Below are 67,263 nucleotides of genomic sequence, written 5' to 3' on the forward strand. Positions count from 1 at the left end.
GCCACCTCCGGACCAGACTGTCCAGCCACAGCCGAGATCGCGCCCTGCCCCAAACCCGGCTTTCCCGCCGCGGCCGAGAACGACCCCCGCCCCGGCTCTCCCCGCCCCATCTCTCCCCGCCACGCCAAGTTCGCGCCACACCCCAGCTGTCCCGCCGCAGCGGAGATCGCCCCACGCCCCATGCCCCGGCTTTACCGGCGAGGCCTAGACCGACCCCGACCCCGGCTCTCCCAGCGCCGCGGCTCTCCTCACACGGCAAAGGACGCCTCCGGACCAGACCGTCCAGCCGCAGCCGTGATCGCGCCACGCCCCAACCACGGCTTTCCCGGCGCGGCCGAGACCGACCCCCGCCCCGGCTCTCCCCGCGCCCCGGCTTTCCCCGCGCGGCCAAGGCCGCCCCCCACCACAGCTGTCACGCCGCAGCCGAGATCGCCCCACGCCACATGCCCCGGCTTTACCGGCGAGGCCTAGACCGACCCCGACCCCGGCTCTCCCCGCGCGCCCGAGGACGCCCCCCACCCCAGCTGTCCCGGCGCAGCCGAGATCGCCCCCCGCCCTAAGCCCCGGCTTTCCCGGCGCGGCCGAGAACGACCCCCGCCCCGGCTCTCCCCGCGCAGCCGACGCCGCCCCCAGCCCCGGCTCACCCCGCCCAGCCGAGACCGCCCCAACCGGGCTCTCCGCTCCTGGCCCAGCCCTTCCCCTGCCCCTGCTCCGCAGATTTCTCCCGTCCTGTTCTGGCCCTTCCCGCACAGCCCATACCGCCACTCTCCCCGCCCCAATTCTGCGCGCGGCCCAGGCCACGCCTTCGACATCTTGGAAGCAGGCTTCCCTAGGCTGCTGCTTTAAAGATGGTTTTGAAGGGGAAAAAAAGGAAAAACAGAAAAGAACATAAATACAAAACAGACACACTCATAGAAATAGAAAACAAACTTGTGGTTGCCAAGGGGCAGGGGCGTGGGACGGGACAGACTGGGAGTTGGAAATGTGCAGATACTGACAGGCAGATGCAGAATAGATGAACAAGATTATACTGTATGGCACAGGGAAATACATACGAGATCTTGTGGTAGCTCACAGCCAAAGACATTGTTCCAAAGAATAAATGCATGTTCACGTATCACTGACAAGTTGTGCTCTCCACGGGAAATTGACAAAATGATGAAGAAAGATTAATCAATTGCCCAAATGCCTGTCTATATAAATCAACCTTTTTAAGTAAAATACCAAAAAGTGGAGGGGGAAAACAAAAGCTGCGGATTCTTTCCATAGCATCCCGGTGTGTTTGACGACATGGAGTGACCCTATTCGTTCCTTCAGCGAGCGTTCGTTGAACGCCTCCTGTGTGCCTGATACTGTGCCTGGTGCCCAAGAAATACTCCTTGTCCTGAAAAAGCATACAGTCGGACATGGAAATAAGCAGCTACAGCAGCGTCTGGGCAGTTCTGTCCTACTCAGCCGGGCCCCGCTAGTTCAGACATGATCACAATTTGGGGAAGGCCTGAGATAAGGACTGTATTCGTGCTAGTCCAGAAAGCATGTCGTCTAAGCGAACTGAAAGAGAAAGCACCTAAGAGTACAAATGGCTTCAAGGGCCCTAAGAGCATCCATTGACATGCTACAGCAGTGAAGGCAGAATCCACTTTAAGGAGCAGAGAACAGAGAAAGCACTCACCTTACAAGGGCAGACCTCTGACTGCCCTGTTGCCATCCCACTTGAGGGAGTGGGACCTATAGGAAGGAAAAGTGACCTGAAAGTCAAAAGGTAAGTGGTAATATGATAAGGCTGAGAAAGGGCCAAATGAGCAGCCGTGGCAATGACACAGTGACTTCAGTGAATCGGTCTCGTGGGAGCTGCCTGAACATGGAACCCCCAATATCTCAGTGGCTTAATACAATCCCGGGCTTTTCTTCACTTGCGTAACGTCCAAAAGGGGCTTATCTTCCTTGGTGGGTAGCTCTTCTCCTAGCCAGAGTTCAGGGATCCAGGTTCTTTTTATCCACTGAATCTATCATTTCGACGTATGGCTTCTCAGGTCTCAAGGACGTGAAGGAGAACGTGTAGGAGGTTTTTATGGGCTGTGCTGAAGTTCACATGCCACCGTCAGACCTCAACAGCTGAGCGTGCCCGACTGTGAGGGAGGCCGGGAAATGGAGTCCAGCCGCATCTGTGCCCACGAACAGGAGGAAGTGACCTTGGTAAGCAGCTAGGCCAGACCGCCACACGGAGCTAGAGGTAGAGGCCAGCTCCCTGTGGGTGGGCACCCTCTCGCCCTGACCTTGCTATCTCTGATGCCGAGTTGAGAATCTTGGGCCCCCCGGTCATGAGGCCCCTACTGTCATTTCCTCCATGCCATGCTGCCCGTGGCCTTGCTCTCTCTCACGTCCCCATTGTAGTCCATCAGAACAAAGATTACTTCCTGATCACATCCTTCCTTGTCGTTCAGTTTACTCGCTGGCCTTCCTCCTACCTGGACGGAAGCTCCCTGAATGCAGGGAAGCAGCCTATGAGATGGTCACGTCACTCTACCGATGTCAGCCACCATCTGCCCATCTGTCCCTGGGTCACTGCATATCCAGCTGGAGAAGTTCAGCCTGCCAGACTGTGTAATCAGAGAAGCGGACAGTTTTCCTGCTCCCAGGACTGTGCTACTGAGTGTGCACAGTGGACACAGGCTGTCTCTGATCCCAGTTCCAGCCCTGCTACCTGCGTGGCCTTGACTCATGAGCTCTAACCTTCCAGCAAGGGCCTCAGACTTTCTCACTCGGTTTGCTTTAGAAAACCGAAACCCTCAGACCTCAGGATGCTATTGCCCATTTCTCCTGTGTGGGGACAGTTTCCTGCTGGCGACACAGAGTGTGAGCACTGGTTTACAAAGACACACACACACACACACACACACACACACACACACACATATACAAAGACACACACATAGACACCCGTGTACAATGACATTGAATAAGAATTATCGCATCCCATCATAAGAGGAACAGACGTGGAGGAGGAAGTCAGAGGAAGATAACTTGGGTTGCAGGCAACACCTACAGGTGACATGACTCTCCAATTTTTTAGGCCTTATTCCACTTGCACCTGAGGACATCCCTAGAAGTACTTTCTAGAATCATTCCCACTGGGCAGCTGGGGAGACACACCGGCCTGGACACACACCAGGACTTCCCCAGGATGGAGAACAGGTAAGGATGAGGAGTGGATTCTGGAAGCCAGGGCGTCTCCTCAAAGCTGCCTGCAGAACCTCCCCCGGCAGCTATAGAGACGGCGGGGCTGCTCTAACTGTGCAAGGTGCGGGTTTGCGTGGAGAAGGGCGTGAGCAGGCAAGCAGCCCAGAGGGCTCATGTGGAGGTGTCTTCTGAGGAGGGGGTTCCAGGAAGTGGACCCCAGGAAGTGACATCACCTCCTTAACAGACCCCAACCGAAATGGAACCTGGTTACCAGGCACCCACATTTGGACAACAGCTCCAGAGCCAGCGCACTTGGCTGGAGACAGTTGAAGACACAGGATGTTCTCCTCTTGTTTCCCGGTCTCCCGGGGCTTCTCCGCCAGGAAACCCTGGACTGCGAGGTTCTTCGGTGGCTGTAGGCGTCTGTGGAACCCTCCACCCAGGCGCCTGTGGCCTATTTTGAGGAGGTCACCTAAGGTAACGCTGGGTGGCCTGGAGAAGGCCAGTCTGGGACCGGCCTCCATGGGGGGCCCTCCCTGGGCAGGCCCACTTTCCCTCATCTCCACGTCGCTGAAGGGGGACTTGAGAGGAGGTGTCCCCTCTGGGCAGGAATGGCTTGTTGAACACTTGGTGACCCGGTGGTCCTGTCATGGCCGCACCCAAGGACAGGGCTGATAAGGGGGAAAGAGGACTCCTGAGGGGCATCATCTCTGGGTCAACGGGAATACAAGGCACCCACTTTGTCAGCTTTTCTGCCCCTGAAGGAGGTCTGTGCAGACAGTGGTGGATGTGTGTCAGGACTGGAGATGTCTAGTGGGTCGGAGAACCAGACAGGGCTCTGAGGCTCCTGCCTGGCCTCTGGGCACTGTATTTACAGGACTCCACACACGGGACGGGACAGGACCTGGTCCACGGAGATCCCCGCTCCACCTCCCTGCAGGAGGCGCAGGTGCCCCACGAGAGCAGCAGAGCCCAGGACGCGCTCAGGGTGAGTGCGAGCGAGGAGACTCCACACCCAGGAAGCCCCGGGCCCCGCTGCTGCCCCGCTACTCCCCTGGGCTGCCTCTTAAGAGAGCTGCTGGCAAAGGCATCTGATGCCCCGTCTCCCCCATCTGCCGTCACAACCCAGGCCCTGCCTTGGCCAGACGCAAAGTCAGTGCCCACATATGAGTCCGAATCTCAGAAAGAGACTCGGACAGAACTTCAGTCTATGTGAAGTCAAGGGTATTTCTGCATTTTTCTACACGTTGTCCTGTTTCTTCTCCATCCCCACGTGTCCACATTAACCTGAAGATCCTGAGCCCTCCCACCCCAGGCTCAGCCGCTGTGTTCTCATCCCTAGAATGGGATGCTGTGACAGCAGTCACGGGGATGATGTGGTCCATGCAGGGAGGGGCCGGCACTGTGGTGCCGACACAGGGATCTGAGACACTGATGCATTTCATCATCGCCCTTCGCCCCAGGTACTGGTGATGCCGAGAACCTAGGATCTGCTTCAGGGCTCCCCTGTTCCACCTCAGGCACAAGAGCTTGAGGCTTGAGGATTCGGTCTAATCTCCAGCCCCAAGTGCCTGGGGGTCCCCGGTGCTGCCTCTGATCCATGTCTTTCCTCTTTCCACCCCAGGGGGGAGCTGGACCATCAGGGAGCGGGGATGAGGCCTACAGGGCTTGGAGCCTCCAGCGACACAGGCTGGAGAAGCTGGTGGCAAAGCTGGTGCCTGCCGTCCTGGGCGGGCACCCCTCTTACGTGAACACATTTCTGGGCAATTATCGAGCTCTTGCCACCGCCCAGCAGGTGCTGGACCATCTGTTCCAAAGGTGAGCACTGTGTCTTCATGGGACATTGGGGACCTGGCCACCTACCATCAGAGCCATGAGGCATTGTTCCTCTACCTCTCTGAGCCTCAGTGTCCCCCCTGCACGCTGGGGTCAAGAGAGGATCAGGCCCTAGGAGGGTAGGAACAGAGGGAGATCTTCATGGAAGGTGCTCTCCGGGGACCTGGCTCACGGAAAGGGCAGCTGGCGGGGCTGTGGTTGTGCGAATTTCATTGTCCTCCTGCCCAAGAGCTAGCGTCTGCCTCCTGTGTCACTGGGACTTTGGCCACGGGTGGAACTGTTTTCCCATTTCAAAGGGGATCGGTGACGCCATTAGCTGTCCCTGTCCTGGGAGAGTGAGAACAGTGATCCCTGGGAGGGACAAGTGGGGTCCCAGGCCCACTGAGATGTGCGCCTTGGGGCCAGGTGGGCTCACTCACTCATTCCTCAAATGTATAGAAAGGGCCCCCAGGGACAGGGGCTTTTCTAGGAACAACCATCATTTAATACATCGAGCAGACATCAGCTCTGCCCTCCAGGGCTTCCATTCTCTCGGGTGTCACACTGTCACACTAGACAGCACATCCAGCTAGTGTGTTCGGGACAGTCCATGTGACGCCTTCCTGCTCTCCTCTAGATACGGATGCGTCCTCCCTGTTACGGAAGAGGACGGGGGACCCCTGCACCAGCTGAAGCAGTGAGTCTCTTGGATTGAAGCGGGAAGGACTCCTTCCCCAAATAGTGTGTGAAGCTATGGGCTCTCTGGTTGGGCAGAGGTGGGCGGGATCCTGGATCCCGCATATCCTGTGAGTCTGGCTTGAGAGCAGAAGTCCTAGGGCTTCCCCTGGCAAAGAAGAGACAAGACCCAGAGAGCTGTGGATGCGACTGTGGCACTGTGAGGGGCATCTGGGAGGTCAGAGGACAGAGTCAAAAGTGAAGAAAACCCACAAGCATCCCCTATCCATCCCATCCCTGCCCACACGCCCTTTGGGAGACACAGACCACAAGGGGTAGAGAGCATCGTGCCCACCAACTAGTGTAGCCTCAATGGTGGGGACTCAGCTGGTGCTCAGGGGACCCAGGGAGCCTCAGGGGACAGCTGAGCCCATCCTGATGATGCTGAGTGGCAGGGGCAGAAGGAGACCCAGGCAGGGTCCCTGGAGGATTGTGCAGCCAGCAGGTGCAGGAGCTAAAGTCTGAGGAGTGAGGAGGCCCGTGGGCAGCCTGGATGGCCGACACAGCCTGTCTGTTCCCTCCTGGCTCAGGCACTCATAGAGCAGCTCCTGTGTCCCTTAGAGGGCAGTGCGCAGAGCACACAGCCTGCCTGTCCTCACAGACGTGCCATCCAGTGGGGAGGGGCAGGGAGAGGGACATAGCAGTGTGACAGGTGTCCCTGAAGCAGTGGACAGGTGGTCACGCCATTGAGCCAGTGCTGTCCCTTCAGAAGGCTTGTAGCAGCCCCTCCTCTGTGTCCAAGCCCGCCTCTGCCCACACTGCCAGCTGAGATGGGACATGGAGCAGAGCCGGCCTCTGGATGGGCAGGAGCCAAAGGCAAAAAGTCCCCGGTCCCTGCAGGGCTACCCTGGGAGCCCAATGTGGTAGGAAAGGCTAAGCCTCTGACTCTGGTGTCCCCCTGACTGCACCCAGGGCCATGGCCTCCATCCTGGGCACCTGGCTGTTCCAGTACCCAGACGACTTCCACCAGCCTCCAGAATTCCCATGCCTGAAGACCGTTGTAGCTTACGTAGAGCTCAGCATGCCTGGCTCAGACCTGGAGCAGCAGGCCCACCTCCTCCTGGCACAGCTGGAGCAACTGGAACTCCCAGAGGCAGACAGTGATGGTGAGGAGGATGCAGGGTGGGGGATCTGGTGGGTGGGGAGGGGACGGCACTGGACCCCACAGAGCAGAGCCTGGGAAGACTCCCTGGGGGTGGAATCCTGGAGTGAGATTTGATTGAGTAGCAGTGAGGGCTCCCCTGGCTTTGGGAGACACGTGGGAAAGCAGTCCTATTGATGAGAGTTTCCCTTCTTGGAGCTACAGCACCAGCTCCAGAACCCGCTGGGGAAACCCCTCTGGGTGGAGCGCCAGCTCCAGCTCTCCTGCCTGCGACAGCGCCAGAGCCAGAGCCAGAGCCAGAGCCAGAGCCAGAGCCAGAGCCAGAGCCAGAGCAGAGGGACGCGCTGTAAGTATCCGTCTGGCTCGGCTGCCTCCCGCCGCCTTCAGGGCCGGGCCGCCCACTCTTCCTGAGGTGTCTGTGATTTACAATTCCGGATTATTCTTAGAGGTGATAACATATTCCTTGCGGCCTGTTGTGTCTGTGTTTTATGGTTAATAGAAACTTCAAAGTGCCCTACATGTCTCTGTTTGGATAGACTCACTTCTCTGCACCAGACACACAGGGCGGGGATGTGGACAAGTGGCCCCAACACGTTCCCACCCTCTCCCTGCAGGTCCTGTGAGGCAGCGGCCTCCTCCCTCTTGTCTGCTGTGGACCCAGGGCCCAGCTCAGGGCCTCCATCAACACTCCCTGAGACCCCACCCTTGGTAAGTGGCCGCTCATGGCATGATCAAGACAAGGACTTAGAAGGCAAGCCCAAATTTTGACCTTAGAGGATTTGTTTTCTTCCAGCAGTGAGACTGATTTTGTGTTTGTGTGAATGTTGCCTGTTTGTCCGACATCCATGGAGCCAGCAGCTCACATGCCATTCCCCGTACGGCCACCAGAGGGAGGGATGTCACTGCTTCTGAGAAACACTGTTCCATTCCAAAGTGCTCCTTCCCAATTTAGCCCTCCTCAGAACATGTTTTAGAAAGTGAGGATTTCTTTAAGCTATAGAGGTTTGGTTTTTTTCTTCAATCTCGTTTCAGCTCTAATCTCAATACACTTTAATTCACAAACAGAAATTGAGCCACTGAGTGGAAGTCGTCACTTGGGATACACAGACGTGTGTTCTTCTGTGTCCAGCCCCCATCTGTGTCCACCTCTGTCCCTTCCTCTCTCCCTCCAACCGTCTGCGTTTGTAAATATCTACTTAAATAAAAGACTTTGACAATCAGTGCAATGTACAAGAGATATTGTAATTCATGTTGCCTTGTGTGCGTGTGATGTAGACTTGGGTAGAAAGCGGTCTGCTCACAGGACAGTGGGGTTGTCCCTGAATCCCTAGGAGACAGTTGAAGCGGGGCAGTAGGTCTCAGTGGGAGTCACTCACCAGGGAAGTTCTCCTGCTCAGCACAGCCAAGGTGGGTCCTCATCGACTTCTATCCCCAGAGCACTGAATCTGCTTTCCCCTGGGGAGCTTTGCTACAATCCCGTGTATCCTAAAGTGTCAGAAGAAAGAACAGTGATGATAAGAACTGTGGGAGAGGGACAGGTTTTGATTTTAATTACCTGCTCCTCTACCTACAATGGCTTACCCTTGACTTTATTATAAGGAACGCTCAGCCACCTGGGAGCAGAGTCTACACCTTGGACTTGAGCAAATTACAGGTCTCTAGCCCAGCACTTGGCCAAGAAGATGGACGTGTATTGCTGAATGTATAGAGTTGGGAGGGAAGATAGGACAGGCCAGGGGAATGTATTTGAAATGCGGGCTCTCCTGGAGCTTTCCTGACAGGAGGTCATCATACCTAGGCACCTTCCTCCCCTGCCAGGCCCTTTACTCCTGAAGACCTTCCCACAGAGCCCCTCAGCCAGGACCCACATGATCCCAGGGCTCTCCCACATCACATCTCGCCATCTGCTCTCACTTCTGTTCTCATTTTGGCCCCCTTGACTCTCCTACTGTGTGGCTCTGCTCTCTAGGTCTCAGGGGACACCTCTGACTCCCTCAGGGATCCAAAGTCAGAATATTAGATCCTACGGACCTGAAGTTTCACGATGGGACTGAATTTATGAATCAGTCACCACATGCAGAAATACCGCTCTGCATGACTGTCATAATGGGGGTGGGGGTTTCTCTTCAACAATCCATGTTAAGTCGATGGCATAAAAGAAGCATGTTTTTCTTGCAATGAGCATCCCTACTAAATTGAGCCATTTCTCTGATGAGGCTCTAAAAGACCGACCCATAGCATGAGGAACAGAGTGAAGTGATATTGTGCTATAACGTGGTATAGAATGCTGTGATACTTCTAAAAATTGTTATTATCCAGTTGGGCTAGAGTTATTGAAAAAAAAAAACATTGTGTGAATATGACCCTTTAAATTTCTCATGTTTCCATGAAATTCAGAAGATGCTGGTGAATTCATCCATTCCTTTCTCAGCATTCATTGAGATGATCCTGTTTTTTCTCCTCACACTGTCATGCATTTTGCTAGGGTGAAGCCATCCTGCATTCCAGGAATCATTCCCACTTGCTCATGGTGTGCAATTCTTCTTACACAGATGGATAGGAATGACTAGTGTATAGACTTTTTCTGCCCTTTCTACCTCAGCTCAGGCTTCCTGAGCCCTGGTAGGGTGGCCGGTGATGGCCAGGACACAACACTGAACCACAGAGGTTTTTGCCTTCTCATTAGTCATGATAATTGTTCTTACTAACCCCCGATGCTTGATTTACACAGTCATGACTGTCAGACAGACCTGCACTCACCCATTTCCCACCCTCATGTCTCACTCTCCACTCGTTCCTTCTCGGATTCATTCACTTCTTCCTTCAAACCACCCGTCCTCACTCTCAGTGACAGCCTGAGAGCGGCAAACTCTCTGAGTCTCTTGGATCTGAACACAATGTTATTTTGCTTTTACTCCTGAGTCATGGCTTAGAAGGAAAAATATATGGACCTTCCTGTGATGTGTCCCTTCGCATCCGAGATGTCCTTCTGAAGTCTTGAAATCAGTGGCAGCCTGGCCTCGCACAAAGTAGGCTCACTTGGACCACTGGGCCCTGGCTGGGCTGAGAAGCATCCGTGCAGATGGGGCATTGTCCTTGGAGGGGCATCAGCAGGGTCCTCGCGGGTCAGGAGGCAGGGGAGGTGAAACAGTGGCAAGAGCCTCTCCTGTGGTTTCCATGGGGAGCAACAGGGAGGCAGGACTAGCAGGTGGGAGGAATCAGCATCTCTGGGTGGAGGGGCTGCCCCTACTTGTCTGTCCCCCCCCCCCGGGTGTGCTCACTGGCATCTTCTACTGTCTCTAGGAACTGACTAGCGCTGGGAGGGGCAGCCCCTCCAGGCTCAGTGGGACCCAGGTGTCAAAGTGTCAGAAAACAGACAATAAAAAACAGCTAGCATACCTATCCAAACCACAGGCCTCCGTTTCCACATCCGTGGAGGGCGGGATTGGTCTCAGTGGCCCTCCAAGGCCCAGCCCTGCACTCTCAGAGTCCAGCCAGCTCCCAGGACCTCCCCAAATTCTGGTCCTAAGCGTCTGGGGTCAGCTAGGCAGCCAAGCCACTACCCAGCCCTGCAGCTCAGGCATTTCAAGGCCAGTGGGTCGCCTGGGGCCTCTGTGGGAGAGCAGGCCGTGGTGGGGCTGCTGGCTCAGCTTCCAGGTTGGACTTCACAAATGGAACGGGGGGCTCTGGGCTGGAATAATGCAGGCTTGTTCGTCAAGGGGAAGGACAGGGGTAACCGGGTCAGAGCACAGACTGCCAGTGCCTGGAGAACCATGCTGAGGCCCAGGGCCGACGGGGTCGGCAACCGGGAGCGCGCATCCTGCCAGGACCCTGTAAGATGGTGGCTGCTGTTTAATGCTGAAGCTCACACTGCCCAGAAGGCTTCTGGAAGTAAACACGCTCTCATAAACACAGGAACATCCTGAGAAGACAGTCAAACAAGGCTGGGAGACAAATGCAGGGCACGCGGCCCACCGCCCATCAGACAGCACCCCTCGCACCCACTCCCTTTGTCACCACGGCTGCCTGGCCTGTCAGTGGAGACAGCGAGAGGCCTGGTTTCCTGACCGCTTGCCCAGTGGCCAAAAGTCAGGGCTGAGGTTGGCACTTGTTCACCAGGGCTGTCCAGGGGACAGCAGGTGCCACAGAAGGATCTGTGGGGCCTCCTTGCGTCTGGCCAGAGGGACAAGATCTGCAGAGGGTTGTGGGGGTGCTGGTCCTGCACCCAGGAAGTTCACTGGCTAACTGGCCATCCTTTCCTGGAATCCCTGAGAGCCAGCAAGATGGGCGCCTTGACATTTGGGACAGGACTGAGCCACCCCATGTCTCTTCTGAGTCTTGTCTTTCTGCCTGTCCTCCTGACAAGGTGGCGCTCTGAGCATTTTCATCTCGAGACAGGAAGACAGAGTCTCACAGGGGCAAAGTGACCTGCCCAAGGCCACACAGCCGCAGCCAGGAGGGGCTCAGACTCCATTTCCAGCCCCTTCCCACTGGGACATGGCCTGCAGCTGCAGAAGGCCCCAGCTGCAGCCCTCAGAGTGTTCTCGGGAGTCATTTTGACTCCAGAGCCAGGGAAAGCAGGAGACTCCCAGGCCCCACATCTGCAACTGATAGCTATTGATAACAACAACAACAACAACAACAACAACAACAACAACAACAACAACAACAACAACAAGTCACGTCCAGAGCGTCCCAGGGCCAGAGTATCCTCCTTGAAGGCAGAAGGTGGGTCAGCTGGCCTCCTTCCTGCCAGGTAGGGTGGGATCCTGGTCCTCAGCCCCTGCCACAGCACTGGTGGGTTTGGGGGACCCCGCAGCCTCTAAAAGAAGCTCCTGGACCCCCTTGCCAGCCACTTGGCATACCTTCTCCCTTCTGGCTGCCAGCATTTCTTTAATATTCCTCTTCCCATCCAGGTCCGAGAACCACCCTAGGTTGTCGGGGATGGTGTGGTGTGTCTGGCAGCCAGGACAGGTCACAATGACCACACCCTGGTGATAGGCAAGCTTGGAGATATGCTTGGAGGACCTAGTCCCAGAGACATTGCAGGTGATGACTAGCTGGTAGTGCGCGGGCGCGGGTCCCTTCTCAGAGCTGGAGGGACGCCAGCCCCAGCCCCAGCCCCAGGCCCGCCTTCACCCTGCGGCCTCCAGGCAGGCACCGAGCCCCCAGCCGCCACCTCAGGCCAAGCATCCGGGAGGCGCGCGCCTCTCAACAGTCTCGGCAGGCGTCTCAGCGCTGTCCACAGGATCCCGCCCGCCCGCAGGCCCCACCCGCCATGATCTGCGCAGCGGAGACCGACCCCCGCCCCGGCTCTCCCCGCGCCCCGGCTCTGCCCGCGCGGCAGAGGCCACCTCCGGACCAGACTGTCCAGCCACAGCCGAGATCGCGCCCTGCCCCAAACCCGGCTTTCCCGCCGCGGCCGAGAACGACCCCCGCCCCGGCTCTCCCCGCCCCATCTCTCCCCGCCACGCCAAGTTCGCGCCACACCCCAGCTGTCCCGCCGCAGCGGAGATCGCCCCACGCCCCATGCCCCGGCTTTACCGGCGAGGCCTAGACCGACCCCGACCCCGGCTCTCCCAGCGCCGCGGCTCTCCTCACACGGCAAAGGACGCCTCCGGACCAGACCGTCCAGCCGCAGCCGTGATCGCGCCACGCCCCAACCACGGCTTTCCCGGCGCGGCCGAGACCGACCCCCGCCCCGGCTCTCCCCGCGCCCCGGCTTTCCCCGCGCGGCCAAGGCCGCCCCCCACCACAGCTGTCACGCCGCAGCCGAGATCGCCCCACGCCACATGCCCCGGCTTTACCGGCGAGGCCTAGACCGACCCCGACCCCGGCTCTCCCCGCGCGCCCGAGGACGCCCCCCACCCCAGCTGTCCCGGCGCAGCCGAGATCGCCCCCCGCCCTAAGCCCCGGCTTTCCCGGCGCGGCCGAGAACGACCCCCGCCCCGGCTCTCCCCGCGCAGCCGACGCCGCCCCCAGCCCCGGCTCACCCCGCCCAGCCGAGACCGCCCCAACCGGGCTCTCCGCTCCTGGCCCAGCCCTTCCCCTGCCCCTGCTCCGCAGATTTCTCCCGTCCTGTTCTGGCCCTTCCCGCACAGCCCATACCGCCACTCTCCCCGCCCCAATTCTGCGCGCGGCCCAGGCCACGCCTTCGACATCTTGGAAGCAGGCTTCCCTAGGCTGCTGCTTTAAAGATGGTTTTGAAGGGGAAAAAAAGGAAAAACAGAAAAGAACATAAATACAAAACAGACACACTCATAGAAATAGAAAACAAACTTGTGGTTGCCAAGGGGCAGGGGCGTGGGACGGGACAGACTGGGAGTTGGAAATGTGCAGATACTGACAGGCAGATGCAGAATAGATGAACAAGATTATACTGTATGGCACAGGGAAATACATACGAGATCTTGTGGTAGCTCACAGCCAAAGACATTGTTCCAAAGAATAAATGCATGTTCACGTATCACTGACAAGTTGTGCTCTCCACGGGAAATTGACAAAATGATGAAGAAAGATTAATCAATTGCCCAAATGCCTGTCTATATAAATCAACCTTTTTAAGTAAAATACCAAAAAGTGGAGGGGGAAAACAAAAGCTGCGGATTCTTTCCATAGCATCCCGGTGTGTTTGACGACATGGAGTGACCCTATTCGTTCCTTCAGCGAGCGTTCGTTGAACGCCTCCTGTGTGCCTGATACTGTGCCTGGTGCCCAAGAAATACTCCTTGTCCTGAAAAAGCATACAGTCGGACATGGAAATAAGCAGCTACAGCAGCGTCTGGGCAGTTCTGTCCTACTCAGCCGGGCCCCGCTAGTTCAGACATGATCACAATTTGGGGAAGGCCTGAGATAAGGACTGTATTCGTGCTAGTCCAGAAAGCATGTCGTCTAAGCGAACTGAAAGAGAAAGCACCTAAGAGTACAAATGGCTTCAAGGGCCCTAAGAGCATCCATTGACATGCTACAGCAGTGAAGGCAGAATCCACTTTAAGGAGCAGAGAACAGAGAAAGCACTCACCTTACAAGGGCAGACCTCTGACTGCCCTGTTGCCATCCCACTTGAGGGAGTGGGACCTATAGGAAGGAAAAGTGACCTGAAAGTCAAAAGGTAAGTGGTAATATGATAAGGCTGAGAAAGGGCCAAATGAGCAGCCGTGGCAATGACACAGTGACTTCAGTGAATCGGTCTCGTGGGAGCTGCCTGAACATGGAACCCCCAATATCTCAGTGGCTTAATACAATCCCGGGCTTTTCTTCACTTGCGTAACGTCCAAAAGGGGCTTATCTTCCTTGGTGGGTAGCTCTTCTCCTAGCCAGAGTTCAGGGATCCAGGTTCTTTTTATCCACTGAATCTATCATTTCGACGTATGGCTTCTCAGGTCTCAAGGACGTGAAGGAGAACGTGTAGGAGGTTTTTATGGGCTGTGCTGAAGTTCACATGCCACCGTCAGACCTCAACAGCTGAGCGTGCCCGACTGTGAGGGAGGCCGGGAAATGGAGTCCAGCCGCATCTGTGCCCACGAACAGGAGGAAGTGACCTTGGTAAGCAGCTAGGCCAGACCGCCACACGGAGCTAGAGGTAGAGGCCAGCTCCCTGTGGGTGGGCACCCTCTCGCCCTGACCTTGCTATCTCTGATGCCGAGTTGAGAATCTTGGGCCCCCCGGTCATGAGGCCCCTACTGTCATTTCCTCCATGCCATGCTGCCCGTGGCCTTGCTCTCTCTCACGTCCCCATTGTAGTCCATCAGAACAAAGATTACTTCCTGATCACATCCTTCCTTGTCGTTCAGTTTACTCGCTGGCCTTCCTCCTACCTGGACGGAAGCTCCCTGAATGCAGGGAAGCAGCCTATGAGATGGTCACGTCACTCTACCGATGTCAGCCACCATCTGCCCATCTGTCCCTGGGTCACTGCATATCCAGCTGGAGAAGTTCAGCCTGCCAGACTGTGTAATCAGAGAAGCGGACAGTTTTCCTGCTCCCAGGACTGTGCTACTGAGTGTGCACAGTGGACACAGGCTGTCTCTGATCCCAGTTCCAGCCCTGCTACCTGCGTGGCCTTGACTCATGAGCTCTAACCTTCCAGCAAGGGCCTCAGACTTTCTCACTCGGTTTGCTTTAGAAAACCGAAACCCTCAGACCTCAGGATGCTATTGCCCATTTCTCCTGTGTGGGGACAGTTTCCTGCTGGCGACACAGAGTGTGAGCACTGGTTTACAAAGACACACACACACACACACACACACACACACACACACATATACAAAGACACACACATAGACACCCGTGTACAATGACATTGAATAAGAATTATCGCATCCCATCATAAGAGGAACAGACGTGGAGGAGGAAGTCAGAGGAAGATAACTTGGGTTGCAGGCAACACCTACAGGTGACATGACTCTCCAATTTTTTAGGCCTTATTCCACTTGCACCTGAGGACATCCCTAGAAGTACTTTCTAGAATCATTCCCACTGGGCAGCTGGGGAGACACACCGGCCTGGACACACACCAGGACTTCCCCAGGATGGAGAACAGGTAAGGATGAGGAGTGGATTCTGGAAGCCAGGGCGTCTCCTCAAAGCTGCCTGCAGAACCTCCCCCGGCAGCTATAGAGACGGCGGGGCTGCTCTAACTGTGCAAGGTGCGGGTTTGCGTGGAGAAGGGCGTGAGCAGGCAAGCAGCCCAGAGGGCTCATGTGGAGGTGTCTTCTGAGGAGGGGGTTCCAGGAAGTGGACCCCAGGAAGTGACATCACCTCCTTAACAGACCCCAACCGAAATGGAACCTGGTTACCAGGCACCCACATTTGGACAACAGCTCCAGAGCCAGCGCACTTGGCTGGAGACAGTTGAAGACACAGGATGTTCTCCTCTTGTTTCCCGGTCTCCCGGGGCTTCTCCGCCAGGAAACCCTGGACTGCGAGGTTCTTCGGTGGCTGTAGGCGTCTGTGGAACCCTCCACCCAGGCGCCTGTGGCCTATTTTGAGGAGGTCACCTAAGGTAACGCTGGGTGGCCTGGAGAAGGCCAGTCTGGGACCGGCCTCCATGGGGGGCCCTCCCTGGGCAGGCCCACTTTCCCTCATCTCCATGTCGCTGAAGGGGGACTTGAGAGGAGGTGTCCCCTCTGGGCAGGAATGGCTTGTTGAACACTTGGTGACCCGGTGGTCCTGTCATGGCCGCACCCAAGGACAGGGCTGATAAGGGGGAAAGAGGACTCCTGAGGGGCATCATCTCTGGGTCAACGGGAATACAAGGCACCCACTTTGTCAGCTTTTCTGCCCCTGAAGGAGGTCTGTGCAGACAGTGGTGGATGTGTGTCAGGACTGGAGATGTCTAGTGGGTCGGAGAACCAGACAGGGCTCTGAGGCTCCTGCCTGGCCTCTGGGCACTGTATTTACAGGACTCCACACACGGGACGGGACAGGACCTGGTCCACGGAGATCCCCGCTCCACCTCCCTGCAGGAGGCGCAGGTGCCCCACGAGAGCAGCAGAGCCCAGGACGCGCTCAGGGTGAGTGCGAGCGAGGAGACTCCACACCCAGGAAGCCCCGGGCCCCGCTGCTGCCCCGCTACTCCCCTGGGCTGCCTCTTAAGAGAGCTGCTGGCAAAGGCATCTGATGCCCCGTCTCCCCCATCTGCCGTCACAACCCAGGCCCTGCCTTGGCCAGACGCAAAGTCAGTGCCCACATATGAGTCCGAATCTCAGAAAGAGACTCGGACAGAACTTCAGTCTATGTGAAGTCAAGGGTATTTCTGCATTTTTCTACACGTTGTCCTGTTTCTTCTCCATCCCCACGTGTCCACATTAACCTGAAGATCCTGAGCCCTCCCACCCCAGGCTCAGCCGCTGTGTTCTCATCCCTAGAATGGGATGCTGTGACAGCAGTCACGGGGATGATGTGGTCCATGCAGGGAGGGGCCGGCACTGTGGTGCCGACACAGGGATCTGAGACACTGATGCATTTCATCATCGCCCTTCGCCCCAGGTACTGGTGATGCCGAGAACCTAGGATCTGCTTCAGGGCTCCCCTGTTCCACCTCAGGCACAAGAGCTTGAGGCTTGAGGATTCGGTCTAATCTCCAGCCCCAAGTGCCTGGGGGTCCCCGGTGCTGCCTCTGATCCATGTCTTTCCTCTTTCCACCCCAGGGGGGAGCTGGACCATCAGGGAGCGGGGATGAGGCCTACAGGGCTTGGAGCCTCCAGCGACACAGGCTGGAGAAGCTGGTGGCAAAGCTGGTGCCTGCCGTCCTGGGCGGGCACCCCTCTTACGTGAACACATTTCTGGGCAATTATCGAGCTCTTGCCACCGCCCAGCAGGTGCTGGACCATCTGTTCCAAAGGTGAGCACTGTGTCTTCATGGGACATTGGGGACCTGGCCACCTACCATCAGAGCCATGAGGCATTGTTCCTCTACCTCTCTGAGCCTCAGTGTCCCCCCTGCACGCTGGGGTCAAGAGAGGATCAGGCCCTAGGAGGGTAGGAACAGAGGGAGATCTTCATGGAAGGTGCTCTCCGGGGACCTGGCTCACGGAAAGGGCAGCTGGCGGGGCTGTGGTTGTGCGAATTTCATTGTCCTCCTGCCCAAGAGCTAGCGTCTGCCTCCTGTGTCACTGGGACTTTGGCCACGGGTGGAACTGTTTTCCCATTTCAAAGGGGATCGGTGACGCCATTAGCTGTCCCTGTCCTGGGAGAGTGAGAACAGTGATCCCTGGGAGGGACAAGTGGGGTCCCAGGCCCACTGAGATGTGCGCCTTGGGGCCAGGTGGGCTCACTCACTCATTCCTCAAATGTATAGAAAGGGCCCCCAGGGACAGGGGCTTTTCTAGGAACAACCATCATTTAATACATCGAGCAGACATCAGCTCTGCCCTCCAGGGCTTCCATTCTCTCGGGTGTCACACTGTCACACTAGACAGCACATCCAGCTAGTGTGTTCGGGACAGTCCATGTGACGCCTTCCTGCTCTCCTCTAGATACGGATGCGTCCTCCCTGTTACGGAAGAGGACGGGGGACCCCTGCACCAGCTGAAGCAGTGAGTCTCTTGGATTGAAGCGGGAAGGACTCCTTCCCCAAATAGTGTGTGAAGCTATGGGCTCTCTGGTTGGGCAGAGGTGGGCGGGATCCTGGATCCCGCATATCCTGTGAGTCTGGCTTGAGAGCAGAAGTCCTAGGGCTTCCCCTGGCAAAGAAGAGACAAGACCCAGAGAGCTGTGGATGCGACTGTGGCACTGTGAGGGGCATCTGGGAGGTCAGAGGACAGAGTCAAAAGTGAAGAAAACCCACAAGCATCCCCTATCCATCCCATCCCTGCCCACACGCCCTTTGGGAGACACAGACCACAAGGGGTAGAGAGCATCGTGCCCACCAACTAGTGTAGCCTCAATGGTGGGGACTCAGCTGGTGCTCAGGGGACCCAGGGAGCCTCAGGGGACAGCTGAGCCCATCCTGATGATGCTGAGTGGCAGGGGCAGAAGGAGACCCAGGCAGGGTCCCTGGAGGATTGTGCAGCCAGCAGGTGCAGGAGCTAAAGTCTGAGGAGTGAGGAGGCCCGTGGGCAGCCTGGATGGCCGACACAGCCTGTCTGTTCCCTCCTGGCTCAGGCACTCATAGAGCAGCTCCTGTGTCCCTTAGAGGGCAGTGCGCAGAGCACACAGCCTGCCTGTCCTCACAGACGTGCCATCCAGTGGGGAGGGGCAGGGAGAGGGACATAGCAGTGTGACAGGTGTCCCTGAAGCAGTGGACAGGTGGTCACGCCATTGAGCCAGTGCTGTCCCTTCAGAAGGCTTGTAGCAGCCCCTCCTCTGTGTCCAAGCCCGCCTCTGCCCACACTGCCAGCTGAGATGGGACATGGAGCAGAGCCGGCCTCTGGATGGGCAGGAGCCAAAGGCAAAAAGTCCCCGGTCCCTGCAGGGCTACCCTGGGAGCCCAATGTGGTAGGAAAGGCTAAGCCTCTGACTCTGGTGTCCCCCTGACTGCACCCAGGGCCATGGCCTCCATCCTGGGCACCTGGCTGTTCCAGTACCCAGACGACTTCCACCAGCCTCCAGAATTCCCATGCCTGAAGACCGTTGTAGCTTACGTAGAGCTCAGCATGCCTGGCTCAGACCTGGAGCAGCAGGCCCACCTCCTCCTGGCACAGCTGGAGCAACTGGAACTCCCAGAGGCAGACAGTGATGGTGAGGAGGATGCAGGGTGGGGGATCTGGTGGGTGGGGAGGGGACGGCACTGGACCCCACAGAGCAGAGCCTGGGAAGACTCCCTGGGGGTGGAATCCTGGAGTGAGATTTGATTGAGTAGCAGTGAGGGCTCCCCTGGCTTTGGGAGACACGTGGGAAAGCAGTCCTATTGATGAGAGTTTCCCTTCTTGGAGCTACAGCACCAGCTCCAGAACCCGCTGGGGAAACCCCTCTGGGTGGAGCGCCAGCTCCAGCTCTCCTGCCTGCGACAGCGCCAGAGCCAGAGCCAGAGCCAGAGCCAGAGCCAGAGCCAGAGCCAGAGCCAGAGCAGAGGGACGCGCTGTAAGTATCCGTCTGGCTCGGCTGCCTCCCGCCGCCTTCAGGGCCGGGCCGCCCACTCTTCCTGAGGTGTCTGTGATTTACAATTCCGGATTATTCTTAGAGGTGATAACATATTCCTTGCGGCCTGTTGTGTCTGTGTTTTATGGTTAATAGAAACTTCAAAGTGCCCTACATGTCTCTGTTTGGATAGACTCACTTCTCTGCACCAGACACACAGGGCGGGGATGTGGACAAGTGGCCCCAACACGTTCCCACCCTCTCCCTGCAGGTCCTGTGAGGCAGCGGCCTCCTCCCTCTTGTCTGCTGTGGACCCAGGGCCCAGCTCAGGGCCTCCATCAACACTCCCTGAGACCCCACCCTTGGTAAGTGGCCGCTCATGGCATGATCAAGACAAGGACTTAGAAGGCAAGCCCAAATTTTGACCTTAGAGGATTTGTTTTCTTCCAGCAGTGAGACTGATTTTGTGTTTGTGTGAATGTTGCCTGTTTGTCCGACATCCATGGAGCCAGCAGCTCACATGCCATTCCCCGTACGGCCACCAGAGGGAGGGATGTCACTGCTTCTGAGAAACACTGTTCCATTCCAAAGTGCTCCTTCCCAATTTAGCCCTCCTCAGAACATGTTTTAGAAAGTGAGGATTTCTTTAAGCTATAGAGGTTTGGTTTTTTTCTTCAATCTCGTTTCAGCTCTAATCTCAATACACTTTAATTCACAAACAGAAATTGAGCCACTGAGTGGAAGTCGTCACTTGGGATACACAGACGTGTGTTCTTCTGTGTCCAGCCCCCATCTGTGTCCACCTCTGTCCCTTCCTCTCTCCCTCCAACCGTCTGCGTTTGTAAATATCTACTTAAATAAAAGACTTTGACAATCAGTGCAATGTACAAGAGATATTGTAATTCATGTTGCCTTGTGTGCGTGTGATGTAGACTTGGGTAGAAAGCGGTCTGCTCACAGGACAGTGGGGTTGTCCCTGAATCCCTAGGAGACAGTTGAAGCGGGGCAGTAGGTCTCAGTGGGAGTCACTCACCAGGGAAGTTCTCCTGCTCAGCACAGCCAAGGTGGGTCCTCATCGACTTCTATCCCCAGAGCACTGAATCTGCTTTCCCCTGGGGAGCTTTGCTACAATCCCGTGTATCCTAAAGTGTCAGAAGAAAGAACAGTGATGATAAGAACTGTGGGAGAGGGACAGGTTTTGATTTTAATTACCTGCTCCTCTACCTACAATGGCTTACCCTTGACTTTATTATAAGGAACGCTCAGCCACCTGGGAGCAGAGTCTACACCTTGGACTTGAGCAAATTACAGGTCTCTAGCCCAGCACTTGGCCAAGAAGATGGACGTGTATTGCTGAATGTATAGAGTTGGGAGGGAAGATAGGACAGGCCAGGGGAATGTATTTGAAATGCGGGCTCTCCTGGAGCTTTCCTGACAGGAGGTCATCATACCTAGGCACCTTCCTCCCCTGCCAGGCCCTTTACTCCTGAAGACCTTCCCACAGAGCCCCTCAGCCAGGACCCACATGATCCCAGGGCTCTCCCACATCACATCTCGCCATCTGCTCTCACTTCTGTTCTCATTTTGGCCCCCTTGACTCTCCTACTGTGTGGCTCTGCTCTCTAGGTCTCAGGGGACACCTCTGACTCCCTCAGGGATCCAAAGTCAGAATATTAGATCCTACGGACCTGAAGTTTCACGATGGGACTGAATTTATGAATCAGTCACCACATGCAGAAATACCGCTCTGCATGACTGTCATAATGGGGGTGGGGGTTTCTCTTCAACAATCCATGTTAAGTCGATGGCATAAAAGAAGCATGTTTTTCTTGCAATGAGCATCCCTACTAAATTGAGCCATTTCTCTGATGAGGCTCTAAAAGACCGACCCATAGCATGAGGAACAGAGTGAAGTGATATTGTGCTATAACGTGGTATAGAATGCTGTGATACTTCTAAAAATTGTTATTATCCAGTTGGGCTAGAGTTATTGAAAAAAAAAAACATTGTGTGAATATGACCCTTTAAATTTCTCATGTTTCCATGAAATTCAGAAGATGCTGGTGAATTCATCCATTCCTTTCTCAGCATTCATTGAGATGATCCTGTTTTTTCTCCTCACACTGTCATGCATTTTGCTAGGGTGAAGCCATCCTGCATTCCAGGAATCATTCCCACTTGCTCATGGTGTGCAATTCTTCTTACACAGATGGATAGGAATGACTAGTGTATAGACTTTTTCTGCCCTTTCTACCTCAGCTCAGGCTTCCTGAGCCCTGGTAGGGTGGCCGGTGATGGCCAGGACACAACACTGAACCACAGAGGTTTTTGCCTTCTCATTAGTCATGATAATTGTTCTTACTAACCCCCGATGCTTGATTTACACAGTCATGACTGTCAGACAGACCTGCACTCACCCATTTCCCACCCTCATGTCTCACTCTCCACTCGTTCCTTCTCGGATTCATTCACTTCTTCCTTCAAACCACCCGTCCTCACTCTCAGTGACAGCCTGAGAGCGGCAAACTCTCTGAGTCTCTTGGATCTGAACACAATGTTATTTTGCTTTTACTCCTGAGTCATGGCTTAGAAGGAAAAATATATGGACCTTCCTGTGATGTGTCCCTTCGCATCCGAGATGTCCTTCTGAAGTCTTGAAATCAGTGGCAGCCTGGCCTCGCACAAAGTAGGCTCACTTGGACCACTGGGCCCTGGCTGGGCTGAGAAGCATCCGTGCAGATGGGGCATTGTCCTTGGAGGGGCATCAGCAGGGTCCTCGCGGGTCAGGAGGCAGGGGAGGTGAAACAGTGGCAAGAGCCTCTCCTGTGGTTTCCATGGGGAGCAACAGGGAGGCAGGACTAGCAGGTGGGAGGAATCAGCATCTCTGGGTGGAGGGGCTGCCCCTACTTGTCTGTCCCCCCCCCCCCGGGTGTGCTCACTGGCATCTTCTACTGTCTCTAGGAACTGACTAGCGCTGGGAGGGGCAGCCCCTCCAGGCTCAGTGGGACCCAGGTGTCAAAGTGTCAGAAAACAGACAATAAAAAACAGCTAGCATACCTATCCAAACCACAGGCCTCCGTTTCCACATCCGTGGAGGGCGGGATTGGTCTCAGTGGCCCTCCAAGGCCCAGCCCTGCACTCTCAGAGTCCAGCCAGCTCCCAGGACCTCCCCAAATTCTGGTCCTAAGCGTCTGGGGTCAGCTAGGCAGCCAAGCCACTACCCAGCCCTGCAGCTCAGGCATTTCAAGGCCAGTGGGTCGCCTGGGGCCTCTGTGGGAGAGCAGGCCGTGGTGGGGCTGCTGGCTCAGCTTCCAGGTTGGACTTCACAAATGGAACGGGGGGCTCTGGGCTGGAATAATGCAGGCTTGTTCGTCAAGGGGAAGGACAGGGGTAACCGGGTCAGAGCACAGACTGCCAGTGCCTGGAGAACCATGCTGAGGCCCAGGGCCGACGGGGTCGGCAACCGGGAGCGCGCATCCTGCCAGGACCCTGTAAGATGGTGGCTGCTGTTTAATGCTGAAGCTCACACTGCCCAGAAGGCTTCTGGAAGTAAACACGCTCTCATAAACACAGGAACATCCTGAGAAGACAGTCAAACAAGGCTGGGAGACAAATGCAGGGCACGCGGCCCACCGCCCATCAGACAGCACCCCTCGCACCCACTCCCTTTGTCACCACGGCTGCCTGGCCTGTCAGTGGAGACAGCGAGAGGCCTGGTTTCCTGACCGCTTGCCCAGTGGCCAAAAGTCAGGGCTGAGGTTGGCACTTGTTCACCAGGGCTGTCCAGGGGACAGCAGGTGCCACAGAAGGATCTGTGGGGCCTCCTTGCGTCTGGCCAGAGGGACAAGATCTGCAGAGGGTTGTGGGGGTGCTGGTCCTGCACCCAGGAAGTTCACTGGCTAACTGGCCATCCTTTCCTGGAATCCCTGAGAGCCAGCAAGATGGGCGCCTTGACATTTGGGACAGGACTGAGCCACCCCATGTCTCTTCTGAGTCTTGTCTTTCTGCCTGTCCTCCTGACAAGGTGGCGCTCTGAGCATTTTCATCTCGAGACAGGAAGACAGAGTCTCACAGGGGCAAAGTGACCTGCCCAAGGCCACACAGCCGCAGCCAGGAGGGGCTCAGACTCCATGTCCAGCCCCTTCCCACTGGGACATGGCCTGCAGCTGCAGAAGGCCCCAGCTGCAGCCCTCAGAGTGTTCTCGGGAGTCATTTTGACTCCAGAGCCAGGGAGAGCAGGAGACTCCCAGGCCCCACATCTGCAACTGATAGCTATTGATAACAACAACAACAACAACAACAACAACAACAACAACAACAACAACAACAACAAGTCACGTCCAGAGCGTCCCAGGGCCAGAGTATCCTCCTTGAAGGCAGAAGGTGGGTCAGCTGGCCTCCTTCCTGCCAGGTAGGGTGGGATCCTGGTCCTCAGCCCCTGCCACAGCACTGGTGGGTTTGGGGGACCCCGCAGCCTCTAAAAGAAGCTCCTGGACCCCCTTGCCAGCCACTTGGCATACCTTCTCCCTTCTGGCTGCCAGCATTTCTTTAATATTCCTCTTCCCATCCAGGTCCGAGAACCACCCTAGGTTGTCGGGGATGGTGTGGTGTGTCTGGCAGCCAGGACAGGTCACAATGACCACACCCTGGTGATAGGCAAGCTTGGAGATATGCTTGGAGGACCTAGTCCCAGAGACATTGCAGGTGATGACTAGCTGGTAGTGCGCGGGCGCGGGTCCCTTCTCAGAGCTGGAGGGACGCCAGCCCCAGCCCCAGCCCCAGGCCCGCCTTCACCCTGCGGCCTCCAGGCAGGCACCGAGCCCCCAGCCGCCACCTCAGGCCAAGCATCCGGGAGGCGCGCGCCTCTCAACAGTCTCGGCAGGCGTCTCAGCGCTGTCCACAGGATCCCGCCCGCCCGCAGGCCCCACCCGCCATGATCTGCGCAGCGGAGACCGACCCCCGCCCCGGCTCTCCCCGCGCCCCGGCTCTGCCCGCGCGGCAGAGGCCACCTCCGGACCAGACTGTCCAGCCACAGCCGAGATCGCGCCCTGCCCCAAACCCGGCTTTCCCGCCGCGGCCGAGAACGACCCCCGCCCCGGCTCTCCCCGCCCCATCTCTCCCCGCCACGCCAAGTTCGCGCCACACCCCAGCTGTCCCGCCGCAGCGGAGATCGCCCCACGCCCCATGCCCCGGCTCGCCCGGCGCGGCCGAGACCGACCCACGCCCGGCTCTCCCCGCGCCGCGGCTCTCCTCACACGGCAAAGGACGCCTCCGGACCAGACCGTCCAGCCGCAGCCGTGATCGCGCCACGCCCCAACCACGGCTTTCCCGGCGCGGCCGAGACCGACCCCCGCCCCGGCTCTCCCCGCGCCCCGGCTTTCCCCGCGCGGCCAAGGCCGCCCCCCACCACAGCTGTCACGCCGCAGCCGAGATCGCCCCACGCCACATGCCCCGGCTTTACCGGCGAGGCCTAGACCGACCCCGACCCCGGCTCTCCCCGCGCGCCCGAGGACGCCCCCCACCCCAGCTGTCCCGGCGCAGCCGAGATCGCCCCCCGCCCTAAGCCCCGGCTTTCCCGGCGCGGCCGAGAACGACCCCCGCCCCGGCTCTCCCCGCGCAGCCGACGCCGCCCCCAGCCCCGGCTCACCCCGCCCAGCCGAGACCGCCCCAACCGGGCTCTCCGCTCCTGGCCCAGCCCTTCCCCTGCCCCTGCTCCGCAGATTTCTCCCGTCCTGTTCTGGCCCTTCCCGCACAGCCCATACCGCCACTCTCCCCGCCCCAATTCTGCGCGCGGCCCAGGCCACGCCTTCGACATCTTGGAAGCAGGCTTCCCTAGGCTGCTGCTTTAAAGATGGTTTTGAAGGGGAAAAAAAGGAAAAACAGAAAAGAACATAAATACAAAACAGACACACTCATAGAAATAGAAAACAAACTTGTGGTTGCCAAGGGGCAGGGGCGTGGGACGGGACAGACTGGGAGTTGGAAATGTGCAGATACTGACAGGCAGATGCAGAATAGATGAACAAGATTATACTGTATGGCACAGGGAAATACATACGAGATCTTGTGGTAGCTCACAGCCAAAGACATTGTTCCAAAGAATAAATGCATGTTCACGTATCACTGACAAGTTGTGCTCTCCACGGGAAATTGACAAAATGATGAAGAAAGATTAATCAATTGCCCAAATGCCTGTCTATATAAATCAACCTTTTTAAGTAAAATACCAAAAAGTGGAGGGGGAAAACAAAAGCTGCGGATTCTTTCCATAGCATCCCGGTGTGTTTGACGACATGGAGAGTGACCCTATTCGTTCCTTCAGCGAGCGTTCGTTGAACGCCTCCTGTGTGCCTGATACTGTGCCTGGTGCCCAAGAAATACTCCTTGTCCTGAAAAAGCATACAGTCGGACATGGAAATAAGCAGCTACAGCAGCGTCTGGGCAGTTCTGTCCTACTCAGCCGGGCCCCGCTAGTTCAGACATGATCACAATTTGGGGAAGGCCTGAGATAAGGACTGTATTCGTGCTAGTCCAGAAAGCATGTCGTCTAAGCGAACTGAAAGAGAAAGCACCTAAGAGTACAAATGGCTTCAAGGGCCCTAAGAGCATCCATTGACATGCTACAGCAGTGAAGGCAGAATCCACTTTAAGGAGCAGAGAACAGAGAAAGCACTCACCTTACAAGGGCAGACCTCTGACTGCCCTGTTGCCATCCCACTTGAGGGAGTGGGACCTATAGGAAGGAAAAGTGACCTGAAAGTCAAAAGGTAAGTGGTAATATGATAAGGCTGAGAAAGGGCCAAATGAGCAGCCGTGGCAATGACACAGTGACTTCAGTGAATCGGTCTCGTGGGAGCTGCCTGAACATGGAACCCCCAATATCTCAGTGGCTTAATACAATCCCGGGCTTTTCTTCACTTGCGTAACGTCCAAAAGGGGCTTATCTTCCTTGGTGGGTAGCTCTTCTCCTAGCCAGAGTTCAGGGATCCAGGTTCTTTTTATCCACTGAATCTATCATTTCGACGTATGGCTTCTCAGGTCTCAAGGACGTGAAGGAGAACGTGTAGGAGGTTTTTATGGGCTGTGCTGAAGTTCACATGCCACCGTCAGACCTCAACAGCTGAGCGTGCCCGACTGTGAGGGAGGCCGGGAAATGGAGTCCAGCCGCATCTGTGCCCACGAACAGGAGGAAGTGACCTTGGTAAGCAGCTAGGCCAGACCGCCACACGGAGCTAGAGGTAGAGGCCAGCTCCCTGTGGGTGGGCACCCTCTCGCCCTGACCTTGCTATCTCTGATGCCGAGTTGAGAATCTTGGGCCCCCCGGTCATGAGGCCCCTACTGTCATTTCCTCCATGCCATGCTGCCCGTGGCCTTGCTCTCTCTCACGTCCCCATTGTAGTCCATCAGAACAAAGATTACTTCCTGATCACATCCTTCCTTGTCGTTCAGTTTACTCGCTGGCCTTCCTCCTACCTGGACGGAAGCTCCCTGAATGCAGGGAAGCAGCCTATGAGATGGTCACGTCACTCTACCGATGTCAGCCACCATCTGCCCATCTGTCCCTGGGTCACTGCATATCCAGCTGGAGAAGTTCAGCCTGCCAGACTGTGTAATCAGAGAAGCGGACAGTTTTCCTGCTCCCAGGACTGTGCTACTGAGTGTGCACAGTGGACACAGGCTGTCTCTGATCCCAGTTCCAGCCCTGCTACCTGCGTGGCCTTGACTCATGAGCTCTAACCTTCCAGCAAGGGCCTCAGACTTTCTCACTCGGTTTGCTTTAGAAAACCGAAACCCTCAGACCTCAGGATGCTATTGCCCATTTCTCCTGTGTGGGGACAGTTTCCTGCTGGCGACACAGAGTGTGAGCACTGGTTTACAAAGACACACACACACACACACACACACACACACACACACACATATACAAAGACACACACATAGACACCCGTGTACAATGACATTGAATAAGAATTATCGCATCCCATCATAAGAGGAACAGACGTGGAGGAGGAAGTCAGAGGAAGATAACTTGGGTTGCAGGCAACACCTACAGGTGACATGACTCTCCAATTTTTTAGGCCTTATTCCACTTGCACCTGAGGACATCCCTAGAAGTACTTTCTAGAATCATTCCCACTGGGCAGCTGGGGAGACACACCGGCCTGGACACACACCAGGACTTCCCCAGGATGGAGAACAGGTAAGGATGAGGAGTGGATTCTGGAAGCCAGGGCGTCTCCTCAAAGCTGCCTGCAGAACCTCCCCCGGCAGCTATAGAGACGGCGGGGCTGCTCTAACTGTGCAAGGTGCGGGTTTGCGTGGAGAAGGGCGTGAGCAGGCAAGCAGCCCAGAGGGCTCATGTGGAGGTGTCTTCTGAGGAGGGGGTTCCAGGAAGTGGACCCCAGGAAGTGACATCACCTCCTTAACAGACCCCAACCGAAATGGAACCTGGTTACCAGGCACCCACATTTGGACAACAGCTCCAGAGCCAGCGCACTTGGCTGGAGACAGTTGAAGACACAGGATGTTCTCCTCTTGTTTCCCGGTCTCCCGGGGCTTCTCCGCCAGGAAACCCTGGACTGCGAGGTTCTTCGGTGGCTGTAGGCGTCTGTGGAACCCTCCACCCAGGCGCCTGTGGCCTATTTTGAGGAGGTCACCTAAGGTAACGCTGGGTGGCCTGGAGAAGGCCAGTCTGGGACCGGCCTCCATGGGGGGCCCTCCCTGGGCAGGCCCACTTTCCCTCATCTCCATGTCGCTGAAGGGGGACTTGAGAGGAGGTGTCCCCTCTGGGCAGGAATGGCTTGTTGAACACTTGGTGACCCGGTGGTCCTGTCATGGCCGCACCCAAGGACAGGGCTGATAAGGGGGAAAGAGGACTCCTGAGGGGCATCATCTCTGGGTCAACGGGAATACAAGGCACCCACTTTGTCAGCTTTTCTGCCCCTGAAGGAGGTCTGTGCAGACAGTGGTGGATGTGTGTCAGGACTGGAGATGTCTAGTGGGTCGGAGAACCAGACAGGGCTCTGAGGCTCCTGCCTGGCCTCTGGGCACTGTATTTACAGGACTCCACACACGGGACGGGACAGGACCTGGTCCACGGAGATCCCCGCTCCACCTCCCTGCAGGAGGCGCAGGTGCCCCACGAGAGCAGCAGAGCCCAGGACGCGCTCAGGGTGAGTGCGAGCGAGGAGACTCCACACCCAGGAAGCCCCGGGCCCCGCTGCTGCCCCGCTACTCCCCTGGGCTGCCTCTTAAGAGAGCTGCTGGCAAAGGCATCTGATGCCCCGTCTCCCCCATCTGCCGTCACAACCCAGGCCCTGCCTTGGCCAGACGCAAAGTCAGTGCCCACATATGAGTCCGAATCTCAGAAAGAGACTCGGACAGAACTTCAGTCTATGTGAAGTCAAGGGTATTTCTGCATTTTTCTACACGTTGTCCTGTTTCTTCTCCATCCCCACGTGTCCACATTAACCTGAAGATCCTGAGCCCTCCCACCCCAGGCTCAGCCGCTGTGTTCTCATCCCTAGAATGGGATGCTGTGACAGCAGTCACGGGGATGATGTGGTCCATGCAGGGAGGGGCCGGCACTGTGGTGCCGACACAGGGATCTGAGACACTGATGCATTTCATCATCGCCCTTCGCCCCAGGTACTGGTGATGCCGAGAACCTAGGATCTGCTTCAGGGCTCCCCTGTTCCACCTCAGGCACAAGAGCTTGAGGCTTGAGGATTCGGTCTAATCTCCAGCCCCAAGTGCCTGGGGGTCCCCGGTGCTGCCTCTGATCCATGTCTTTCCTCTTTCCACCCCAGGGGGGAGCTGGACCATCAGGGAGCGGGGATGAGGCCTACAGGGCTTGGAGCCTCCAGCGACACAGGCTGGAGAAGCTGGTGGCAAAGCTGGTGCCTGCCGTCCTGGGCGGGCACCCCTCTTACGTGAACACATTTCTGGGCAATTATCGAGCTCTTGCCACCGCCCAGCAGGTGCTGGACCATCTGTTCCAAAGGTGAGCACTGTGTCTTCATGGGACATTGGGGACCTGGCCACCTACCATCAGAGCCATGAGGCATTGTTCCTCTACCTCTCTGAGCCTCAGTGTCCCCCCTGCACGCTGGGGTCAAGAGAGGATCAGGCCCTAGGAGGGTAGGAACAGAGGGAGATCTTCATGGAAGGTGCTCTCCGGGGACCTGGCTCACGGAAAGGGCAGCTGGCGGGGCTGTGGTTGTGCGAATTTCATTGTCCTCCTGCCCAAGAGCTAGCGTCTGCCTCCTGTGTCACTGGGACTTTGGCCACGGGTGGAACTGTTTTCCCATTTCAAAGGGGATCGGTGACGCCATTAGCTGTCCCTGTCCTGGGAGAGTGAGAACAGTGATCCCTGGGAGGGACAAGTGGGGTCCCAGGCCCACTGAGATGTGCGCCTTGGGGCCAGGTGGGCTCACTCACTCATTCCTCAAATGTATAGAAAGGGCCCCCAGGGACAGGGGCTTTTCTAGGAACAACCATCATTTAATACATCGAGCAGACATCAGCTCTGCCCTCCAGGGCTTCCATTCTCTCGGGTGTCACACTGTCACACTAGACAGCACATCCAGCTAGTGTGTTCGGGACAGTCCATGTGACGCCTTCCTGCTCTCCTCTAGATACGGATGCGTCCTCCCTGTTACGGAAGAGGACGGGGGACCCCTGCACCAGCTGAAGCAGTGAGTCTCTTGGATTGAAGCGGGAAGGACTCCTTCCCCAAATAGTGTGTGAAGCTATGGGCTCTCTGGTTGGGCAGAGGTGGGCGGGATCCTGGATCCCGCATATCCTGTGAGTCTGGCTTGAGAGCAGAAGTCCTAGGGCTTCCCCTGGCAAAGAAGAGACAAGACCCAGAGAGCTGTGGATGCGACTGTGGCACTGTGAGGGGCATCTGGGAGGTCAGAGGACAGAGTCAAAAGTGAAGAAAACCCACAAGCATCCCCTATCCATCCCATCCCTGCCCACACGCCCTTTGGGAGACACAGACCACAAGGGGTAGAGAGCATCGTGCCCACCAACTAGTGTAGCCTCAATGGTGGGGACTCAGCTGGTGCTCAGGGGACCCAGGGAGCCTCAGGGGACAGCTGAGCCCATCCTGATGATGCTGAGTGGCAGGGGCAGAAGGAGACCCAGGCAGGGTCCCTGGAGGATTGTGCAGCCAGCAGGTGCAGGAGCTAAAGTCTGAGGAGTGAGGAGGCCCGTGGGCAGCCTGGATGGCCGACACAGCCTGTCTGTTCCCTCCTGGCTCAGGCACTCATAGAGCAGCTCCTGTGTCCCTTAGAGGGCAGTGCGCAGAGCACACAGCCTGCCTGTCCTCACAGACGTGCCATCCAGTGGGGAGGGGCAGGGAGAGGGACATAGCAGTGTGACAGGTGTCCCTGAAGCAGTGGACAGGTGGTCACGCCATTGAGCCAGTGCTGTCCCTTCAGAAGGCTTGTAGCAGCCCCTCCTCTGTGTCCAAGCCCGCCTCTGCCCACACTGCCAGCTGAGATGGGACATGGAGCAGAGCCGGCCTCTGGATGGGCAGGAGCCAAAGGCAAAAAGTCCCCGGTCCCTGCAGGGCTACCCTGGGAGCCCAATGTGGTAGGAAAGGCTAAGCCTCTGACTCTGGTGTCCCCCTGACTGCACCCAGGGCCATGGCCTCCATCCTGGGCACCTGGCTGTTCCAGTACCCAGACGACTTCCACCAGCCTCCAGAATTCCCATGCCTGAAGACCGTTGTAGCTTACGTAGAGCTCAGCATGCCTGGCTCAGACCTGGAGCAGCAGGCCCACCTCCTCCTGGCACAGCTGGAGCAACTGGAACTCCCAGAGGCAGACAGTGATGGTGAGGAGGATGCAGGGTGGGGGATCTGGTGGGTGGGGAGGGGACGGCACTGGACCCCACAGAGCAGAGCCTGGGAAGACTCCCTGGGGGTGGAATCCTGGAGTGAGATTTGATTGAGTAGCAGTGAGGGCTCCCCTGGCTTTGGGAGACACGTGGGAAAGCAGTCCTATTGATGAGAGTTTCCCTTCTTGGAGCTACAGCACCAGCTCCAGAACCCGCTGGGGAAACCCCTCTGGGTGGAGCGCCAGCTCCAGCTCTCCTGCCTGCGACAGCGCCAGAGCCAGAGCCAGAGCCAGAGCCAGAGCCAGAGCCAGAGCCAGAGCCAGAGCAGAGGGACGCGCTGTAAGTATCCGTCTGGCTCGGCTGCCTCCCGCCGCCTTCAGGGCCGGGCCGCCCACTCTTCCTGAGGTGTCTGTGATTTACAATTCCGGATTATTCTTAGAGGTGATAACATATTCCTTGCGGCCTGTTGTGTCTGTGTTTTATGGTTAATAGAAACTTCAAAGTGCCCTACATGTCTCTGTTTGGATAGACTCACTTCTCTGCACCAGACACACAGGGCGGGGATGTGGACAAGTGGCCCCAACACGTTCCCACCCTCTCCCTGCAGGTCCTGTGAGGCAGCGGCCTCCTCCCTCTTGTCTGCTGTGGACCCAGGGCCCAGCTCAGGGCCTCCATCAACACTCCCTGAGACCCCACCCTTGGTAAGTGGCCGCTCATGGCATGATCAAGACAAGGACTTAGAAGGCAAGCCCAAATTTTGACCTTAGAGGATTTGTTTTCTTCCAGCAGTGAGACTGATTTTGTGTTTGTGTGAATGTTGCCTGTTTGTCCGACATCCATGGAGCCAGCAGCTCACATGCCATTCCCCGTACGGCCACCAGAGGGAGGGATGTCACTGCTTCTGAGAAACACTGTTCCATTCCAAAGTGCTCCTTCCCAATTTAGCCCTCCTCAGAACATGTTTTAGAAAGTGAGGATTTCTTTAAGCTATAGAGGTTTGGTTTTTTTCTTCAATCTCGTTTCAGCTCTAATCTCAATACACTTTAATTCACAAACAGAAATTGAGCCACTGAGTGGAAGTCGTCACTTGGGATACACAGACGTGTGTTCTTCTGTGTCCAGCCCCCATCTGTGTCCACCTCTGTCCCTTCCTCTCTCCCTCCAACCGTCTGCGTTTGTAAATATCTACTTAAATAAAAGACTTTGACAATCAGTGCAATGTACAAGAGATATTGTAATTCATGTTGCCTTGTGTGCGTGTGATGTAGACTTGGGTAGAAAGCGGTCTGCTCACAGGACAGTGGGGTTGTCCCTGAATCCCTAGGAGACAGTTGAAGCGGGGCAGTAGGTCTCAGTGGGAGTCACTCACCAGGGAAGTTCTCCTGCTCAGCACAGCCAAGGTGGGTCCTCATCGACTTCTATCCCCAGAGCACTGAATCTGCTTTCCCCTGGGGAGCTTTGCTACAATCCCGTGTATCCTAAAGTGTCAGAAGAAAGAACAGTGATGATAAGAACTGTGGGAGAGGGACAGGTTTTGATTTTAATTACCTGCTCCTCTACCTACAATGGCTTACCCTTGACTTTATTATAAGGAACGCTCAGCCACCTGGGAGCAGAGTCTACACCTTGGACTTGAGCAAATTACAGGTCTCTAGCCCAGCACTTGGCCAAGAAGATGGACGTGTATTGCTGAATGTATAGAGTTGGGAGGGAAGATAGGACAGGCCAGGGGAATGTATTTGAAATGCGGGCTCTCCTGGAGCTTTCCTGACAGGAGGTCATCATACCTAGGCACCTTCCTCCCCTGCCAGGCCCTTTACTCCTGAAGACCTTCCCACAGAGCCCCTCAGCCAGGACCCACATGATCCCAGGGCTCTCCCACATCACATCTCGCCATCTGCTCTCACTTCTGTTCTCATTTTGGCCCCCTTGACTCTCCTACTGTGTGGCTCTGCTCTCTAGGTCTCAGGGGACACCTCTGACTCCCTCAGGGATCCAAAGTCAGAATATTAGATCCTACGGACCTGAAGTTTCACGATGGGACTGAATTTATGAATCAGTCACCACATGCAGAAATACCGCTCTGCATGACTGTCATAATGGGGGTGGGGGTTTCTCTTCAACAATCCATGTTAAGTCGATGGCATAAAAGAAGCATGTTTTTCTTGCAATGAGCATCCCTACTAAATTGAGCCATTTCTCTGATGAGGCTCTAAAAGACCGACCCATAGCATGAGGAACAGAGTGAAGTGATATTGTGCTATAACGTGGTATAGAATGCTGTGATACTTCTAAAAATTGTTATTATCCAGTTGGGCTAGAGTTATTGAAAAAAAAAAACATTGTGTGAATATGACCCTTTAAATTTCTCATGTTTCCATGAAATTCAGAAGATGCTGGTGAATTCATCCATTCCTTTCTCAGCATTCATTGAGATGATCCTGTTTTTTCTCCTCACACTGTCATGCATTTTGCTAGGGTGAAGCCATCCTGCATTCCAGGAATCATTCCCACTTGCTCATGGTGTGCAATTCTTCTTACACAGATGGATAGGAATGACTAGTGTATAGACTTTTTCTGCCCTTTCTACCTCAGCTCAGGCTTCCTGAGCCCTGGTAGGGTGGCCGGTGATGGCCAGGACACAACACTGAACCACAGAGGTTTTTGCCTTCTCATTAGTCATGATAATTGTTCTTACTAACCCCCGATGCTTGATTTACACAGTCATGACTGTCAGACAGACCTGCACTCACCCATTTCCCACCCTCATGTCTCACTCTCCACTCGTTCCTTCTCGGATTCATTCACTTCTTCCTTCAAACCACCCGTCCTCACTCTCAGTGACAGCCTGAGAGCGGCAAACTCTCTGAGTCTCTTGGATCTGAACACAATGTTATTTTGCTTTTACTCCTGAGTCATGGCTTAGAAGGAAAAATATATGGACCTTCCTGTGATGTGTCCCTTCGCATCCGAGATGTCCTTCTGAAGTCTTGAAATCAGTGGCAGCCTGGCCTCGCACAAAGTAGGCTCACTTGGACCACTGGGCCCTGGCTGGGCTGAGAAGCATCCGTGCAGATGGGGCATTGTCCTTGGAGGGGCATCAGCAGGGTCCTCGCGGGTCAGGAGGCAGGGGAGGTGAAACAGTGGCAAGAGCCTCTCCTGTGGTTTCCATGGGGAGCAACAGGGAGGCAGGACTAGCAGGTGGGAGGAATCAGCATCTCTGGGTGGAGGGGCTGCCCCTACTTGTCTGTCCCCCCCCCCCCGGGTGTGCTCACTGGCATCTTCTACTGTCTCTAGGAACTGACTAGCGCTGGGAGGGGCAGCCCCTCCAGGCTCAGTGGGACCCAGGTGTCAAAGTGTCAGAAAACAGACAATAAAAAACAGCTAGCATACCTATCCAAACCACAGGCCTCCGTTTCCACATCCGTGGAGGGCGGGATTGGTCTCAGTGGCCCTCCAAGGCCCAGCCCTGCACTCTCAGAGTCCAGCCAGCTCCCAGGACCTCCCCAAATTCTGGTCCTAAGCGTCTGGGGTCAGCTAGGCAGCCAAGCCACTACCCAGCCCTGCAGCTCAGGCATTTCAAGGCCAGTGGGTCGCCTGGGGCCTCTGTGGGAGAGCAGGCCGTGGTGGGGCTGCTGGCTCAGCTTCCAGGTTGGACTTCACAAATGGAACGGGGGGCTCTGGGCTGGAATAATGCAGGCTTGTTCGTCAAGGGGAAGGACAGGGGTAACCGGGTCAGAGCACAGACTGCCAGTGCCTGGAGAACCATGCTGAGGCCCAGGGCCGACGGGGTCGGCAACCGGGAGCGCGCATCCTGCCAGGACCCTGTAAGATGGTGGCTGCTGTTTAATGCTGAAGCTCACACTGCCCAGAAGGCTTCTGGAAGTAAACACGCTCTCATAAACACAGGAACATCCTGAGAAGACAGTCAAACAAGGCTGGGAGACAAATGCAGGGCACGCGGCCCACCGCCCATCAGACAGCACCCCTCGCACCCACTCCCTTTGTCACCACGGCTGCCTGGCCTGTCAGTGGAGACAGCGAGAGGCCTGGTTTCCTGACCGCTTGCCCAGTGGCCAAAAGTCAGGGCTGAGGTTGGCACTTGTTCACCAGGGCTGTCCAGGGGACAGCAGGTGCCACAGAAGGATCTGTGGGGCCTCCTTGCGTCTGGCCAGAGGGACAAGATCTGCAGAGGGTTGTGGGGGTGCTGGTCCTGCACCCAGGAAGTTCACTGGCTAACTGGCCATCCTTTCCTGGAATCCCTGAGAGCCAGCAAGATGGGCGCCTTGACATTTGGGACAGGACTGAGCCACCCCATGTCTCTTCTGAGTCTTGTCTTTCTGCCTGTCCTCCTGACAAGGTGGCGCTCTGAGCATTTTCATCTCGAGACAGGAAGACAGAGTCTCACAGGGGCAAAGTGACCTGCCCAAGGCCACACAGCCGCAGCCAGGAGGGGCTCAGACTCCATGTCCAGCCCCTTCCCACTGGGACATGGCCTGCAGCTGCAGAAGGCCCCAGCTGCAGCCCTCAGAGTGTTCTCGGGAGTCATTTTGACTCCAGAGCCAGGGAAAGCAGGAGACTCCCAGGCCCCACATCTGCAACTGATAGCTATTGATAACAACAACAACAACAACAACAACAACAACAACAACAACAACAACAACAAGTCACGTCCAGAGCGTCCCAGGGCCAGAGTATCCTCCTTGAAGGCAGAAGGTGGGTCAGCTGGCCTCCTTCCTGCCAGGTAGGGTGGGATCCTGGTCCTCAGCCCCTGCCACAGCACTGGTGGGTTTGGGGGACCCCGCAGCCTCTAAAAGAAGCTCCTGGACCCCCTTGCCAGCCACTTGGCATACCTTCTCCCTTCTGGCTGCCAGCATTTCTTTAATATTCCTCTTCCCATCCAGGTCCGAGAACCACCCTAGGTTGTCGGGGATGGTGTGGTGTGTCTGGCAGCCAGGACAGGTCACAATGACCACACCCTGGTGATAGGCAAGCTTGGAGATATGCTTGGAGGACCTAGTCCCAGAGACATTGCAGGTGATGACTAGCTGGTAGTGCGCGGGCGCGGGTCCCTTCTCAGAGCTGGAGGGACGCCAGCCCCAGCCCCAGCCCCAGGCCCGCCTTCACCCTGCGGCCTCCAGGCAGGCACCGAGCCCCCAGCCGCCACCTCAGGCCAAGCATCCGGGAGGCGCGCGCCTCTCAACAGTCTCGGCAGGCGTCTCAGCGCTGTCCACAGGATCCCGCCCGCCCGCAGGCCCCACCCGCCATGATCTGCGCAGCGGAGACCGACCCCCGCCCCGGCTCTCCCCGCGCCCCGGCTCTGCCCGCGCGGCAGAGGCCACCTCCGGACCAGACTGTCCAGCCACAGCCGAGATCGCGCCCTGCCCCAAACCCGGCTTTCCCGCCGCGGCCGAGAACGACCCCCGCCCCGGCTCTCCCCGCCCCATCTCTCCCCGCCACGCCAAGTTCGCGCCACACCCCAGCTGTCCCGCCGCAGCGGAGATCGCCCCACGCCCCATGCCCCGGCTTTACCGGCGAGGCCTAGACCGACCCCGACCCCGGCTCTCCCAGCGCCGCGGCTCTCCTCACACGGCAAAGGACGCCTCCGGACCAGACCGTCCAGCCGCAGCCGTGATCGCGCCACGCCCCAACCACGGCTTTCCCGGCGCGGCCGAGACCGACCCCCGCCCCGGCTCTCCCCGCGCCCCGGCTTTCCCCGCGCGGCCAAGGCCGCCCCCCACCACAGCTGTCACGCCGCAGCCGAGATCGCCCCACGCCACATGCCCCGGCTTTACCGGCGAGGCCTAGACCGACCCCGACCCCGGCTCTCCCCGCGCGCCCGAGGACGCCCCCCACCCCAGCTGTCCCGGCGCAGCCGAGATCGCCCCCCGCCCTAAGCCCCGGCTTTCCCGGCGCGGCCGAGAACGACCCCCGCCCCGGCTCTCCCCGCGCAGCCGACGCCGCCCCCAGCCCCGGCTCACCCCGCCCAGCCGAGACCGCCCCAACCGGGCTCTCCGCTCCTGGCCCAGCCCTTCCCCTGCCCCTGCTCCGCAGATTTCTCCCGTCCTGTTCTGGCCCTTCCCGCACAGCCCATACCGCCACTCTCCCCGCCCCAATTCTGCGCGCGGCCCAGGCCACGCCTTCGACATCTTGGAAGCAGGCTTCCCTAGGCTGCTGCTTTAAAGATGGTTTTGAAGGGGAAAAAAAGGAAAAACAGAAAAGAACATAAATACAAAACAGACACACTCATAGAAATAGAAAACAAACTTGTGGTTGCCAAGGGGCAGGGGCGTGGGACGGGACAGACTGGGAGTTGGAAATGTGCAGATACTGACAGGCAGATGCAGAATAGATGAACAAGATTATACTGTATGGCACAGGGAAATACATACGAGATCTTGTGGTAGCTCACAGCCAAAGACATTGTTCCAAAGAATAAATGCATGTTCACGTATCACTGACAAGTTGTGCTCTCCACGGGAAATTGACAAAATGATGAAGAAAGATTAATCAATTGCCCAAATGCCTGTCTATATAAATCAACCTTTTTAAGTAAAATACCAAAAAGTGGAGGGGGAAAACAAAAGCTGCGGATTCTTTCCATAGCATCCCGGTGTGTTTGACGACATGGAGTGACCCTATTCGTTCCTTCAGCGAGCGTTCGTTGAACGCCTCCTGTGTGCCTGATACTGTGCCTGGTGCCCAAGAAATACTCCTTGTCCTGAAAAAGCATACAGTCGGACATGGAAATAAGCAGCTACAGCAGCGTCTGGGCAGTTCTGTCCTACTCAGCCGGGCCCCGCTAGTTCAGACATGATCACAATTTGGGGAAGGCCTGAGATAAGGACTGTATTCGTGCTAGTCCAGAAAGCATGTCGTCTAAGCGAACTGAAAGAGAAAGCACCTAAGAGTACAAATGGCTTCAAGGGCCCTAAGAGCATCCATTGACATGCTACAGCAGTGAAGGCAGAATCCACTTTAAGGAGCAGAGAACAGAGAAAGCACTCACCTTACAAGGGCAGACCTCTGACTGCCCTGTTGCCATCCCACTTGAGGGAGTGGGACCTATAGGAAGGAAAAGTGACCTGAAAGTCAAAAGGTAAGTGGTAATATGATAAGGCTGAGAAAGGGCCAAATGAGCAGCCGTGGCAATGACACAGTGACTTCAGTGAATCGGTCTCGTGGGAGCTGCCTGAACATGGAACCCCCAATATCTCAGTGGCTTAATACAATCCCGGGCTTTTCTTCACTTGCGTAACGTCCAAAAGGGGCTTATCTTCCTTGGTGGGTAGCTCTTCTCCTAGCCAGAGTTCAGGGATCCAGGTTCTTTTTATCCACTGAATCTATCATTTCGACGTATGGCTTCTCAGGTCTCAAGGACGTGAAGGAGAACGTGTAGGAGGTTTTTATGGGCTGTGCTGAAGTTCACATGCCACCGTCAGACCTCAACAGCTGAGCGTGCCCGACTGTGAGGGAGGCCGGGAAATGGAGTCCAGCCGCATCTGTGCCCACGAACAGGAGGAAGTGACCTTGGTAAGCAGCTAGGCCAGACCGCCACACGGAGCTAGAGGTAGAGGCCAGCTCCCTGTGGGTGGGCACCCTCTCGCCCTGACCTTGCTATCTCTGATGCCGAGTTGAGAATCTTGGGCCCCCCGGTCATGAGGCCCCTACTGTCATTTCCTCCATGCCATGCTGCCCGTGGCCTTGCTCTCTCTCACGTCCCCATTGTGGTCCATCAGAACAAAGATTACTTCCTGATCACATCCTTCCTTGTCGTTCAGTTTACTCGCTGGCCTTCCTCCTACCTGGACGGAAGCTCCCTGAATGCAGGGAAGCAGCCTATGAGATGGTCACGTCACTCTACCGATGTCAGCCACCATCTGCCCATCTGTCCCTGGGTCACTGCATATCCAGCTGGAGAAGTTCAGCCTGCCAGACTGTGTAATCAGAGAAGCGGACAGTTTTCCTGCTCCCAGGACTGTGCTACTGAGTGTGCACAGTGGACACAGGCTGTCTCTGATCCCAGTTCCAGCCCTGCTACCTGCGTGGCCTTGACTCATGAGCTCTAACCTTCCAGCAAGGGCCTCAGACTTTCTCACTCGGTTTGCTTTAGAAAACCGAAACCCTCAGACCTCAGGATGCTATTGCCCATTTCTCCTGTGTGGGGACAGTTTCCTGCTGGCGACACAGAGTGTGAGCACTGGTTTACAAAGACACACACACACACACACACACACACACACACACACATATACAAAGACACACACATAGACACCCGTGTACAATGACATTGAATAAGAATTATCGCATCCCATCATAAGAGGAACAGACGTGGAGGAGGAAGTCAGAGGAAGATAACTTGGGTTGCAGGCAACACCTACAGGTGACATGACTCTCCAATTTTTTAGGCCTTATTCCACTTGCACCTGAGGACATCCCTAGAAGTACTTTCTAGAATCATTCCCACTGGGCAGCTGGGGAGACACACCGGCCTGGACACACACCAGGACTTCCCCAGGATGGAGAACAGGTAAGGATGAGGAGTGGATTCTGGAAGCCAGGGCGTCTCCTCAAAGCTGCCTGCAGAACCTCCCCCGGCAGCTATAGAGACGGCGGGGCTGCTCTAACTGTGCAAGGTGCGGGTTTGCGTGGAGAAGGGCGTGAGCAGGCAAGCAGCCCAGAGGGCTCATGTGGAGGTGTCTTCTGAGGAGGGGGTTCCAGGAAGTGGACCCCAGGAAGTGACATCACCTCCTTAACAGACCCCAACCGAAATGGAACCTGGTTACCAGGCACCCACATTTGGACAACAGCTCCAGAGCCAGCGCACTTGGCTGGAGACAGTTGAAGACACAGGATGTTCTCCTCTTGTTTCCCGGTCTCCCGGGGCTTCTCCGCCAGGAAACCCTGGACTGCGAGGTTCTTCGGTGGCTGTAGGCGTCTGTGGAACCCTCCACCCAGGCGCCTGTGGCCTATTTTGAGGAGGTCACCTAAGGTAACGCTGGGTGGCCTGGAGAAGGCCAGTCTGGGACCGGCCTCCATGGGGGGCCCTCCCTGGGCAGGCCCACTTTCCCTCATCTCCATGTCGCTGAAGGGGGACTTGAGAGGAGGTGTCCCCTCTGGGCAGGAATGGCTTGTTGAACACTTGGTGACCCGGTGGTCCTGTCATGGCCGCACCCAAGGACAGGGCTGATAAGGGGGAAAGAGGACTCCTGAGGGGCATCATCTCTGGGTCAACGGGAATACAAGGCACCCACTTTGTCAGCTTTTCTGCCCCTGAAGGAGGTCTGTGCAGACAGTGGTGGATGTGTGTCAGGACTGGAGATGTCTAGTGGGTCGGAGAACCAGACAGGGCTCTGAGGCTCCTGCCTGGCCTCTGGGCACTGTATTTACAGGACTCCACACACGGGACGGGACAGGACCTGGTCCACGGAGATCCCCGCTCCACCTCCCTGCAGGAGGCGCAGGTGCCCCACGAGAGCAGCAGAGCCCAGGACGCGCTCAGGGTGAGTGCGAGCGAGGAGACTCCACACCCAGGAAGCCCCGGGCCCCGCTGCTGCCCCGCTACTCCCCTGGGCTGCCTCTTAAGAGAGCTGCTGGCAAAGGCATCTGATGCCCCGTCTCCCCCATCTGCCGTCACAACCCAGGCCCTGCCTTGGCCAGACGCAAAGTCAGTGCCCACATATGAGTCCGAATCTCAGAAAGAGACTCGGACAGAACTTCAGTCTATGTGAAGTCAAGGGTATTTCTGCATTTTTCTACACGTTGTCCTGTTTCTTCTCCATCCCCACGTGTCCACATTAACCTGAAGATCCTGAGCCCTCCCACCCCAGGCTCAGCCGCTGTGTTCTCATCCCTAGAATGGGATGCTGTGACAGCAGTCACGGGGATGATGTGGTCCATGCAGGGAGGGGCCGGCACTGTGGTGCCGACACAGGGATCTGAGACACTGATGCATTTCATCATCGCCCTTCGCCCCAGGTACTGGTGATGCCGAGAACCTAGGATCTGCTTCAGGGCTCCCCTGTTCCACCTCAGGCACAAGAGCTTGAGGCTTGAGGATTCGGTCTAATCTCCAGCCCCAAGTGCCTGGGGGTCCCCGGTGCTGCCTCTGATCCATGTCTTTCCTCTTTCCACCCCAGGGGGGAGCTGGACCATCAGGGAGCGGGGATGAGGCCTACAGGGCTTGGAGCCTCCAGCGACACAGGCTGGAGAAGCTGGTGGCAAAGCTGGTGCCTGCCGTCCTGGGCGGGCACCCCTCTTACGTGAACACATTTCTGGGCAATTATCGAGCTCTTGCCACCGCCCAGCAGGTGCTGGACCATCTGTTCCAAAGGTGAGCACTGTGTCTTCATGGGACATTGGGGACCTGGCCACCTACCATCAGAGCCATGAGGCATTGTTCCTCTACCTCTCTGAGCCTCAGTGTCCCCCCTGCACGCTGGGGTCAAGAGAGGATCAGGCCCTAGGAGGGTAGGAACAGAGGGAGATCTTCATGGAAGGTGCTCTCCGGGGACCTGGCTCACGGAAAGGGCAGCTGGCGGGGCTGTGGTTGTGCGAATTTCATTGTCCTCCTGCCCAAGAGCTAGCGTCTGCCTCCTGTGTCACTGGGACTTTGGCCACGGGTGGAACTGTTTTCCCATTTCAAAGGGGATCGGTGACGCCATTAGCTGTCCCTGTCCTGGGAGAGTGAGAACAGTGATCCCTGGGAGGGACAAGTGGGGTCCCAGGCCCACTGAGATGTGCGCCTTGGGGCCAGGTGGGCTCACTCACTCATTCCTCAAATGTATAGAAAGGGCCCCCAGGGACAGGGGCTTTTCTAGGAACAACCATCATTTAATACATCGAGCAGACATCAGCTCTGCCCTCCAGGGCTTCCATTCTCTCGGGTGTCACACTGTCACACTAGACAGCACATCCAGCTAGTGTGTTCGGGACAGTCCATGTGACGCCTTCCTGCTCTCCTCTAGATACGGATGCGTCCTCCCTGTTACGGAAGAGGACGGGGGACCCCTGCACCAGCTGAAGCAGTGAGTCTCTTGGATTGAAGCGGGAAGGACTCCTTCCCCAAATAGTGTGTGAAGCTATGGGCTCTCTGGTTGGGCAGAGGTGGGCGGGATCCTGGATCCCGCATATCCTGTGAGTCTGGCTTGAGAGCAGAAGTCCTAGGGCTTCCCCTGGCAAAGAAGAGACAAGACCCAGAGAGCTGTGGATGCGACTGTGGCACTGTGAGGGGCATCTGGGAGGTCAGAGGACAGAGTCAAAAGTGAAGAAAACCCACAAGCATCCCCTATCCATCCCATCCCTGCCCACACGCCCTTTGGGAGACACAGACCACAAGGGGTAGAGAGCATCGTGCCCACCAACTAGTGTAGCCTCAATGGTGGGGACTCAGCTGGTGCTCAGGGGACCCAGGGAGCCTCAGGGGACAGCTGAGCCCATCCTGATGATGCTGAGTGGCAGGGGCAGAAGGAGACCCAGGCAGGGTCCCTGGAGGATTGTGCAGCCAGCAGGTGCAGGAGCTAAAGTCTGAGGAGTGAGGAGGCCCGTGGGCAGCCTGGATGGCCGACACAGCCTGTCTGTTCCCTCCTGGCTCAGGCACTCATAGAGCAGCTCCTGTGTCCCTTAGAGGGCAGTGCGCAGAGCACACAGCCTGCCTGTCCTCACAGACGTGCCATCCAGTGGGGAGGGGCAGGGAGAGGGACATAGCAGTGTGACAGGTGTCCCTGAAGCAGTGGACAGGTGGTCACGCCATTGAGCCAGTGCTGTCCCTTCAGAAGGCTTGTAGCAGCCCCTCCTCTGTGTCCAAGCCCGCCTCTGCCCACACTGCCAGCTGAGATGGGACATGGAGCAGAGCCGGCCTCTGGATGGGCAGGAGCCAAAGGCAAAAAGTCCCCGGTCCCTGCAGGGCTACCCTGGGAGCCCAATGTGGTAGGAAAGGCTAAGCCTCTGACTCTGGTGTCCCCCTGACTGCACCCAGGGCCATGGCCTCCATCCTGGGCACCTGGCTGTTCCAGTACCCAGACGACTTCCACCAGCCTCCAGAATTCCCATGCCTGAAGACCGTTGTAGCTTACGTAGAGCTCAGCATGCCTGGCTCAGACCTGGAGCAGCAGGCCCACCTCCTCCTGGCACAGCTGGAGCAACTGGAACTCCCAGAGGCAGACAGTGATGGTGAGGAGGATGCAGGGTGGGGGATCTGGTGGGTGGGGAGGGGACGGCACTGGACCCCACAGAGCAGAGCCTGGGAAGACTCCCTGGGGGTGGAATCCTGGAGTGAGATTTGATTGAGTAGCAGTGAGGGCTCCCCTGGCTTTGGGAGACACGTGGGAAAGCAGTCCTATTGATGAGAGTTTCCCTTCTTGGAGCTACAGCACCAGCTCCAGAACCCGCTGGGGAAACCCCTCTGGGTGGAGCGCCAGCTCCAGCTCTCCTGCCTGCGACAGCGCCAGAGCCAGAGCCAGAGCCAGAGCCAGAGCCAGAGCCAGAGCCAGAGCAGAGGGACGCGCTGTAAGTATCCGTCTGGCTCGGCTGCCTCCCGCCGCCTTCAGGGCCGGGCCGCCCACTCTTCCTGAGGTGTCTGTGATTTACAATTCCGGATTATTCTTAGAGGTGATAACATATTCCTTGCGGCCTGTTGTGTCTGTGTTTTATGGTTAATAGAAACTTCAAAGTGCCCTACATGTCTCTGTTTGGATAGACTCACTTCTCTGCACCAGACACACAGGGCGGGGATGTGGACAAGTGGCCCCAACACGTTCCCACCCTCTCCCTGCAGGTCCTGTGAGGCAGCGGCCTCCTCCCTCTTGTCTGCTGTGGACCCAGGGCCCAGCTCAGGGCCTCCATCAACACTCCCTGAGACCCCACCCTTGGTAAGTGGCCGCTCATGGCATGATCAAGACAAGGACTTAGAAGGCAAGCCCAAATTTTGACCTTAGAGGATTTGTTTTCTTCCAGCAGTGAGACTGATTTTGTGTTTGTGTGAATGTTGCCTGTTTGTCCGACATCCATGGAGCCAGCAGCTCACATGCCATTCCCCGTACGGCCACCAGAGGGAGGGATGTCACTGCTTCTGAGAAACACTGTTCCATTCCAAAGTGCTCCTTCCCAATTTAGCCCTCCTCAGAACATGTTTTAGAAAGTGAGGATTTCTTTAAGCTATAGAGGTTTGGTTTTTTTCTTCAATCTCGTTTCAGCTCTAATCTCAATACACTTTAATTCACAAACAGAAATTGAGCCACTGAGTGGAAGTCGTCACTTGGGATACACAGACGTGTGTTCTTCTGTGTCCAGCCCCCATCTGTGTCCACCTCTGTCCCTTCCTCTCTCCCTCCAACCGTCTGCGTTTGTAAATATCTACTTAAATAAAAGACTTTGACAATCAGTGCAATGTACAAGAGATATTGTAATTCATGTTGCCTTGTGTGCGTGTGATGTAGACTTGGGTAGAAAGCGGTCTGCTCACAGGACAGTGGGGTTGTCCCTGAATCCCTAGGAGACAGTTGAAGCGGGGCAGTAGGTCTCAGTGGGAGTCACTCACCAGGGAAGTTCTCCTGCTCAGCACAGCCAAGGTGGGTCCTCATCGACTTCTATCCCCAGAGCACTGAATCTGCTTTCCCCTGGGGAGCTTTGCTACAATCCCGTGTATCCTAAAGTGTCAGAAGAAAGAACAGTGATGATAAGAACTGTGGGAGAGGGACAGGTTTTGATTTTAATTACCTGCTCCTCTACCTACAATGGCTTACCCTTGACTTTATTATAAGGAACGCTCAGCCACCTGGGAGCAGAGTCTACACCTTGGACTTGAGCAAATTACAGGTCTCTAGCCCAGCACTTGGCCAAGAAGATGGACGTGTATTGCTGAATGTATAGAGTTGGGAGGGAAGATAGGACAGGCCAGGGGAATGTATTTGAAATGCGGGCTCTCCTGGAGCTTTCCTGACAGGAGGTCATCATACCTAGGCACCTTCCTCCCCTGCCAGGCCCTTTACTCCTGAAGACCTTCCCACAGAGCCCCTCAGCCAGGACCCACATGATCCCAGGGCTCTCCCACATCACATCTCGCCATCTGCTCTCACTTCTGTTCTCATTTTGGCCCCCTTGACTCTCCTACTGTGTGGCTCTGCTCTCTAGGTCTCAGGGGACACCTCTGACTCCCTCAGGGATCCAAAGTCAGAATATTAGATCCTACGGACCTGAAGTTTCACGATGGGACTGAATTTATGAATCAGTCACCACATGCAGAAATACCGCTCTGCATGACTGTCATAATGGGGGTGGGGGTTTCTCTTCAACAATCCATGTTAAGTCGATGGCATAAAAGAAGCATGTTTTTCTTGCAATGAGCATCCCTACTAAATTGAGCCATTTCTCTGATGAGGCTCTAAAAGACCGACCCATAGCATGAGGAACAGAGTGAAGTGATATTGTGCTATAACGTGGTATAGAATGCTGTGATACTTCTAAAAATTGTTATTATCCAGTTGGGCTAGAGTTATTGAAAAAAAAAAACATTGTGTGAATATGACCCTTTAAATTTCTCATGTTTCCATGAAATTCAGAAGATGCTGGTGAATTCATCCATTCCTTTCTCAGCATTCATTGAGATGATCCTGTTTTTTCTCCTCACACTGTCATGCATTTTGCTAGGGTGAAGCCATCCTGCATTCCAGGAATCATTCCCACTTGCTCATGGTGTGCAATTCTTCTTACACAGATGGATAGGAATGACTAGTGTATAGACTTTTTCTGCCCTTTCTACCTCAGCTCAGGCTTCCTGAGCCCTGGTAGGGTGGCCGGTGATGGCCAGGACACAACACTGAACCACAGAGGTTTTTGCCTTCTCATTAGTCATGATAATTGTTCTTACTAACCCCCGATGCTTGATTTACACAGTCATGACTGTCAGACAGACCTGCACTCACCCATTTCCCACCCTCATGTCTCACTCTCCACTCGTTCCTTCTCGGATTCATTCACTTCTTCCTTCAAACCACCCGTCCTCACTCTCAGTGACAGCCTGAGAGCGGCAAACTCTCTGAGTCTCTTGGATCTGAACACAATGTTATTTTGCTTTTACTCCTGAGTCATGGCTTAGAAGGAAAAATATATGGACCTTCCTGTGATGTGTCCCTTCGCATCCGAGATGTCCTTCTGAAGTCTTGAAATCAGTGGCAGCCTGGCCTCGCACAAAGTAGGCTCACTTGGACCACTGGGCCCTGGCTGGGCTGAGAAGCATCCGTGCAGATGGGGCATTGTCCTTGGAGGGGCATCAGCAGGGTCCTCGCGGGTCAGGAGGCAGGGGAGGTGAAACAGTGGCAAGAGCCTCTCCTGTGGTTTCCATGGGGAGCAACAGGGAGGCAGGACTAGCAGGTGGGAGGAATCAGCATCTCTGGGTGGAGGGGCTGCCCCTACTTGTCTGTCCCCCCCCCCCGGGTGTGCTCACTGGCATCTTCTACTGTCTCTAGGAACTGACTAGCGCTGGGAGGGGCAGCCCCTCCAGGCTCAGTGGGACCCAGGTGTCAAAGTGTCAGAAAACAGACAATAAAAAACAGCTAGCATACCTATCCAAACCACAGGCCTCCGTTTCCACATCCGTGGAGGGCGGGATTGGTCTCAGTGGCCCTCCAAGGCCCAGCCCTGCACTCTCAGAGTCCAGCCAGCTCCCAGGACCTCCCCAAATTCTGGTCCTAAGCGTCTGGGGTCAGCTAGGCAGCCAAGCCACTACCCAGCCCTGCAGCTCAGGCATTTCAAGGCCAGTGGGTCGCCTGGGGCCTCTGTGGGAGAGCAGGCCGTGGTGGGGCTGCTGGCTCAGCTTCCAGGTTGGACTTCACAAATGGAACGGGGGGCTCTGGGCTGGAATAATGCAGGCTTGTTCGTCAAGGGGAAGGACAGGGGTAACCGGGTCAGAGCACAGACTGCCAGTGCCTGGAGAACCATGCTGAGGCCCAGGGCCGACGGGGTCGGCAACCGGGAGCGCGCATCCTGCCAGGACCCTGTAAGATGGTGGCTGCTGTTTAATGCTGAAGCTCACACTGCCCAGAAGGCTTCTGGAAGTAAACACGCTCTCATAAACACAGGAACATCCTGAGAAGACAGTCAAACAAGGCTGGGAGACAAATGCAGGGCACGCGGCCCACCGCCCATCAGACAGCACCCCTCGCACCCACTCCCTTTGTCACCACGGCTGCCTGGCCTGTCAGTGGAGACAGCGAGAGGCCTGGTTTCCTGACCGCTTGCCCAGTGGCCAAAAGTCAGGGCTGAGGTTGGCACTTGTTCACCAGGGCTGTCCAGGGGACAGCAGGTGCCACAGAAGGATCTGTGGGGCCTCCTTGCGTCTGGCCAGAGGGACAAGATCTGCAGAGGGTTGTGGGGGTGCTGGTCCTGCACCCAGGAAGTTCACTGGCTAACTGGCCATCCTTTCCTGGAATCCCTGAGAGCCAGCAAGATGGGCGCCTTGACATTTGGGACAGGACTGAGCCACCCCATGTCTCTTCTGAGTCTTGTCTTTCTGCCTGTCCTCCTGACAAGGTGGCGCTCTGAGCATTTTCATCTCGAGACAGGAAGACAGAGTCTCACAGGGGCAAAGTGACCTGCCCAAGGCCACACAGCCGCAGCCAGGAGGGGCTCAGACTCCATGTCCAGCCCCTTCCCACTGGGACATGGCCTGCAGCTGCAGAAGGCCCCAGCTGCAGCCCTCAGAGTGTTCTCGGGAGTCATTTTGACTCCAGAGCCAGGGAAAGCAGGAGACTCCCAGGCCCCACATCTGCAACTGATAGCTATTGATAACAACAACAACAACAACAACAACAACAACAACAACAACAACAACAACAACAAGTCACGTCCAGAGCGTCCCAGGGCCAGAGTATCCTCCTTGAAGGCAGAAGGTGGGTCAGCTGGCCTCCTTCCTGCCAGGTAGGGTGGGATCCTGGTCCTCAGCCCCTGCCACAGCACTGGTGGGTTTGGGGGACCCCGCAGCCTCTAAAAGAAGCTCCTGGACCCCCTTGCCAGCCACTTGGCATACCTTCTCCCTTCTGGCTGCCAGCATTTCTTTAATATTCCTCTTCCCATCCAGGTCCGAGAACCACCCTAGGTTGTCGGGGATGGTGTGGTGTGTCTGGCAGCCAGGACAGGTCACAATGACCACACCCTGGTGATAGGCAAGCTTGGAGATATGCTTGGAGGACCTAGTCCCAGAGACATTGCAGGTGATGACTAGCTGGTAGTGCGCGGGCGCGGGTCCCTTCTCAGAGCTGGAGGGACGCCAGCCCCAGCCCCAGCCCCAGGCCCGCCTTCACCCTGCGGCCTCCAGGCAGGCACCGAGCCCCCAGCCGCCACCTCAGGCCAAGCATCCGGGAGGCGCGCGCCTCTCAACAGTCTCGGCAGGCGTCTCAGCGCTGTCCACAGGATCCCGCCCGCCCGCAGGCCCCACCCGCCATGATCTGCGCAGCGGAGACCGACCCCCGCCCCGGCTCTCCCCGCGCCCCGGCTCTGCCCGCGCGGCAGAGGCCACCTCCGGACCAGACTGTCCAGCCACAGCCGAGATCGCGCCCTGCCCCAAACCCGGCTTTCCCGCCGCGGCCGAGAACGACCCCCGCCCCGGCTCTCCCCGCCCCATCTCTCCCCGCCACGCCAAGTTCGCGCCACACCCCAGCTGTCCCGCCGCAGCGGAGATCGCCCCACGCCCCATGCCCCGGCTCGCCCGGCGCGGCCGAGACCGACCCACGCCCGGCTCTCCCCGCGCCGCGGCTCTCCTCACACGGCAAAGGACGCCTCCGGACCAGACCGTCCAGCCGCAGCCGTGATCGCGCCACGCCCCAACCACGGCTTTCCCGGCGCGGCCGAGACCGACCCCCGCCCCGGCTCTCCCCGCGCCCCGGCTTTCCCCGCGCGGCCAAGGCCGCCCCCCACCACAGCTGTCACGCCGCAGCCGAGATCGCCCCACGCCACATGCCCCGGCTTTACCGGCGAGGCCTAGACCGACCCCGACCCCGGCTCTCCCCGCGCGCCCGAGGACGCCCCCCACCCCAGCTGTCCCGGCGCAGCCGAGATCGCCCCCCGCCCTAAGCCCCGGCTTTCCCGGCGCGGCCGAGAACGACCCCCGCCCCGGCTCTCCCCGCGCAGCCGACGCCGCCCCCAGCCCCGGCTCACCCCGCCCAGCCGAGACCGCCCCAACCGGGCTCTCCGCTCCTGGCCCAGCCCTTCCCCTGCCCCTGCTCCGCAGATTTCTCCCGTCCTGTTCTGGCCCTTCCCGCACAGCCCATACCGCCACTCTCCCCGCCCCAATTCTGCGCGCGGCCCAGGCCACGCCTTCGACATCTTGGAAGCAGGCTTCCCTAGGCTGCTGCTTTAAAGATGGTTTTGAAGGGGAAAAAAAGGAAAAACAGAAAAGAACATAAATACAAAACAGACACACTCATAGAAATAGAAAACAAACTTGTGGTTGCCAAGGGGCAGGGGCGTGGGACGGGACAGACTGGGAGTTGGAAATGTGCAGATACTGACAGGCAGATGCAGAATAGATGAACAAGATTATACTGTATGGCACAGGGAAATACATACGAGATCTTGTGGTAGCTCACAGCCAAAGACATTGTTCCAAAGAATAAATGCATGTTCACGTATCACTGACAAGTTGTGCTCTCCACGGGAAATTGACAAAATGATGAAGAAAGATTAATCAATTGCCCAAATGCCTGTCTATATAAATCAACCTTTTTAAGTAAAATACCAAAAAGTGGAGGGGGAAAACAAAAGCTGCGGATTCTTTCCATAGCATCCCGGTGTGTTTGACGACATGGAGTGACCCTATTCGTTCCTTCAGCGAGCGTTCGTTGAACGCCTCCTGTGTGCCTGATACTGTGCCTGGTGCCCAAGAAATACTCCTTGTCCTGAAAAAGCATACAGTCGGACATGGAAATAAGCAGCTACAGCAGCGTCTGGGCAGTTCTGTCCTACTCAGCCGGGCCCCGCTAGTTCAGACATGATCACAATTTGGGGAAGGCCTGAGATAAGGACTGTATTCGTGCTAGTCCAGAAAGCATGTCGTCTAAGCGAACTGAAAGAGAAAGCACCTAAGAGTACAAATGGCTTCAAGGGCCCTAAGAGCATCCATTGACATGCTACAGCAGTGAAGGCAGAATCCACTTTAAGGAGCAGAGAACAGAGAAAGCACTCACCTTACAAGGGCAGACCTCTGACTGCCCTGTTGCCATCCCACTTGAGGGAGTGGGACCTATAGGAAGGAAAAGTGACCTGAAAGTCAAAAGGTAAGTGGTAATATGATAAGGCTGAGAAAGGGCCAAATGAGCAGCCGTGGCAATGACACAGTGACTTCAGTGAATCGGTCTCGTGGGAGCTGCCTGAACATGGAACCCCCAATATCTCAGTGGCTTAATACAATCCCGGGCTTTTCTTCACTTGCGTAACGTCCAAAAGGGGCTTATCTTCCTTGGTGGGTAGCTCTTCTCCTAGCCAGAGTTCAGGGATCCAGGTTCTTTTTATCCACTGAATCTATCATTTCGACGTATGGCTTCTCAGGTCTCAAGGACGTGAAGGAGAACGTGTAGGAGGTTTTTATGGGCTGTGCTGAAGTTCACATGCCACCGTCAGACCTCAACAGCTGAGCGTGCCCGACTGTGAGGGAGGCCGGGAAATGGAGTCCAGCCGCATCTGTGCCCACGAACAGGAGGAAGTGACCTTGGTAAGCAGCTAGGCCAGACCGCCACACGGAGCTAGAGGTAGAGGCCAGCTCCCTGTGGGTGGGCACCCTCTCGCCCTGACCTTGCTATCTCTGATGCCGAGTTGAGAATCTTGGGCCCCCCGGTCATGAGGCCCCTACTGTCATTTCCTCCATGCCATGCTGCCCGTGGCCTTGCTCTCTCTCACGTCCCCATTGTAGTCCATCAGAACAAAGATTACTTCCTGATCACATCCTTCCTTGTCGTTCAGTTTACTCGCTGGCCTTCCTCCTACCTGGACGGAAGCTCCCTGAATGCAGGGAAGCAGCCTATGAGATGGTCACGTCACTCTACCGATGTCAGCCACCATCTGCCCATCTGTCCCTGGGTCACTGCATATCCAGCTGGAGAAGTTCAGCCTGCCAGACTGTGTAATCAGAGAAGCGGACAGTTTTCCTGCTCCCAGGACTGTGCTACTGAGTGTGCACAGTGGACACAGGCTGTCTCTGATCCCAGTTCCAGCCCTGCTACCTGCGTGGCCTTGACTCATGAGCTCTAACCTTCCAGCAAGGGCCTCAGACTTTCTCACTCGGTTTGCTTTAGAAAACCGAAACCCTCAGACCTCAGGATGCTATTGCCCATTTCTCCTGTGTGGGGACAGTTTCCTGCTGGCGACACAGAGTGTGAGCACTGGTTTACAAAGACACACACACACACACACACACACACACACACACACACACACACATATACAAAGACACACACATAGACACCCGTGTACAATGACATTGAATAAGAATTATCGCATCCCATCATAAGAGGAACAGACGTGGAGGAGGAAGTCAGAGGAAGATAACTTGGGTTGCAGGCAACACCTACAGGTGACATGACTCTCCAATTTTTTAGGCCTTATTCCACTTGCACCTGAGGACATCCCTAGAAGTACTTTCTAGAATCATTCCCACTGGGCAGCTGGGGAGACACACCGGCCTGGACACACACCAGGACTTCCCCAGGATGGAGAACAGGTAAGGATGAGGAGTGGATTCTGGAAGCCAGGGCGTCTCCTCAAAGCTGCCTGCAGAACCTCCCCCGGCAGCTATAGAGACGGCGGGGCTGCTCTAACTGTGCAAGGTGCGGGTTTGCGTGGAGAAGGGCGTGAGCAGGCAAGCAGCCCAGAGGGCTCATGTGGAGGTGTCTTCTGAGGAGGGGGTTCCAGGAAGTGGACCCCAGGAAGTGACATCACCTCCTTAACAGACCCCAACCGAAATGGAACCTGGTTACCAGGCACCCACATTTGGACAACAGCTCCAGAGCCAGCGCACTTGGCTGGAGACAGTTGAAGACACAGGATGTTCTCCTCTTGTTTCCCGGTCTCCCGGGGCTTCTCCGCCAGGAAACCCTGGACTGCGAGGTTCTTCGGTGGCTGTAGGCGTCTGTGGAACCCTCCACCCAGGCGCCTGTGGCCTATTTTGAGGAGGTCACCTAAGGTAACGCTGGGTGGCCTGGAGAAGGCCAGTCTGGGACCGGCCTCCATGGGGGGCCCTCCCTGGGCAGGCCCACTTTCCCTCATCTCCATGTCGCTGAAGGGGGACTTGAGAGGAGGTGTCCCCTCTGGGCAGGAATGGCTTGTTGAACACTTGGTGACCCGGTGGTCCTGTCATGGCCGCACCCAAGGACAGGGCTGATAAGGGGGAAAGAGGACTCCTGAGGGGCATCATCTCTGGGTCAACGGGAATACAAGGCACCCACTTTGTCAGCTTTTCTGCCCCTGAAGGAGGTCTGTGCAGACAGTGGTGGATGTGTGTCAGGACTGGAGATGTCTAGTGGGTCGGAGAACCAGACAGGGCTCTGAGGCTCCTGCCTGGCCTCTGGGCACTGTATTTACAGGACTCCACACACGGGACGGGACAGGACCTGGTCCACGGAGATCCCCGCTCCACCTCCCTGCAGGAGGCGCAGGTGCCCCACGAGAGCAGCAGAGCCCAGGACGCGCTCAGGGTGAGTGCGAGCGAGGAGACTCCACACCCAGGAAGCCCCGGGCCCCGCTGCTGCCCCGCTACTCCCCTGGGCTGCCTCTTAAGAGAGCTGCTGGCAAAGGCATCTGATGCCCCGTCTCCCCCATCTGCCGTCACAACCCAGGCCCTGCCTTGGCCAGACGCAAAGTCAGTGCCCACATATGAGTCCGAATCTCAGAAAGAGACTCGGACAGAACTTCAGTCTATGTGAAGTCAAGGGTATTTCTGCATTTTTCTACACGTTGTCCTGTTTCTTCTCCATCCCCACGTGTCCACATTAACCTGAAGATCCTGAGCCCTCCCACCCCAGGCTCAGCCGCTGTGTTCTCATCCCTAGAATGGGATGCTGTGACAGCAGTCACGGGGATGATGTGGTCCATGCAGGGAGGGGCCGGCACTGTGGTGCCGACACAGGGATCTGAGACACTGATGCATTTCATCATCGCCCTTCGCCCCAGGTACTGGTGATGCCGAGAACCTAGGATCTGCTTCAGGGCTCCCCTGTTCCACCTCAGGCACAAGAGCTTGAGGCTTGAGGATTCGGTCTAATCTCCAGCCCCAAGTGCCTGGGGGTCCCCGGTGCTGCCTCTGATCCATGTCTTTCCTCTTTCCACCCCAGGGGGGAGCTGGACCATCAGGGAGCGGGGATGAGGCCTACAGGGCTTGGAGCCTCCAGCGACACAGGCTGGAGAAGCTGGTGGCAAAGCTGGTGCCTGCCGTCCTGGGCGGGCACCCCTCTTACGTGAACACATTTCTGGGCAATTATCGAGCTCTTGCCACCGCCCAGCAGGTGCTGGACCATCTGTTCCAAAGGTGAGCACTGTGTCTTCATGGGACATTGGGGACCTGGCCACCTACCATCAGAGCCATGAGGCATTGTTCCTCTACCTCTCTGAGCCTCAGTGTCCCCCCTGCACGCTGGGGTCAAGAGAGGATCAGGCCCTAGGAGGGTAGGAACAGAGGGAGATCTTCATGGAAGGTGCTCTCCGGGGACCTGGCTCACGGAAAGGGCAGCTGGCGGGGCTGTGGTTGTGCGAATTTCATTGTCCTCCTGCCCAAGAGCTAGCGTCTGCCTCCTGTGTCACTGGGACTTTGGCCACGGGTGGAACTGTTTTCCCATTTCAAAGGGGATCGGTGACGCCATTAGCTGTCCCTGTCCTGGGAGAGTGAGAACAGTGATCCCTGGGAGGGACAAGTGGGGTCCCAGGCCCACTGAGATGTGCGCCTTGGGGCCAGGTGGGCTCACTCACTCATTCCTCAAATGTATAGAAAGGGCCCCCAGGGACAGGGGCTTTTCTAGGAACAACCATCATTTAATACATCGAGCAGACATCAGCTCTGCCCTCCAGGGCTTCCATTCTCTCGGGTGTCACACTGTCACACTAGACAGCACATCCAGCTAGTGTGTTCGGGACAGTCCATGTGACGCCTTCCTGCTCTCCTCTAGATACGGATGCGTCCTCCCTGTTACGGAAGAGGACGGGGGACCCCTGCACCAGCTGAAGCAGTGAGTCTCTTGGATTGAAGCGGGAAGGACTCCTTCCCCAAATAGTGTGTGAAGCTATGGGCTCTCTGGTTGGGCAGAGGTGGGCGGGATCCTGGATCCCGCATATCCTGTGAGTCTGGCTTGAGAGCAGAAGTCCTAGGGCTTCCCCTGGCAAAGAAGAGACAAGACCCAGAGAGCTGTGGATGCGACTGTGGCACTGTGAGGGGCATCTGGGAGGTCAGAGGACAGAGTCAAAAGTGAAGAAAACCCACAAGCATCCCCTATCCATCCCATCCCTGCCCACACGCCCTTTGGGAGACACAGACCACAAGGGGTAGAGAGCATCGTGCCCACCAACTAGTGTAGCCTCAATGGTGGGGACTCAGCTGGTGCTCAGGGGACCCAGGGAGCCTCAGGGGACAGCTGAGCCCATCCTGATGATGCTGAGTGGCAGGGGCAGAAGGAGACCCAGGCAGGGTCCCTGGAGGATTGTGCAGCCAGCAGGTGCAGGAGCTAAAGTCTGAGGAGTGAGGAGGCCCGTGGGCAGCCTGGATGGCCGACACAGCCTGTCTGTTCCCTCCTGGCTCAGGCACTCATAGAGCAGCTCCTGTGTCCCTTAGAGGGCAGTGCGCAGAGCACACAGCCTGCCTGTCCTCACAGACGTGCCATCCAGTGGGGAGGGGCAGGGAGAGGGACATAGCAGTGTGACAGGTGTCCCTGAAGCAGTGGACAGGTGGTCACGCCATTGAGCCAGTGCTGTCCCTTCAGAAGGCTTGTAGCAGCCCCTCCTCTGTGTCCAAGCCCGCCTCTGCCCACACTGCCAGCTGAGATGGGACATGGAGCAGAGCCGGCCTCTGGATGGGCAGGAGCCAAAGGCAAAAAGTCCCCGGTCCCTGCAGGGCTACCCTGGGAGCCCAATGTGGTAGGAAAGGCTAAGCCTCTGACTCTGGTGTCCCCCTGACTGCACCCAGGGCCATGGCCTCCATCCTGGGCACCTGGCTGTTCCAGTACCCAGACGACTTCCACCAGCCTCCAGAATTCCCATGCCTGAAGACCGTTGTAGCTTACGTAGAGCTCAGCATGCCTGGCTCAGACCTGGAGCAGCAGGCCCACCTCCTCCTGGCACAGCTGGAGCAACTGGAACTCCCAGAGGCAGACAGTGATGGTGAGGAGGATGCAGGGTGGGGGATCTGGTGGGTGGGGAGGGGACGGCACTGGACCCCACAGAGCAGAGCCTGGGAAGACTCCCTGGGGGTGGAATCCTGGAGTGAGATTTGATTGAGTAGCAGTGAGGGCTCCCCTGGCTTTGGGAGACACGTGGGAAAGCAGTCCTATTGATGAGAGTTTCCCTTCTTGGAGCTACAGCACCAGCTCCAGAACCCGCTGGGGAAACCCCTCTGGGTGGAGCGCCAGCTCCAGCTCTCCTGCCTGCGACAGCACCAGAGCCAGAGCCAGAGCCAGAGCCAGAGCCAGAGCCAGAGCCAGAGCAGAGGGACGCGCTGTAAGTATCCGTCTGGCTCGGCTGCCTCCCGCCGCCTTCAGGGCCGGGCCGCCCACTCTTCCTGAGGTGTCTGTGATTTACAATTCCGGATTATTCTTAGAGGTGATAACATATTCCTTGCGGCCTGTTGTGTCTGTGTTTTATGGTTAATAGAAACTTCAAAGTGCCCTACATGTCTCTGTTTGGATAGACTCACTTCTCTGCACCAGACACACAGGGCGGGGATGTGGACAAGTGGCCCCAACACGTTCCCACCCTCTCCCTGCAGGTCCTGTGAGGCAGCGGCCTCCTCCCTCTTGTCTGCTGTGGACCCAGGGCCCAGCTCAGGGCCTCCATCAACACTCCCTGAGACCCCACCCTTGGTAAGTGGCCGCTCATGGCATGATCAAGACAAGGACTTAGAAGGCAAGCCCAAATTTTGACCTTAGAGGATTTGTTTTCTTCCAGCAGTGAGACTGATTTTGTGTTTGTGTGAATGTTGCCTGTTTGTCCGACATCCATGGAGCCAGCAGCTCACATGCCATTCCCCGTACGGCCACCAGAGGGAGGGATGTCACTGCTTCTGAGAAACACTGTTCCATTCCAAAGTGCTCCTTCCCAATTTAGCCCTCCTCAGAACATGTTTTAGAAAGTGAGGATTTCTTTAAGCTATAGAGGTTTGGTTTTTTTCTTCAATCTCGTTTCAGCTCTAATCTCAATACACTTTAATTCACAAACAGAAATTGAGCCACTGAGTGGAAGTCGTCACTTGGGATACACAGACGTGTGTTCTTCTGTGTCCAGCCCCCATCTGTGTCCACCTCTGTCCCTTCCTCTCTCCCTCCAACCGTCTGCGTTTGTAAATATCTACTTAAATAAAAGACTTTGACAATCAGTGCAATGTACAAGAGATATTGTAATTCATGTTGCCTTGTGTGCGTGTGATGTAGACTTGGGTAGAAAGCGGTCTGCTCACAGGACAGTGGGGTTGTCCCTGAATCCCTAGGAGACAGTTGAAGCGGGGCAGTAGGTCTCAGTGGGAGTCACTCACCAGGGAAGTTCTCCTGCTCAGCACAGCCAAGGTGGGTCCTCATCGACTTCTATCCCCAGAGCACTGAATCTGCTTTCCCCTGGGGAGCTTTGCTACAATCCCGTGTATCCTAAAGTGTCAGAAGAAAGAACAGTGATGATAAGAACTGTGGGAGAGGGACAGGTTTTGATTTTAATTACCTGCTCCTCTACCTACAATGGCTTACCCTTGACTTTATTATAAGGAACGCTCAGCCACCTGGGAGCAGAGTCTACACCTTGGACTTGAGCAAATTACAGGTCTCTAGCCCAGCACTTGGCCAAGAAGATGGACGTGTATTGCTGAATGTATAGAGTTGGGAGGGAAGATAGGACAGGCCAGGGGAATGTATTTGAAATGCGGGCTCTCCTGGAGCTTTCCTGACAGGAGGTCATCATACCTAGGCACCTTCCTCCCCTGCCAGGCCCTTTACTCCTGAAGACCTTCCCACAGAGCCCCTCAGCCAGGACCCACATGATCCCAGGGCTCTCCCACATCACATCTCGCCATCTGCTCTCACTTCTGTTCTCATTTTGGCCCCCTTGACTCTCCTACTGTGTGGCTCTGCTCTCTAGGTCTCAGGGGACACCTCTGACTCCCTCAGGGATCCAAAGTCAGAATATTAGATCCTACGGACCTGAAGTTTCACGATGGGACTGAATTTATGAATCAGTCACCACATGCAGAAATACCGCTCTGCATGACTGTCATAATGGGGGTGGGGGTTTCTCTTCAACAATCCATGTTAAGTCGATGGCATAAAAGAAGCATGTTTTTCTTGCAATGAGCATCCCTACTAAATTGAGCCATTTCTCTGATGAGGCTCTAAAAGACCGACCCATAGCATGAGGAACAGAGTGAAGTGATATTGTGCTATAACGTGGTATAGAATGCTGTGATACTTCTAAAAATTGTTATTATCCAGTTGGGCTAGAGTTATTGAAAAAAAAAACATTGTGTGAATATGACCCTTTAAATTTCTCATGTTTCCATGAAATTCAGAAGATGCTGGTGAATTCATCCATTCCTTTCTCAGCATTCATTGAGATGATCCTGTTTTTTCTCCTCACACTGTCATGCATTTTGCTAGGGTGAAGCCATCCTGCATTCCAGGAATCATTCCCACTTGCTCATGGTGTGCAATTCTTCTTACACAGATGGATAGGAATGACTAGTGTATAGACTTTTTCTGCCCTTTCTACCTCAGCTCAGGCTTCCTGAGCCCTGGTAGGGTGGCCGGTGATGGCCAGGACACAACACTGAACCACAGAGGTTTTTGCCTTCTCATTAGTCATGATAATTGTTCTTACTAACCCCCGATGCTTGATTTACACAGTCATGACTGTCAGACAGACCTGCACTCACCCATTTCCCACCCTCATGTCTCACTCTCCACTCGTTCCTTCTCGGATTCATTCACTTCTTCCTTCAAACCACCCGTCCTCACTCTCAGTGACAGCCTGAGAGCGGCAAACTCTCTGAGTCTCTTGGATCTGAACACAATGTTATTTTGCTTTTACTCCTGAGTCATGGCTTAGAAGGAAAAATATATGGACCTTCCTGTGATGTGTCCCTTCGCATCCGAGATGTCCTTCTGAAGTCTTGAAATCAGTGGCAGCCTGGCCTCGCACAAAGTAGGCTCACTTGGACCACTGGGCCCTGGCTGGGCTGAGAAGCATCCGTGCAGATGGGGCATTGTCCTTGGAGGGGCATCAGCAGGGTCCTCGCGGGTCAGGAGGCAGGGGAGGTGAAACAGTGGCAAGAGCCTCTCCTGTGGTTTCCATGGGGAGCAACAGGGAGGCAGGACTAGCAGGTGGGAGGAATCAGCATCTCTGGGTGGAGGGGCTGCCCCTACCTATCTGTCCCCCCCCCCGGGTGTGCTCACTGGCATCTTCTACTGTCTCTAGGAACTGACTAGCGCTGGGAGGGGCAGCCCCTCCAGGCTCAGTGGGACCCAGGTGTCAAAGTGTCAGAAAACAGACAATAAAAAACAGCTAGCATACCTATCCAAACCACAGGCCTCCGTTTCCACATCCGTGGAGGGCGGGATTGGTCTCAGTGGCCCTCCAAGGCCCAGCCCTGCACTCTCAGAGTCCAGCCAGCTCCCAGGACCTCCCCAAATTCTGGTCCTAAGCGTCTGGGGTCAGCTAGGCAGCCAAGCCACTACCCAGCCCTGCAGCTCAGGCATTTCAAGGCCAGTGGGTCGCCTGGGGCCTCTGTGGGAGAGCAGGCCGTGGTGGGGCTGCTGGCTCAGCTTCCAGGTTGGACTTCACAAATGGAACGGGGGGCTCTGGGCTGGAATAATGCAGGCTTGTTCGTCAAGGGGAAGGACAGGGGTAACCGGGTCAGAGCACAGACTGCCAGTGCCTGGAGAACCATGCTGAGGCCCAGGGCCGACGGGGTCGGCAACCGGGAGCGCGCATCCTGCCAGGACCCTGTAAGATGGTGGCTGCTGTTTAATGCTGAAGCTCACACTGCCCAGAAGGCTTCTGGAAGTAAACACGCTCTCATAAACACAGGAACATCCTGAGAAGACAGTCAAACAAGGCTGGGAGACAAATGCAGGGCACGCGGCCCACCGCCCATCAGACAGCACCCCTCGCACCCACTCCCTTTGTCACCACGGCTGCCTGGCCTGTCAGTGGAGACAGCGAGAGGCCTGGTTTCCTGACCGCTTGCCCAGTGGCCAAAAGTCAGGGCTGAGGTTGGCACTTGTTCACCAGGGCTGTCCAGGGGACAGCAGGTGCCACAGAAGGATCTGTGGGGCCTCCTTGCGTCTGGCCAGAGGGACAAGATCTGCAGAGGGTTGTGGGGGTGCTGGTCCTGCACCCAGGAAGTTCACTGGCTAACTGGCCATCCTTTCCTGGAATCCCTGAGAGCCAGCAAGATGGGCGCCTTGACATTTGGGACAGGACTGAGCCACCCCATGTCTCTTCTGAGTCTTGTCTTTCTGCCTGTCCTCCTGACAAGGTGGCGCTCTGAGCATTTTCATCTCGAGACAGGAAGACAGAGTCTCACAGGGGCAAAGTGACCTGCCCAAGGCCACACAGCCGCAGCCAGGAGGGGCTCAGACTCCATGTCCAGCCCCTTCCCACTGGGACATGGCCTGCAGCTGCAGAAGGCCCCAGCTGCAGCCCTCAGAGTGTTCTCGGGAGTCATTTTGACTCCAGAGCCAGGGAAAGCAGGAGACTCCCAGGCCCCACATCTGCAACTGATAGCTATTGATAACAACAACAACAACAACAACAACAACAACAACAACAACAACAACAACAACAAGTCACGTCCAGAGCGTCCCAGGGCCAGAGTATCCTCCTTGAAGGCAGAAGGTGGGTCAGCTGGCCTCCTTCCTGCCAGGTAGGGTGGGATCCTGGTCCTCAGCCCCTGCCACAGCACTGGTGGGTTTGGGGGACCCCGCAGCCTCTAAAAGAAGCTCCTGGACCCCCTTGCCAGCCACTTGGCATACCTTCTCCCTTCTGGCTGCCAGCATTTCTTTAATATTCCTCTTCCCATCCAGGTCCGAGAACCACCCTAGGTTGTCGGGGATGGTGTGGTGTGTCTGGCAGCCAGGACAGGTCACAATGACCACACCCTGGTGATAGGCAAGCTTGGAGATATGCTTGGAGGACCTAGTCCCAGAGACATTGCAGGTGATGACTAGCTGGTAGTGCGCGGGCGCGGGTCCCTTCTCAGAGCTGGAGGGACGCCAGCCCCAGCCCCAGCCCCAGGCCCGCCTTCACCCTGCGGCCTCCAGGCAGGCACCGAGCCCCCAGCCGCCACCTCAGGCCAAGCATCCGGGAGGCGCGCGCCTCTCAACAGTCTCGGCAGGCGTCTCAGCGCTGTCCACAGGATCCCGCCCGCCCGCAGGCCCCACCCGCCATGATCTGCGCAGCGGAGACCGACCCCCGCCCCGGCTCTCCCCGCGCCCCGGCTCTGCCCGCGCGGCAGAGGCCACCTCCGGACCAGACTGTCCAGCCACAGCCGAGATCGCGCCCTGCCCCAAACCCGGCTTTCCCGCCGCGGCCGAGAACGACCCCCGCCCCGGCTCTCCCCGCCCCATCTCTCCCCGCCACGCCAAGTTCGCGCCACACCCCAGCTGTCCCGCCGCAGCGGAGATCGCCCCACGCCCCATGCCCCGGCTTTACCGGCGAGGCCTAGACCGACCCCGACCCCGGCTCTCCCCGCGCCGCGGCTCTCCTCACACGGCAAAGGACGCCTCCGGACCAGACCGTCCAGCCGCAGCCGTGATCGCGCCACGCCCCAACCACGGCTTTCCCGGCGCGGCCGAGACCGACCCCCGCCCCGGCTCTCCCCGCGCCCCGGCTTTCCCCGCGCGGCCAAGGCCGCCCCCCACCACAGCTGTCACGCCGCAGCCGAGATCGCCCCACGCCACATGCCCCGGCTTTACCGGCGAGGCCTAGACCGACCCCGACCCCGGCTCTCCCCGCGCGCCCGAGGACGCCCCCCACCCCAGCTGTCCCGGCGCAGCCGAGATCGCCCCCCGCCCTAAGCCCCGGCTTTCCCGGCGCGGCCGAGAACGACCCCCGCCCCGGCTCTCCCCGCGCAGCCGACGCCGCCCCCAGCCCCGGCTCACCCCGCCCAGCCGAGACCGCCCCAACCGGGCTCTCCGCTCCTGGCCCAGCCCTTCCCCTGCCCCTGCTCCGCAGATTTCTCCCGTCCTGTTCTGGCCCTTCCCGCACAGCCCATACCGCCACTCTCCCCGCCCCAATTCTGCGCGCGGCCCAGGCCACGCCTTCGACATCTTGGAAGCAGGCTTCCCTAGGCTGCTGCTTTAAAGATGGTTTTGAAGGGGAAAAAAAGGAAAAACAGAAAAGAACATAAATACAAAACAGACACACTCATAGAAATAGAAAACAAACTTGTGGTTGCCAAGGGGCAGGGGCGTGGGACGGGACAGACTGGGAGTTGGAAATGTGCAGATACTGACAGGCAGATGCAGAATAGATGAACAAGATTATACTGTACGGCACAGGGAAATACATACGAGATCTTGTGGTAGCTCACAGCCAAAGACATTGTTCCAAAGAATAAATGCATGTTCACGTATCACTGACAAGTTGTGCTCTCCACGGGAAATTGACAAAATGATGAAGAAAGATTAATCAATTGCCCAAATGCCTGTCTATATAAATCAACCTTTTTAAGTAAAATACCAAAAAGTGGAGGGGGAAAACAAAAGCTGCGGATTCTTTCCATAGCATCCCGGTGTGTTTGACGACATGGAGTGACCCTATTCGTTCCTTCAGCGAGCGTTCGTTGAACGCCTCCTGTGTGCCTGATACTGTGCCTGGTGCCCAAGAAATACTCCTTGTCCTGAAAAAGCATACAGTCGGACATGGAAATAAGCAGCTACAGCAGCGTCTGGGCAGTTCTGTCCTACTCAGCCGGGCCCCGCTAGTTCAGACATGATCACAATTTGGGGAAGGCCTGAGATAAGGACTGTATTCGTGCTAGTCCAGAAAGCATGTCGTCTAAGCGAACTGAAAGAGAAAGCACCTAAGAGTACAAATGGCTTCAAGGGCCCTAAGAGCATCCATTGACATGCTACAGCAGTGAAGGCAGAATCCACTTTAAGGAGCAGAGAACAGAGAAAGCACTCACCTTACAAGGGCAGACCTCTGACTGCCCTGTTGCCATCCCACTTGAGGGAGTGGGACCTATAGGAAGGAAAAGTGACCTGAAAGTCAAAAGGTAAGTGGTAATATGATAAGGCTGAGAAAGGGCCAAATGAGCAGCCGTGGCAATGACACAGTGACTTCAGTGAATCGGTCTCGTGGGAGCTGCCTGAACATGGAACCCCCAATATCTCAGTGGCTTAATACAATCCCGGGCTTTTCTTCACTTGCGTAACGTCCAAAAGGGGCTTATCTTCCTTGGTGGGTAGCTCTTCTCCTAGCCAGAGTTCAGGGATCCAGGTTCTTTTTATCCACTGAATCTATCATTTCGACGTATGGCTTCTCAGGTCTCAAGGACGTGAAGGAGAACGTGTAGGAGGTTTTTATGGGCTGTGCTGAAGTTCACATGCCACCGTCAGACCTCAACAGCTGAGCGTGCCCGACTGTGAGGGAGGCCGGGAAATGGAGTCCAGCCGCATCTGTGCCCACGAACAGGAGGAAGTGACCTTGGTAAGCAGCTAGGCCAGACCGCCACACGGAGCTAGAGGTAGAGGCCAGCTCCCTGTGGGTGGGCACCCTCTCGCCCTGACCTTGCTATCTCTGATGCCGAGTTGAGAATCTTGGGCCCCCCGGTCATGAGGCCCCTACTGTCATTTCCTCCATGCCATGCTGCCCGTGGCCTTGCTCTCTCTCACGTCCCCATTGTAGTCCATCAGAACAAAGATTACTTCCTGATCACATCCTTCCTTGTCGTTCAGTTTACTCGCTGGCCTTCCTCCTACCTGGACGGAAGCTCCCTGAATGCAGGGAAGCAGCCTATGAGATGGTCACGTCACTCTACCGATGTCAGCCACCATCTGCCCATCTGTCCCTGGGTCACTGCATATCCAGCTGGAGAAGTTCAGCCTGCCAGACTGTGTAATCAGAGAAGCGGACAGTTTTCCTGCTCCCAGGACTGTGCTACTGAGTGTGCACAGTGGACACAGGCTGTCTCTGATCCCAGTTCCAGCCCTGCTACCTGCGTGGCCTTGACTCATGAGCTCTAACCTTCCAGCAAGGGCCTCAGACTTTCTCACTCGGTTTGCTTTAGAAAACCGAAACCCTCAGACCTCAGGATGCTATTGCCCATTTCTCCTGTGTGGGGACAGTTTCCTGCTGGCGACACAGAGTGTGAGCACTGGTTTACAAAGACACACACACACACACACACACACACACACATATACAAAGACACACACATAGACACCCGTGTACAATGACATTGAATAAGAATTATCGCATCCCATCATAAGAGGAACAGACGTGGAGGAGGAAGTCAGAGGAAGATAACTTGGGTTGCAGGCAACACCTACAGGTGACATGACTCTCCAATTTTTTAGGCCTTATTCCACTTGCACCTGAGGACATCCCTAGAAGTACTTTCTAGAATCATTCCCACTGGGCAGCTGGGGAGACACACCGGCCTGGACACACACCAGGACTTCCCCAGGATGGAGAACAGGTAAGGATGAGGAGTGGATTCTGGAAGCCAGGGCGTCTCCTCAAAGCTGCCTGCAGAACCTCCCCCGGCAGCTATAGAGACGGCGGGGCTGCTCTAACTGTGCAAGGTGCGGGTTTGCGTGGAGAAGGGCGTGAGCAGGCAAGCAGCCCAGAGGGCTCATGTGGAGGTGTCTTCTGAGGAGGGGGTTCCAGGAAGTGGACCCCAGGAAGTGACATCACCTCCTTAACAGACCCCAACCGAAATGGAACCTGGTTACCAGGCACCCACATTTGGACAACAGCTCCAGAGCCAGCGCACTTGGCTGGAGACAGTTGAAGACACAGGATGTTCTCCTCTTGTTTCCCGGTCTCCCGGGGCTTCTCCGCCAGGAAACCCTGGACTGCGAGGTTCTTCGGTGGCTGTAGGCGTCTGTGGAACCCTCCACCCAGGCGCCTGTGGCCTATTTTGAGGAGGTCACCTAAGGTAACGCTGGGTGGCCTGGAGAAGGCCAGTCTGGGACCGGCCTCCATGGGGGGCCCTCCCTGGGCAGGCCCACTTTCCCTCATCTCCATGTCGCTGAAGGGGGACTTGAGAGGAGGTGTCCCCTCTGGGCAGGAATGGCTTGTTGAACACTTGGTGACCCGGTGGTCCTGTCATGGCCGCACCCAAGGACAGGGCTGATAAGGGGGAAAGAGGACTCCTGAGGGGCATCATCTCTGGGTCAACGGGAATACAAGGCACCCACTTTGTCAGCTTTTCTGCCCCTGAAGGAGGTCTGTGCAGACAGTGGTGGATGTGTGTCAGGACTGGAGATGTCTAGTGGGTCGGAGAACCAGACAGGGCTCTGAGGCTCCTGCCTGGCCTCTGGGCACTGTATTTACAGGACTCCACACACGGGACGGGACAGGACCTGGTCCACGGAGATCCCCGCTCCACCTCCCTGCAGGAGGCGCAGGTGCCCCACGAGAGCAGCAGAGCCCAGGACGCGCTCAGGGTGAGTGCGAGCGAGGAGACTCCACACCCAGGAAGCCCCGGGCCCTGCTGCTGCCCCGCTACTCCCCTGGGCTGCCTCTTAAGAGAGCTGCTGGCAAAGGCATCTGATGCCCCGTCTCCCCCATCTGCCGTCACAACCCAGGCCCTGCCTTGGCCAGACGCAAAGTCAGTGCCCACATATGAGTCCGAATCTCAGAAAGAGACTCGGACAGAACTTCAGTCTATGTGAAGTCAAGGGTATTTCTGCATTTTTCTACACGTTGTCCTGTTTCTTCTCCATCCCCACGTGTCCACATTAACCTGAAGATCCTGAGCCCTCCCACCCCAGGCTCAGCCGCTGTGTTCTCATCCCTAGAATGGGATGCTGTGACAGCAGTCACGGGGATGATGTGGTCCATGCAGGGAGGGGCCGGCACTGTGGTGCCGACACAGGGATCTGAGACACTGATGCATTTCATCATCGCCCTTCGCCCCAGGTACTGGTGATGCCGAGAACCTAGGATCTGCTTCAGGGCTCCCCTGTTCCACCTCAGGCACAAGAGCTTGAGGCTTGAGGATTCGGTCTAATCTCCAGCCCCAAGTGCCTGGGGGTCCCCGGTGCTGCCTCTGATCCATGTCTTTCCTCTTTCCACCCCAGGGGGGAGCTGGACCATCAGGGAGCGGGGATGAGGCCTACAGGGCTTGGAGCCTCCAGCGACACAGGCTGGAGAAGCTGGTGGCAAAGCTGGTGCCTGCCGTCCTGGGCGGGCACCCCTCTTACGTGAACACATTTCTGGGCAATTATCGAGCTCTTGCCACCGCCCAGCAGGTGCTGGACCATCTGTTCCAAAGGTGAGCACTGTGTCTTCATGGGACATTGGGGACCTGGCCACCTACCATCAGAGCCATGAGGCATTGTTCCTCTACCTCTCTGAGCCTCAGTGTCCCCCCTGCACGCTGGGGTCAAGAGAGGATCAGGCCCTAGGAGGGTAGGAACAGAGGGAGATCTTCATGGAAGGTGCTCTCCGGGGACCTGGCTCACGGAAAGGGCAGCTGGCGGGGCTGTGGTTGTGCGAATTTCATTGTCCTCCTGCCCAAGAGCTAGCGTCTGCCTCCTGTGTCACTGGGACTTTGGCCACGGGTGGAACTGTTTTCCCATTTCAAAGGGGATCGGTGACGCCATTAGCTGTCCCTGTCCTGGGAGAGTGAGAACAGTGATCCCTGGGAGGGACAAGTGGGGTCCCAGGCCCACTGAGATGTGCGCCTTGGGGCCAGGTGGGCTCACTCACTCATTCCTCAAATGTATAGAAAGGGCCCCCAGGGACAGGGGCTTTTCTAGGAACAACCATCATTTAATACATCGAGCAGACATCAGCTCTGCCCTCCAGGGCTTCCATTCTCTCGGGTGTCACACTGTCACACTAGACAGCACATCCAGCTAGTGTGTTCGGGACAGTCCATGTGACGCCTTCCTGCTCTCCTCTAGATACGGATGCGTCCTCCCTGTTACGGAAGAGGACGGGGGACCCCTGCACCAGCTGAAGCAGTGAGTCTCTTGGATTGAAGCGGGAAGGACTCCTTCCCCAAATAGTGTGTGAAGCTATGGGCTCTCTGGTTGGGCAGAGGTGGGCGGGATCCTGGATCCCGCATATCCTGTGAGTCTGGCTTGAGAGCAGAAGTCCTAGGGCTTCCCCTGGCAAAGAAGAGACAAGACCCAGAGAGCTGTGGATGCGACTGTGGCACTGTGAGGGGCATCTGGGAGGTCAGAGGACAGAGTCAAAAGTGAAGAAAACCCACAAGCATCCCCTATCCATCCCATCCCTGCCCACACGCCCTTTGGGAGACACAGACCACAAGGGGTAGAGAGCATCGTGCCCACCAACTAGTGTAGCCTCAATGGTGGGGACTCAGCTGGTGCTCAGGGGACCCAGGGAGCCTCAGGGGACAGCTGAGCCCATCCTGATGATGCTGAGTGGCAGGGGCAGAAGGAGACCCAGGCAGGGTCCCTGGAGGATTGTGCAGCCAGCAGGTGCAGGAGCTAAAGTCTGAGGAGTGAGGAGGCCCGTGGGCAGCCTGGATGGCCGACACAGCCTGTCTGTTCCCTCCTGGCTCAGGCACTCATAGAGCAGCTCCTGTGTCCCTTAGAGGGCAGTGCGCAGAGCACACAGCCTGCCTGTCCTCACAGACGTGCCATCCAGTGGGGAGGGGCAGGGAGAGGGACATAGCAGTGTGACAGGTGTCCCTG

At 56.7% G+C, this 67,263-nt stretch overlaps 6 protein-coding genes across 6 annotated transcripts in view; all 6 read left to right on the top strand.

Annotated features, from left to right (window-relative positions):
- Positions 1–3,476: 3,476 nt before the first annotated feature.
- On the top strand, positions 3,477–8,055 carry LOC140699754 (ral guanine nucleotide dissociation stimulator-like). Its single transcript, XM_072972297.1, has 8 exons — positions 3,477–3,657; positions 4,058–4,168; positions 4,805–4,998; positions 5,633–5,692; positions 6,643–6,836; positions 7,037–7,178; positions 7,447–7,540; positions 7,898–8,055. The coding sequence occupies exons 1-8, from the start codon at positions 3,520–3,522 to the stop codon at positions 7,910–7,912; spliced, it is 948 nt and encodes a 315-aa protein (XP_072828398.1). The 5' UTR covers positions 3,477–3,519; the 3' UTR covers positions 7,913–8,055.
- Positions 8,056–15,655: 7,600 nt separating this feature from the next.
- LOC140699755 (ral guanine nucleotide dissociation stimulator-like) lies at positions 15,656–20,234 on the top strand. Its single transcript, XM_072972298.1, has 8 exons — positions 15,656–15,836; positions 16,237–16,347; positions 16,984–17,177; positions 17,812–17,871; positions 18,822–19,015; positions 19,216–19,357; positions 19,626–19,719; positions 20,077–20,234. The coding sequence occupies exons 1-8, from the start codon at positions 15,699–15,701 to the stop codon at positions 20,089–20,091; spliced, it is 948 nt and encodes a 315-aa protein (XP_072828399.1). The 5' UTR covers positions 15,656–15,698; the 3' UTR covers positions 20,092–20,234.
- A 7,601-nt stretch (positions 20,235–27,835) lies between these two features.
- LOC140699756 (ral guanine nucleotide dissociation stimulator-like) lies at positions 27,836–32,414 on the top strand. The gene is made up of 8 exons (XM_072972299.1): positions 27,836–28,016; positions 28,417–28,527; positions 29,164–29,357; positions 29,992–30,051; positions 31,002–31,195; positions 31,396–31,537; positions 31,806–31,899; positions 32,257–32,414. The coding sequence occupies exons 1-8, from the start codon at positions 27,879–27,881 to the stop codon at positions 32,269–32,271; spliced, it is 948 nt and encodes a 315-aa protein (XP_072828400.1). The 5' UTR covers positions 27,836–27,878; the 3' UTR covers positions 32,272–32,414.
- Positions 32,415–40,009: 7,595 nt separating this feature from the next.
- Positions 40,010–44,582, top strand: LOC140699757 (ral guanine nucleotide dissociation stimulator-like). The gene is made up of 8 exons (XM_072972300.1): positions 40,010–40,190; positions 40,591–40,701; positions 41,338–41,531; positions 42,166–42,225; positions 43,176–43,369; positions 43,570–43,705; positions 43,974–44,067; positions 44,425–44,582. Exons 1-8 carry the CDS (start codon positions 40,053–40,055, stop codon positions 44,437–44,439), a joined length of 942 nt encoding a protein of 313 aa, XP_072828401.1. The 5' UTR covers positions 40,010–40,052; the 3' UTR covers positions 44,440–44,582.
- Positions 44,583–52,186: 7,604 nt separating this feature from the next.
- LOC140699758 (ral guanine nucleotide dissociation stimulator-like) lies at positions 52,187–56,694 on the top strand. Its single transcript, XM_072972301.1, has 8 exons — positions 52,187–52,367; positions 52,768–52,878; positions 53,515–53,708; positions 54,343–54,402; positions 55,353–55,546; positions 55,747–55,882; positions 56,151–56,244; positions 56,569–56,694. The coding sequence occupies exons 1-8, from the start codon at positions 52,230–52,232 to the stop codon at positions 56,572–56,574; spliced, it is 933 nt and encodes a 310-aa protein (XP_072828402.1). The 5' UTR covers positions 52,187–52,229; the 3' UTR covers positions 56,575–56,694.
- A 7,654-nt stretch (positions 56,695–64,348) lies between these two features.
- Positions 64,349–67,263, top strand: part of LOC140699759 (ral guanine nucleotide dissociation stimulator-like) — a 4,508-nt gene continuing 1,593 nt past the window's right edge. The window contains exons 1-4 of the mRNA XM_072972302.1: positions 64,349–64,529; positions 64,930–65,040; positions 65,677–65,870; positions 66,505–66,564. Coding sequence (XP_072828403.1) covers positions 64,392–64,529; positions 64,930–65,040; positions 65,677–65,870; positions 66,505–66,564 — 503 coding nt within the window. The 5' untranslated portion in view covers positions 64,349–64,391. The remainder of the gene's footprint in view (positions 64,530–64,929; positions 65,041–65,676; positions 65,871–66,504; positions 66,565–67,263) is intronic.

This window comes from Vicugna pacos, chromosome 11 (genome assembly GCF_048564905.1).
Source record: "Vicugna pacos chromosome 11, VicPac4, whole genome shotgun sequence".
In the NCBI taxonomy this organism is placed as follows: domain Eukaryota; kingdom Metazoa; phylum Chordata; class Mammalia; order Artiodactyla; family Camelidae; genus Vicugna; species Vicugna pacos.

Coding starts and splice junctions, on each gene's coding strand:
- LOC140699754 (XM_072972297.1), top strand. CDS start 3,520: ATGTTCTCCTCTTGTTTCCCGGTCTCCCGGGGCTTCTCCGCCAGGAAA. Junction 3,658..4,057: donor TTTTGAGGAGGTCACCTAAG/GTAACGCTGGGT, acceptor CTGTATTTACAG/GACTCCACACACGGGACGGG. Junction 5,693..6,642: donor CCCCTGCACCAGCTGAAGCA/GTGAGTCTCTTG, acceptor GACTGCACCCAG/GGCCATGGCCTCCATCCTGG.
- LOC140699755 (XM_072972298.1), top strand. CDS start 15,699: ATGTTCTCCTCTTGTTTCCCGGTCTCCCGGGGCTTCTCCGCCAGGAAA. Junction 16,348..16,983: donor GAGCCCAGGACGCGCTCAGG/GTGAGTGCGAGC, acceptor TTTCCACCCCAG/GGGGGAGCTGGACCATCAGG. Junction 17,178..17,811: donor CTGGACCATCTGTTCCAAAG/GTGAGCACTGTG, acceptor GCTCTCCTCTAG/ATACGGATGCGTCCTCCCTG.
- LOC140699756 (XM_072972299.1), top strand. CDS start 27,879: ATGTTCTCCTCTTGTTTCCCGGTCTCCCGGGGCTTCTCCGCCAGGAAA. Junction 28,528..29,163: donor GAGCCCAGGACGCGCTCAGG/GTGAGTGCGAGC, acceptor TTTCCACCCCAG/GGGGGAGCTGGACCATCAGG. Junction 31,538..31,805: donor CCAGAGCAGAGGGACGCGCT/GTAAGTATCCGT, acceptor CTCTCCCTGCAG/GTCCTGTGAGGCAGCGGCCT.
- LOC140699757 (XM_072972300.1), top strand. CDS start 40,053: ATGTTCTCCTCTTGTTTCCCGGTCTCCCGGGGCTTCTCCGCCAGGAAA. Junction 40,191..40,590: donor TTTTGAGGAGGTCACCTAAG/GTAACGCTGGGT, acceptor CTGTATTTACAG/GACTCCACACACGGGACGGG. Junction 41,532..42,165: donor CTGGACCATCTGTTCCAAAG/GTGAGCACTGTG, acceptor GCTCTCCTCTAG/ATACGGATGCGTCCTCCCTG.
- LOC140699758 (XM_072972301.1), top strand. CDS start 52,230: ATGTTCTCCTCTTGTTTCCCGGTCTCCCGGGGCTTCTCCGCCAGGAAA. Junction 53,709..54,342: donor CTGGACCATCTGTTCCAAAG/GTGAGCACTGTG, acceptor GCTCTCCTCTAG/ATACGGATGCGTCCTCCCTG. Junction 55,547..55,746: donor CCCAGAGGCAGACAGTGATG/GTGAGGAGGATG, acceptor TTGGAGCTACAG/CACCAGCTCCAGAACCCGCT.